Source organism: Equus caballus, chromosome 27 (assembly GCF_041296265.1).
Source record: "Equus caballus isolate H_3958 breed thoroughbred chromosome 27, TB-T2T, whole genome shotgun sequence".
Taxonomy (NCBI): Eukaryota; Metazoa; Chordata; class Mammalia; order Perissodactyla; family Equidae; genus Equus; species Equus caballus.
In genome coordinates this window covers 32,096,629-32,168,717 of record NC_091710.1, presented here as the reverse complement: position 1 = coordinate 32,168,717, position 72,089 = coordinate 32,096,629, and the positions used below count along the sequence as shown (strand labels likewise).

Sequence of the window (72,089 nt, the reverse complement as noted above, 5' to 3'; positions counted from 1 at the left end):
AGACATGGCCTGAGTATAACCAACCTATTTTATCACAGGTGATCCATATATATAAACTGAGGACACACATGTATAGATTACCAAGTACATGTCTCTAGAGAGGAAGACAGGATCCCATTTTATCCAAGGTTGGGAGAAAAGCCAATCGGGATTACACAGTTTGGATACTTCCATCCTGGGCAAAAAGTCCAACCAGTGCCCAGTCCAAGACTTCCTTGACTAACTGATTCAAAAATTCTTTCTTCCCCAGCTAGCTGAGACCCTTGTGTTCTTCAGGACACCCTCTCCCAGCCCCCCACACCCTCCACCTCTTTCTCACCAGCTTCAATCCCTAGTCCAGCATGAGTGGCTTCCTGAGATATCAGAGAACTTCAACCCTTCTGGTCCCCAGGTTTATAAGACTAAAATCCTTTTTATTACTAGGACTCAGCCTCTGGTACAGACATTTACCTTTCTTTTAAACTGCTATGCTCTCATTTCTAAAGCCATTTGCCTAGACATAGAGGGATCTCCGTAGTTTGCTAATGAACCATTTGTGTGTGCGTGTGTGTGCATGTGTGTGTCCTCACCTCAGCCCACACAACTCATCATTCTAATTAAAGCAAAGCTATTATCCTTCAAGATATACTCAAAAGGGTCCATTCACTACCTCCCACTGTTCAGGACTTTGACCCAGTACAACTTGGCTTCAACTCTGTCGAGTTGACATACAGTCAGTCAGTGTGTGAAATCATAACCCTTTAAGGGGTATATTCCCCAGGTGGGTAAGTGAATGCTACCCTTTTGTTTCAATTTCAATACAGATTACCACATATATCTGCACCTTTTAAGGATAAATAAACCCTAAACTGTGTTCTAGATGATTATGAAGGTCACGCCCAAGTCCTTGTTTGCATTTAGGACAGTGTGAAAACTACCATGGGAATCAGGGGGCTTTGGCTTTCTTGACTTTCTGGCAATCTACTCTGTTAAGTTGAAAATGTTACTTCTCTAAGCCTGAGTTTTTTCATGTTAAAAACTGAGAGGAGAATTTGAATTGGTGACTTATTAGGTTCTTTCCACTTCTAAGAGCTTTTTATTTGGTCAAAGCAAATCCTGGATTGCCCCTGTTGTGTAAGCCCCTCTGTTTCAGTTGCCCCACAGGCTCAAGACACATTCTTAAGGCAACAGCCACAGAGAATGCCCACCATGGAGACCCCATGAATGGGAATCCCAGGCACAGAGCAGTCAGATGACCTCACCTGAGTCCCTAAGTTGAGGCTCAGGATGCCACAGCTCCTCCCATAGGCCACACTGCCTTTTTGTCTGTCCAGCTGGTTGGCCCACCTCAAATATTTTTAGTTTTAAAAGCACGTAGCCTGCTATCGTTACATAATTTTGTGATGGGATATCTCTCTATTTTGTATACAGAATTCGTGATTTACAAAAGAGCCTAATTACAGGATCCTCCACAGACACATACGCTGGTGAAAACACCGCCTCGTGGCATAATTGCATAACAAGTAGATACCCAACAAGCTGGAGAAGAGTCCTTGTTGCTCAGACCTCAGCATGAGCAGATTCCCTCTTCTCTCATCCTCCCTCTAATAGCAAGAACTCTGGCCCAGGCAGCCTTTCTGCTCAGTTATCTTCCAAACTTCAATGTTGTTCAAATTCCTATTTTTCTCCTAAAAGAAGATGTATGATCTGCTTTTGCTTCTCTCTAAGGCCCATCTCTGGCCTGTATATATAGGTTAAGTCAACCCCATTCCCGCACTCCCAGATGCCTGGCTCCTAATCCTAAAATGCCTAAAATATATGGCATTTGGGGATGAGCTGTCTATGGCTGTGCTAGGTCCTGGATTTCCACCCACTCTGCCCACCCCAGCCTGTTTACACGCTGCAAGAGAAAGAGGATATTATGTAATGAATTTGTTCCACTTACACGTCTGCGGGATTGTAAAGTAATTTGCAAGACCTTTCCTCCCCACCTTCACTGGAGGAACAGTCACAAGGTTCACACTTAAGCACCGTTGTTCAGTCAGGATTGGACCCTGGCCTGGACATTTAGGTTCAGGGGCCCCACAATCACACTGTGGAAACTTAGACTGACCACTCTGGATGTCAGTGTCATCATCTACAAGAGAAAAGATAAGACTGAACTGTCTCCATGGCTCCTACATTAGGTAATAATAAGTCTGGCTGCTGAAACAGAGAGTAAGACAAGACAACATTGCTTAAACATTGTCTCCCACACAAAAGCTGAAGTTGGATGGCTTTGCTTCATGATGACTCAAGGGTTCAGGTACCTGGTATCTGTTTTATTACTCTGCCATCCCTAGAGATTTGCTCTCGTCCACTGGAATGGGGAAAAGGGAAGTGAAGGCCACATTCTTTCTCTTTAAGGAAATTACACTTGTGACTCAGAACTTGGACACATGGCCACCGCTGCCTGCCAGAGTGGCTGGAAGAATATGTGATCAGCTAAAAATTCTATTACACAGGAAGAAAGGGAGAATGAATATTGGGGCCACCTAGGAGTGTTGGCCACAAATCCTCCCAGTTGTACCCGTCTGAGTTTAAGAGATCATATGTGAGAGTCGGGCAGGGGATATCAGAATGCCAGCAGAGGCAGACACTGTAGGGGTCTCCAGGAACAGTGACTCCAACAGCCACATTTGTGTATGTAAAATAATTAGAAGTTCAGGGGCTGGCCCCGTGGCTGAGTGGTTAAGTTCGCGCGCTCTGCTGCAGGCAGCCCAGTGTTTCGTTGGTTCGAATCCTGGGCACGGACATGGCACTGCTCATCAAACCACGCTGAGGCAGTGTCCCACATACCACAACTAGAGGGACACACAACAAAGAATATACAACTATGTACTGGGGAGCTTTGGGGAGAAAAAAGGAAAAAAATAAAAATCTTTAAAAATAATTTTAAAAAAAAGAAGTTCAAAAGACAATGTGTATAATTGTATTTAATGCAGCATACACATATATAGCTTCTGCTACCTACCACGCATTGTGTTATAAAATCACAATTAAGTTCACTAATTCATTTCAACAAATATTTATTGGCATCTACTAGGTACTCGGTATTAGAGAGACAAAGATGGATATGAGCCATCCATCCCTGCCCTCAAGCACTTACAGGCTGTTGGGGAAATAGAACCCAAATAGAAAAGTTCCCTATAATGGGATGCTTCATGGAGGTGAGACCTGGAGCTGCACTCTCTAACTGAGGAGAGAAAACTAAAAATCTAAGACAACTCTTGAATAACACAGGCGGGAAATAAGCAGGTGCTAAAATATGTGTTCAGTTCAACCAAGTTCTGTGAGTGGGGAGCAGGAAGGAGGAAGATTACTGTAGACTGAACATGAAAGTAAGACTTTATTTGAGGAGGTGGACCTGAAAAGGTAAGTAGGAATGGAGTGGGAGAAGGTGAAGGTGGGGAATCATCATAAAGATTTGGTCTCAAATTTTTAAGTGGAAGCTCGAAAGAGATTCTTGTGTCAAATAGACTCGAAGAAAAGAGAGACCTTCTCGAGTTTTAAATCTTAGTGTAGAAGGACAAGCAAAGCTCTCTAAGTGTCTTTCATGGCCCATTTATAAAAGTTCTCAGCGTTTCTCATAACATGGTTTTTATAGCATCATAATAACTCTGTAAGGAAGGAAGAGAGAGAGAAGCTGATGCTCAGACATGTTGGGTGTTAGGTAAGGAGGCCCAGAACACACATTCCATGAGAGGCAGAGGCAGAGCCCCAACTCAGGCTTTCTGGTCCCGACCTGGTGCTTCTTACCATGGGCCAGATTAGTCTCGAAAAGGGAAAATTCAAGACTCAAATGATCTGAGCAGAAGAAAGAGGGTTCAAACTGACCCACAGGAGACTGGAAGCGGACAGAAGCCAAGGGGAATTTAGGAGCAGGGTCACCCACCATGGCGACCTGCCTCAAATAGCTCATCCAGCTAAAGCTAGATCCCAGGGCACCAAGTTATATACACCTCTTAGAGCCATCTTCAAGACTGGGAATAACCAAAGGAAACATACAAAGAAATTCTAAACTTGGAGAGTATGTGGTCCCTGGAAAGGATTTCTCTGGGAAGTTGCTCAGTTCCAATGGAAACTTGACAACCTCCAAGATTTGGAGGACATGGAGTCTGCTGGGCAGGAGAAGGAACAGGATACCCTCTTAAAGTCTCTTCCATCCTATGATAATACGAGCATACAGCCACACTGTTGCTAGGAAGAGTGACTCGACCCACTTCTCCAAGGCCAGAGGGTAGCCCTTTCTGCCCACAAAGAGAAGTAGTTCACAGGTCACTTTCTCTTTAATCCATGAGAAAAAGTAGGATGATGGGTCTGTGGGCAGAAGTCCAATTTTATAAAGATTTCAACGGATGTAAATTGTTTCCTGGATGAGGGCTAATGACAGCTAATAGGCCAGTGGTGGGTACCAGGCAGATGACCCAGCAGCACTTTCCTATTTCTGTTGGCTGTAATCACAACTTCCATCTGCTATTTTCATCCTCTCCCCATATTATTGGCAGCGCGGCCACATTTTCACACTCCTACTTCTCCCAAAGGACGTCAGCATGCCTATTTTACATAGGTACACAAAAGCATACGCATTCCCTCACTGGGCTAATGGGAAACAAACCTGCTCAAGGATAAGCTTAATATCCCACTCGATGGTTCTAATATATATGCACCATCCAGTTGTGTTTGTTCAAAAGCAAAGGAAATGGAGTTGCTTTAAATTTATGAACTGACAAGTTTCTGAGTAATGGTGAATCACCGCTCGATATTTCACGTAAAGCTCAGAGGGTGAGCTGGCTCCTGCTGCAGCTTTTTGGGTCAGAAGAATTCATCAGAGGATCACTCACGGCCTGAGCCCAGAGCAAAAGATGGAAAGCTGAACAAGGCCAAGGTCAGCGTGCCCACAGAGAGAGGCTGTCACACATCAGACAGACACTTCAGAGAGCAAAGATATCAACTCAAGTGTTGGTAAAATAAGGAAACGGAGGGGACTGGGGGCTGAGAACATGAAAAAGAGAACAATGCTCGCCTAACCAGGCAGGTCTTGGATGCTAGAAGAGTCCCACAGCACAGCCTCAGGGCAGAAATTGTCCTGGGATTAGCCTAGGAGTCCTATTTCTTCCCTTCATGTTGTCCCCTCTCCCTAATGTACTGTCCCCACCTCCTGCCCTGTGTGAGCCTAGAAAACTCCAACTCATCTTTCAAGAGTCTGCAGAACATAAACTTCCTAGAAATTCCTGCCTCAATTTCTCCAGAATTGGTCAGTGCAAGTCACAGTTTTATGAAGGTTTGTTTTATTTCTGTCTCCTCCACTAGGCAGTGATCATTCCAAAAGCAAGGACTGGTTCTCATTCATCTTTATACCCCCATGACTGGCACAATGCTTAATACATACCTTTTAGATATGGAGATGTGAGTAAATAAATAGAGGAGGGAAGGACAAAAAGAAGGAAGGAGGAGGGAGAAAGAAGCAGGGTTTAGCTTTCAACTCAACAAGATACTTCCTCAAATCAGATGAGATGATACAGACTGGATTGTACCAGGAGAGAGCAAAGAGCAATTACATTTTACATCTGCTCTGAATACTATTGTAAGACTCTACATTTTACATCCTTGTCTGACAGGGAAAATAAAAAGAACTGGTAAAAGACTTAAAAGGACGATTTTTAAATGAGGTGATCTTATCTTAGATAATATGCTACTCTGCACGCACAGCCTGCTTTGAGATGGACGCTCAGTCTCTGCCCTGCCAGGTCGAGTGAATCAGAGTAGAAAGGAACTGTGCCATTTGGCTCCCCACTTTGATCCCCCAGGGGCACAGGGAGCCTGCCCCAGTCAAAGGCTTCTGAGGGATCCTTTCGCATTTCCAAACTGCCTCCCTGGCTACTGTCACGATCAACTCCGGCCTTCCTAGAGAGAAGAAACGAGGCCATAGGACAGGTTGGCTCAAAGGCAAGTAAATGTGAGAAGAGTGTGTGTAATATCACCGACCCTTCAATTTGGAAGCTTTATTCTGTCCCATGCCTGAATGAATTTGCCTCTTCTCCTCACATCCAGTTGGAATGAAAGGTCTATGGAGGGCATTTCCACTCACAAATCCTGCCACAAACATGCGGCGGCTCTGTATGAGCTTCTAGAGAAGCGCCAAAGAGAGTCTCGAGACTTTGGATCACTTTGTGGGGTAGACAGGAAGCAAGGGTGCAGCTCGAGAGAAAGCAGGGCCACTGGCCCACCTTGGAACGCACACATTTCTAGGAGCCTTGGTGGGGGAGTAGTGATGGTTAATTTGTGTCAACTTAGCTGGGCCACAAGGTGCCCAGATATTTGGTAAAACATCTTCCTGGATGTTTCTGTGAGGGTGTTTTAGATGAGATTAACATTCAAACCATGGACTTTGAGTAAAGCCAATTGCTCTCTATGATGTGGGTGGGGCTCATCCAATCAGTTGAAGGCCTGAACAGAACAAAAAGACAGGCCTCCCCAAAGCAAGAGAGAATTCTCCAACAGACTACCTTCGGACTTCATCTGCAACACAGGCTCTTCCTGGTTCTACAGCAGACAGCCTCCAGACTGGAACTGGAACATCGTCTCCCTGGGTCTCCAGCCTGCCAGCCTCCGTAATCAGTGCGAGGCAAGCCCTTATAATAAATCTCTTTCTAAATGTATACACATCCTTTTGCTTTTGTTTCTCTAGAGAGTGCTAATACAGACGGGGAGTGAGGAGTAGACTCATTAGGTGTCAATCTACTGAGAGACTCAATATAGAAATGAACTGGACAATGGCCAAACAATATATAAAAATAGAACTCTGACCTAATATCACAGCAACCAGCCCAGGAAACCAATCCGTTTTATACATTAACCAATCCAGGAAGCCAGCCTGCTATCTATAAATCAGACTTGCCCGAGTGGGATGAAGAATTGGCATTGACCTGGTACAGGTTATCTGAGTCCAAGTGAGGCAGAGGGGCAGCCCAGAGCAGAGAGTCAGAGCCTGGGCAGAGAGGACACCCACATGGGAAGGTGGTACATCAAGGCTTGTTGGAGCCCAATCAAAAGGAAGAAGCATCCTAATGGGAGAGGACCCAACCCAAGGTACTAGAGCCCAGTGTGGATGAAGAGGTCAGCCCCACAGGGGCAGGTGGCAATAGCAGCATAGAAGATTGGTTACAATGGGGGCTTAAAAAAATAAGAAAACGGGGGCTGGCCCCGTGGCCAAGTGGTTAAGTTCGCGTGCTCCACTGCAGGCGGCCCAGTGTTTCGTTCATTTGAATCCTGGGCGCGGACATGGCACTGCTCATCAAACCACACTGAGGCAGCGTCCCACATACCACAACTAGAAGGACCCACAACGAAGAATATACAACTATGTACCGGGGGGCATTGGGGAGAAAAAGGAAAAAAATAAAATCTTTAAAAAAAAAATAAGAAAACGTATTAAAGAAAATGAGAGCCAGGGTTCTTATGGTCAGAAGATGGAGTTACAAATATGGAAAGGGAGAAAACAAGAATGAATCCTGTGGTGTTGGGTTGAATTAAAGATAACAGTAGGAATTCATGGTTTTTTTTAATATGAATTTAGACACATGTAGATAGAGAAATAAATATAATGTAAATATATATATTCATACGTATTGTATATGCATATTTTTATTCCCTAGCTCTGTCCACTGAGAGGGCCTGGAAGCACTCACTCACCAAGAACATTTACCACATGTGCTACCCAGATTGTGATGTCTTAATTCCACTCTTCACTAAAAAGAAGCAAGGGATCTTTGGGAAAATGGCTGATTCCAAGGCTGGGGCAGGTAAAGTGACACAGGAGCATCTTGCTCTGCAAGAAGGAAAGGAAGGGCTCAAAGAATGATGCAGATTCATCAAAAAGGGTCCAGAAACTAGCTTGAAGGAGCTCCTGTTGGTCGAATATTGGGCAATTCGAGCATCAATAAGTAATGAATTATATGTCCTTGAATAGAACAAAAATCCATGAGTCCAGACCGATATAAACAAATAAATAGAAATGAAAGATATAAACAAATAAATAGAATGAAGAAAGAGAGAAAGAAATAAAGAGATTGAAAGTTTGATGAAGACTAGGATATTTAAATAGCCTCAAAGTATCTCCAGAATAATTAAAAAGCATATTGATTACAAAGTGGAAAGGAGGACATCTAAATTTGAGAAGCCTAGAAAACACCAACCTAACCAAATCTTCAAAGTGAAAGTTGTCAGCAGGGGGACAAATTGAAATGATGCCCCACCCGACAGCATGCGACGAGAAGAGTCCTGCATCACTTCTGAGATATTTCTGCCAAAGACATGTACCCCGCATCTCCTCAGGAGGGAACATCAGACAATCCCATTGAGGGACATCCCACATAATAACCTGCCTGTAAACATCACAAGTGTCGGTCATGAAAGTCAAGAAAAGAGTGAAGAACTGTTACAAATCGAAGGAATTCAAGAGACACGACAACTAAATGTAACAACAATTTTGGACTAGATCCTTTTCTTATAAAGCATATAATTGGGACAACTAGAGAAATTTTGAATGGGATCTGGGTACTAGATGGGAGTAATATATTGCTGTTAGTTTCCTGATGTTGATGATTGTATTGTGGTTCTGTAGAGAATATCCATGTTTGTCAGAAATGAACACTAAAACATTCAGGGGTGATGGGACATCATGTTGACAGCTCATCCTCAAATGGCTCAAAGAAAAATCTTTATACTGTAGACACACACATACACGTTCATACCTACATACATAGTATTGTGATTATGTAGGAGAATATGACCCTGTTCTTAGGAGATAACATGCTGAAGTATTTAGGGGTGTGAAATGTCATATGTCCAAAACTTACTTTCATTCAAATGATTTGGCAGAGAGATGAAATGTAGCCAAATGTTATCATTTGGGGAAGAGCACTCTGGTTCACTCCTTCACTATTCTGAAGGCCTAAAAAGTTTCAAATAAAAAGTGAAGAAGGAGCTAAAAAGGGGTGTAAACAATAAAGTTTCAAGGAATTCTACATGGGAAAAAAAAAAGAACGAAAACCCAGAACCAAGGATCATGCTTCCATCGATGTGACTTGCTTTATGACATGGAGAAACGTGTTGGACTTTGCTCTCTTTCGAAACAAAAGACAATAACCCAGAAAAGTTTGTCCTGGTGTTTATAAAGAGCTGAGCTGTCCTAGCTTCCACTGAACTGCCTTCTACTCCCAGGGATGTACCAGGCCACAGCCAGGGCTGCGCTGCTCGCCAGCATTCAGAAAACCAGCTTTTATTCTTCCCACCTGCCTCTGGTGGGTGCACAGCAGGGTATCCCTGGGCCTCCCACCTGCTCTCCCCAAAGGGCTCCAAGGCCTCCTGACTCATGGAAAGCGTCACAGGAGGTCTGCATAAAGGAAGCCCATACAAGAAGGGCTTTATGAGAGAATGCGATGGAGACAAAGCCATGTTATCCCATAGTTACCACCGTATGGTACCGACAGCATACAGCCTAGAAGTTTTTCAGGGGCCCATAAAAAAGTTTGAGATCTGAAAAAATGTTGAGCTTGCAAAAAAAGAAAAGCAGCCTCTGACATCCAGGAGCTGGCCTGGTGCCATCAGCGAGGCCTTGGTGTTCTCCCGTTGAGCATAAACAATTTCACAGAACAAGAGAATCAGACAGGGCCATTGTGTAAGCAGGATGGATCAAGACGAAACAAGACCACTCCAGAATCATGTCAAAACACAGGCAAAACATGAACAATGTCTGAGTTAAAACGTACCGAACGTCCCCTATCCCAGCTAGAATGAATGACCTTGGCTGCTCTATCGATTACAACTTTAGCCTCCATTAGAATGCCTTCCTTCTAGATAAGGTTTAGGAAGATGCCCAATCAGAATTACCCCACTTCCTGCAACGTCCAATCCAGAGCAAAGCCCCACTTCCCTGAACTCTCTCCTAAATCACCTAACACAAACCCAAATCCTGTAAGAGGTCTTTCCTAATGCCCTCTATTGAGATGCCCATGGTTCCCCATGGAGTGTGTTCTTCTTCACTGCAACGAGTAATACCTGACTTGCTCAAAGGCAGGTGTGTTCCTGGTGAGCTTTGACTGAAGGGCATTGACAAGCTCCATGTGGTAAAGAAAATTTGGTCCCAGAACATTCTTAAAATACAAATTGGTAAATACTCAGTGAAACCACGCTATGTCAACTTCCTTCATTGTTAAATTTATAATCCGTAAAATTTTATGACCTCTGAAAGCAATTTGCACATTACATTAGCTTTTCTCACTGCATAAGAATTCCCAAGTCTTCCAGCTGATTACTGAGAAATCATGGCCAAATGTAAATTAAAAGAGTAGCCAATTTTATAAGCAAATTACGAATTATTATAATTCGTCTGAAAGAACCCAAAAGTTTGAGTGCCCGGGCCCTAAAAAGATTTTAAACACCCTGGATAGAGAAGGCAACGTGCAAGGTTGGTTTGGAAACCGAGGGGCCTGAGGGACAGAGAGTGGCAAATACCACCAGCTCAAGGATCAGTAAAGTGGTCCTGAGATATCAAAAAGACTGTTCTTTCCTTGGGAGGAAATCAGGTAGGCCAGGAGGATGGATCCACTCCCCCAGCTACTCCACAGTCGGCTGTTTTTAGTAATAATCTCCTGCCAACCCACAGGGTGGACGTCCTGCTGACTGGCTGTTGGTTGGGTCATATAGAAATGGGGCAGCCAAGGAAGACCAGTGCACTGCCTCCCTTATCAACGCCATTCCCAGGCTGTTGCCACCTTGGCCTTGTTCATGGGACCTCCCATTCCTGTCACTACCTGTCTTCTTTTGGGGTGCTTTCCCATTGTTTGATCCCAATTGGTGCCTGTGCCCTGGCCTGTCCTCAGTCCACGTAAACATGTGGGCTCTTCCCTGACTTTTTACCTTCTTGCCTCCCACCTGCTGTCAGGGGATCCTCCCCTTCCCAACCTCTCCTTCAATGACTCTCTTCCTTCCCATCTTCATCTCCGTCTCTCCTGCCAGAACACACAGAGGAAGTAGGTCAGCCAGGACCCAATGGAAGCCATCTGCAGCAGAGGAATTCTCATCTAAAGAAAAGCACCCCGAAAAGAAAGAAACTCTCTTTTTTCATTCAGCAGTCACATTTCTGGGGAAAAAAAATAAAGCTTAGAACCAGAGATGGAGACTTTTGGAGGTGGAAATGGAACTTGGAAATGATTGAGCTCCATCTTGTCATTTTTCATATGGAAAACTATGGTCTGCGTAGTCCAAGTTTTTTCTGTAAGACGAGGAAGACGGATTTTGCCTTTTCCCCTTAAGTCTATTGGTTTTATAATTTAGTGGGAAGGAAAAATGTATTTTTCCCTTCCTTGGTCAAACTGAAAAAAAAATAACTGTGAAATGGTACACGGTTTGTTTTTTTAAAGCCCCCACAAAAGGCAGCCCGGTATGAATTATATCTTCGTCGGTGCAGGTTATGAAATTACCCTAGAGAGTCATTTCTATAGAGACTGGCAGTGCAAAGGCTGTAACTCAATGGAACACAATTCCACTCAGAGCTCACAGAATGTAATTGATGGAAGGAAGCAACATAAATTACCTTCGCATCCTTCATGGATAATGTCTCTGTTTCCCACACAATCTCATTTTGCACACAAAACAAACAAAACCAAATTCAATCTCCCAAATTGTGTGTCTGCGCTTGTTTGCTTTCTTTTAAAAATCATTCTGCCCACGTCACCCTTAGTCGTGGCTCTCCTGCCAGGCAAATTAAGTCCAATATTGGCAGCGTGTTTAACCTCTGCCCTCCACTTCCCTCCCTCCTCCGGAACTTCCAGCCCTTCTTTGTTTCAGATGCGTCGTTCATTCAGAGCCATGACAAAAGCATAAGAATTAAATTTTACTAAGAAAAGACCAGCTAACTCGGCTTCGATTTCATTTTGCAGTCAATCTGAGAGCTGAAAGGCAGATTCCTTTGTCCCTCTTTGCAACAACTAGCAAAATGGTGAACCAAAAACAATTTTAAGTTCTCTATGGTGACAAGAAAGATGATGGGGGCAGGGTATAGATCACTGAAATAGGTGCTTAATTAAAATATCTCACTGAATCACTGGTGACTCCCAGCTCGTACAGAGAGCTATCATCACGATGTGCACAGACATGATTGCGGGGCCTAGTAGGATGGCAGATTGCAGAGACAGGATCGCATGGGTTTGCATAAGAGCCTGATCCAACTTTGTGGCTGACCCCTGAGAAGGGTGATTCCCAAGCCAATCACAAAATTCAAAGCAATGTGACAATGTGGCAATCGTGCAGGCAAGTATCAATTCTCCCTGTGGTTGGAGACTCTGAGCAGTGCCACTACTAACAACGAAGTGGGCAGCAAGCTCTTGGAACCAAGAGAGTCCATCTTCTTTGAAGCCAGGACTCCAGGCAGTGAAGAGAAGGACAGGATTAGGTTTAGACATCCCCAACAAGAGGAATGGCAAGGTCTTGGAGAGTGCATTAAGATTGAGCTGCCAATGCATTACGGTTGGCCCCACAATAAAGGCAAGACTGAGACAGATGAATGGATAAAGAAGGTGTTCTATCTATCTATCTATCTATCTATCTATCTATCTATCTATCTACAATGAAATATTATTCAGCCACAAAAAAGAAGGAAATCCTGCTATTTGTGACAATATGCATGGACTTTGAGGGCGTTATGTTAAGTGAGACAGCCAGACAGAGAAAGAAAAATACTGCATGATATCACCCATATGTGGAATCTAAAAAAGCCAAACTCATAGAAACAGAGAATAGAATAGTGATCACCAGGGTCTGGGGGTAGGGGTGGAGAATTGGGGAGATGTTGTTTAAGAGTACTAACTTGCACCCCAGAAGATGAATAAGCCCTGGAGATCTAACGCACAGCATCGAGATTACAGTCAACAATACCGTATTATAAACTTCAGAGTTGCTAAGAGACTAAATCCTATATGTTCTCACCACAAAAAAGAAACGATAATTATGTGATGTGATAGAGGTGTCAGCTAACATGACAGTGGTAATCATACTGCAATATATAAATGTGAAATCAACATGCTGTACACCTTAAACTTACACAATGTTATGTGTCAATTATATCTCAATAGAAAAAGAAAAAGACTGAGATACCAAGAAGCAGGGCAGAAATCCAGTAGGAGGTTAAGGGCGGGTCCCCAGAGCTGACCCCAGACATCGAGCTTGGAGGTTGCACACTTCTTCTAGCTCTGTCCACCTGAGGAGACGTGATCTGCAGATACATCACTCAGGACCTGAACATGCGATTTCAGGTCTCCGTGACTTCTCACGCAAGCTTTGGACAGTCAGGGCCCAACAACAGCCAATGTAAACTGTATAGGTGCACTGGCGTCTCCTGCCCTTCCCCTGTGAACCTGAAAAAGTAAAGCACGAGGCAGGGATTATTTCTGAACTCTTTAGATGGGCCCTGACAGCTTCAGTCTGGAAGATGAGATTTGGGTATTTGTAATTTCCGCCAATTGTAAATTCCCTCTCACTGAAAATTACCAAGTATTAAGATTTGCCTGTCTTGGGTTTTGTCTTCCACCAAGTACAGTTTAAGGGGCCCAAAGATTTGATCTTTAGAAGTGATACAGACCAATTTCAGGTGGCTTATTAAGCTGAAGTCTATGGAATGGATCTGTAATCAAAGTTATTCCAGTGGAGGCTGACAAAGGATAAAGTGACAACTCAAGCTTGGGGAGGTTGAATCAAGCGTCTTTTAAGATAATACAAAAAGCAATTTGAATCTCAGTGAAATTTTCTTCTAAAAGACCCTAAGGGTGGGTGTAAATCCATCTTCTATTTTAATTAGTTGGCTTACACGGCATGGATTTATTCTCCTCTTCCTACCCCCAATCTGGTGGAAATAAATTCAGTTGTTTCTGCCTCATGAGAAGGTTACATCTACTTCAAGTGGACAGAGCCTAAGGCTAATTCTAGAAACAACCCTCTAAGAGAACATATCTGTGAAATGATCTCAGTGTCTAGAGTACAGCAGGTAGAGGGTAAAAGAAACATATCGCTTTAAAAAGCCGATTAGGGTTGCATAATTTTGGCAGAGACAGAGGTAGAAAGTTCATTATCCATTATTTGTTCAACAAATGTTTATTGAAGGGCTCATGTTCCAGATAAAGTGCTAGGTGCTGGAGATACAAAGGGAAAATTCAGTCTAGGAGGGCTGGGGGAATGGAGGGCCCACAGCTAAACAATTAGCACACCCTACAAGGACAAGCTCAGTGGCCGCACTGGGAGGGTGTGAATTGCCTGGAGGGCCAGGATGACTTCACATTGAAAGCAGGGCTGAAGCTAACTGTGGAAAGAATTTTTTTTTTTTTTTCTGAATTAAGAGTAGATGTGTTAAGAAAGAAAAAATGGCTGTCAGCCAGTGAGGTCCAGCACAAGCTGACAGCAATATACAGCTGGTCAGGGCTGAGGACAAACTGATGGAGCCAATAAGCAAACAAGAGTTCACCCTCTGATCCATTTATTCAATCAGGCCACTCTTTGATGTATGGGTGTCCTGTTAATTTGAATTTTCTAACTGAAAGATTGTCTTCTACTAATATAGTAGCTCTTGGTTGGTTTTTGGTCTTTGTGTGATTTTCTTTTTATTAACAACCTCGGGTAGATTTCTCTCTAGATCTGGGCAGACTCAGTCCTCATACAGCAGGTGCCGCTACTGCCCTGTGAGGTAAAAATGAGCCAAACTAGACATCCCTGAAACCACAGAATTTTTTAAATGACCTGTAGGAGCCTGGCATCTGAAGATACCAAATTTTCAGCCCTCCAGTCACTGTGGCTCTTGAGAGACCACCTAGTCACTGAAGCATAGAATCACTCAGCAGGATGCACGACGGCAGGTGAAATTTAATCAGCGTGTGAGTACCGAGCGCTGCAGTTACAATTACAGATATCATTCATTACCAATATGCTTTCCAAGAATTAAATTGAGATGTGTTTGTGTGTGTGTGTGTGTGTATGTAATCAATATGAGTAATTTCCATTCGAGGCTGTTTCTTTCATACTTCATTTTTCCAGTCCCTGAGAAGCCTAGAAAGTCTCGCGTTACATAAACCAACAGGATGCCAAGATGCTAATGTAGTCATTGCTTAAACTCATGTAACACTTCTCTCTGAGTGTCTTCCCCGGGGCTCCTGCAGTGAGTTTTCAGGTGCTAAACATTAATATTTTTTAACAAACAACGTGTTCTCAAGTCATTTTTATCTTCCCCTGTGGTCAATATATAGTATTCATCTTCCACTCCCTTCTGGGAAAATGAAAAAATAATGACGTGAGATGATTTCAGCCTCAGGTCCGTAACTTGCCAGTACAAGAGAGGGCCTTGGCGTTTTGGTGGAGATGACATGGTTAGCCTGGAATGTTCCTCACTCCTCCTTACTCTAAGGAACTGGATGATGGTCTTGAACTTCTGAATTCCTCTTGCTCACCAACTCCCTTGAGGGTGCACCTTGTTTTTGAGGTGAGCTTCAAGTAGGTAACTTTTCCTGGGGAATGAGGCAGAGGTCAGGGTAGAATGGAAAAGGAGCTACTAGAATCCAAGATGAGGAGGCGGGAGCCCTGCTCTGTTGGGTTAGAAGAAGGTGAGGGGCTAATTTATAGGAAGAAACCAACCCAAAATAGTGAATCTTGTAAATTTGTGTCATGCTTCCGACTTTGTCACATCCTGTGCCTCCAAGGTATGGATCAGACTATAATTTTACCTTAATGTGACATGAATACAGTGGCTGACTCAGTCCTATATCTCAGCAAGTTCTGTTTCTCTTCTTTCGAGGTCTTTCTAACAGCACCATTAGAAGCCATCGCCTGACTCTGCAGCTTCTAAGGCTGATGTCAGATTTCTCACACCCTCTACTTACTCTCCAGATGCAGAGCCAATGCATGTCCTCTCCTCACATAACTCAGCAGTGGTGAGACACACGCCCTCCAGTTATTCTCCAGTTCAACACTCAGCAGCCCCAGGCCCGAGTCCCAGCTCTGCCAGTTATCACCTGTGTGATCTTAGGCAAAGTACCCAAATCTCCTTCCCTTTGCTTTGTTTCTTTTCAGTGACAACATAGCCTCAACAAACGGGTTTGGTAGGGACTAAGTGAGATGGTGCTTTTTAAATCACTTAGCACAATGTCCAGCATAAAGCAGGAGATCAATATATATGAGCTATTTTCAGCATTATTATTTTGCATTAGGTGTTTATGCAGCATCTGTAACCATTATCCTTTCCTGCTCCGAGGTGGTGATTCTGGCAGAGACAGTGGCTAGAAATAAGTGTCCATGGTTAGGAACTTTGCTCTCCAAGAGGACTCAGGGATCAAATTACCCTGACTGGATAAGTCTTTACAAAATAGAAAAAGTGAGAATTCGAAATTTAAGGGGAAAAAAAGAAGCTAAGGTATATTCTATAGAGAATTAATAACAATATAATAAGAGTTGTGGTGTGTAATGGACAAGCCCAGAGCAAGCAGTCAACAGTCACATCACTATGCTAGGCCTGTGTGGAGATTCTCAGGGATAGGAAGCATAGAAGACACCGTTTATCACCAAGTGAATTAATCGCCATGCTGTGCAGTGGTCAGATTCTATTCCAACAGTCACCTATTTAAATAGTATCTGGGAGAGATGCTTCAACACACCAAAATAGACCAGACCAAATCCTGAGGCAAAGGCCATGGCTATCAAACTCAGAGCAAGTTCAAAAACTGGAAACAGAATAAAGTTGCCTTGATAGTCTTAGATAACCAAAGCTGGCCATCAGAAACCTTGGGACAGTCATGGTCAGTTGAGAAGTCCCAGACTCCCTCAGCCTGTGAAGTCACGTAGATGTGAATACCACCAACTTCACTGGCTCCGAACGTCCACCCAATCTTGCCGCATGAAATCTAGTGTTTTGCTCAGTTTTCCTTCCCAAAGATTTCTGAGACATCCTCCCTTACCACCAAGAATTTTCATACATTCCGCACATCAGCCTCAGTTTGGTTCAGCCCCAAAACTGGCTACCCAGCCCCACACAGTGACCTCCTCTCTGACCCTGGGATACCAGCCTTCAGCTGTGAGTTACCTCAGCCGCTCTCTCCTTAACTCATTGTCCCGCAAATAGAGACACTTCCCTTGACTCCCACAGTGATCGCTGACCCCAGATTGAAATTTTAGACAAGACTTGGCTGCAGGTTTTCAGGCTAACTGAAGAAGAATATAATGTAGATAGCTGGAATACAACAGCCTTATTTGGGCTCCCTTCCTACTGAGTTTCCAGTCTACTATGGCCCCTCAAAGGGAAAAGTGAGCCCATCCTTCCACTCCCTTTCTCTCCTACCAAAAAGCCACACACTCACAGCGGCCTCTCTCTACCTCAACCATACTCCAAGGTTATTGCCAGCAGATTATTGTGCCTCAGTGTAAGACACTGGGAGGCATTTAGATTGCCTCCCAGGGCTCCCTTCAGACAACCGCCACCTGCCTTGACGTAGGTTGAACACAAAGGCCCATCCCCAGCCTTTCAGAAAACAACCACGTCTCTGTCCAAAGTAATTTGATGCTTTCACAAAAATGGCTAACAGCTTTTAAACCATTTTCTTAGTTTCTACTCATCATGATTTGAAAATCTTAAAGCCTGGTTTCACCCAGGACACTGTTAAAATAGGACCTGCTCTATAATTGAAATCATTTTTTAGAAAGAAACTTCAAAGGACCCAGGTCTCCACCGGCCGAGCCTTCGTGATGACCATCCTACACAGGGCCGTTTAGCCACGTAGACAAACCCAGTGCACTGAAGCGCCCTGTTCTTTGTTTCCATCCTTTCACTCCCTCCACAGCAGAGCTGTTCTCGCAGACTCTTTGTGCCCTGCATAATTGCCGCTGCTGAGAGCTGATGACTCACCCGTCACCACTTCTTTTTTTCTTTCTTTCCTTGCGTCAGCTGAAGTTAGTCAATATAATGTGCCACTATAATGTTCAGGATATTGTAAAGAAAAGCTTTTATCTTTTTTGTAAAACTTAGGCTTAGCTAGGCTTTAAAGCAAAAATAATCGGAATTATCAGTATTTTCCACAAGGTCAGGTACTCTCTGGGTGTTTCCATTTATGTTCCAATTCTTTGGCAATCAGCACCGTTTCTCATAGGATATATGAAAAACGTGCATGTTTAGATGCCCAGCCCATAACCTGATCATGCAACATGCCAGGCACCGTCCACAGGTAGCTCTACAGGAGAATTCATTCTGAGTTTCCCTTCCAGATACTTCCCAGGCCCTCCCTCCCACCAGGGTCCCGATGCCCCCTGTTGATGGAAGCTGGACCCTCCTAGGAGAACTCAGAGCCCTGGAAACTACAGTGGGCTTTGGGGTCCCAGGGCTCCCAGGGTTCTGGGTCCAGAGGAGGATAAGAGAGTCTTCAAAGCTGTGAAGAAAGAACTAGGATCTATATGGGAGAGAGAAATATCAGAAAGTACGTACACATTTGAATGAATTTGTCAAAATCGCTTGGAGAATTCGTGTTGACGTCTTAAGTCAACAAATTGAATATCCTAATTGCCCCTCTTCACCAAACATCCAGTAAAGCTTGAGTTATTGCTTCCTATGTGCCAGGGGATATGGAGAGGATGAGACCCAGCCTCTGCTCCTGACAGTGCCCCCAGCCCAATGGAGGGGGGATGGGAATGCTGTGATCTAGGTGGGCAGAGCTTGCTAAGAGAACAGGCAGGACAGGCTGGAGCTGCCTAGAGTGGGGAGATCAGGAAGCTTTCCTCAATGCCTGAGCATTAAGGACCAGGCAGTGTCTACCACCAAAAACAAAAAAGGTGTATTTCCACCCACACACCAGCTCCCCTAAGCCCAGATTCCATATAACAAGCTCTTTCAGCAACAACAGAATTTTGTGAATTAGTTTTGTAACAAAACCAAGCCCACTCTGATCCCCAGGGCCACACCAGCTGACAATAGCCCTACGTGTGGAATCCAGCATTGCTAGGAGCGGCAAGGCAGGAACAACCCACAGAGAGCCTGCAGGAGAGCAGCGCTGGCACCCTGCGTTAGCTGATCCCGGAGGGCTCTGCAACCCACCTCCCCAGGGCTGAGCTGCCCGTCCACACTGGGAATGCCACACACACACACACACTCACACACGCTAGATCTGGAGAGACCAGCACTTAATGCATTTTGTTTCACAGCAGGTGAGCAGCCCAATCCAATTCTTGACTCATACATGAGAGTGGGAAGCAGGCTTCCGGGGAAAGCACGCCCTCCTCCCTGCACAGATACCTGCCTTCAGCTGGGGCCCTGGGTTGAGAGCGAGACTAACAAAAGTCTGATTAGCTGGCTCATGGGCAGGGGGAGCTTAGCCCGTAATTGGAAAAACCGAGCAGTAGATCTGTGTTTGCCAAAGAGAAGAAGTCTCCTTTGTTCTAAAATAGCACCTGAGAGTTTAGTTAAAAGACAGGCCTGCTGACCCCTAATGACTCTTAGCAGGGTCGCTTTATCCTTCTAATAGGAGCTGCACGTCTTTGGCTCCTTAAATTACTACCAAGTGTTGTGTAGGTGGGGGCTTCTTCAAGGGAAAAAAAATCAATCCGAGAGGAAAAGCTACTCCTTAGCAACAAAGGAAAAAGAAAGAAGGCAGTTCGTTTAATGTAATCTGAGGTGGGATCTAGCTTAGCGGAGCCAGAGCAAAAACAGCTTTGATCTGATCAGGGCGCTCAAGTTAAAGTTAAGGAGGGCCAGCCTCAGGATGCTTGAGGCCACAGACAGCATCACCAGTGAAGAACGCCCTCCCAGGAGAGGGACGCAAACCGGGGCCGCGAGCAGTCAGGACACCATGAGGCAGCAGTTGTCACAGTCACTTAGTCAATGTGTGTTTTTAATCACACTCTTTTTCTGATTACAATAAAGCTGAAAAGAGAGTGATTTCAGCAGTCTGGGCAACAATGCGGACAGGGTAATTGCCTGTCCACTGGGACGGTGGTTATTGCACCTGTAGAATATGGTTGAAACTGGATGGTGTGCACTTGGTTCCATGAGCTCCATGCAAAAAGAGTAGGAATGGTTATAAAATGCATAGTGAATGTCCAAATAAAGTAAATAAGTGAGGAAATGGGGGGGGGGGGGAAACTATGAAACAAACCCAGAGAGTAAAGTGAGTACACCCAACACACGGCTGTAGGGGCCTATGCAGTTGTGTGGGTGCATTAAGTGGATAAGGTTAGTGCACCAAACACACACCCCCCAACACACGCTGTGGGGATCTACACAGCTCTCTGTGTGAGTGCGTGTGCATTAAACAAAATCCCCTGGCTTGAGTAGCAATTGCGATCCACAGTAACCCACCTGTAATCCCCATGTTGGCGTTTTCCAGTTGCCTTAAAGAAGGGCTCAGCCAAACCTTCCTCTCTCAGGAAAGAATCCACTACATCTCCACACCAGTGTGGTTTAGAGTTTACTGAAGACTTGGTGGGGAAGTTAGAGGAGGGCTTTGCCTCACATATACCACACCGAACTCCTTGAATCTTCATTTAATATTCAGTTTCTCCCCAGCCTTCGGTTAATGGGTCTCTTCTTCTTCCTTTGTAGCTTTCGTCTCCAGGATTCCAGTCTCTCAGCTCCGAACTCTTCCTGTGGGTCTCCCTAGCCCCCCTCTTTCTTTCAGCTGCTGCCTACAGACTCGCATGACTCATTGCCCAGAGATCAGCAAACCAGAGCTTCCAGCTCCAGGATGTTCTAATTTTAGAAAGAAAGGCTATACATAACCAACGACAACAAATTTTGTCCAATCAAAACTATCAAGAACAATTTTGGCATAGAGTTTGGAAGTAGCATCCAGCAAAGCCACAGGCCCATAGTCGACTCTATATATTGATGCTTATGCATTTCAAGGGGGCAGGGCAAGATCTGGATGATATTTCTTCTAGAGTCTTCCTTCACGACATTACGTGGACTCCATGAGCACATCCATATCTGCCTCTGGGTTACTGTCACTGCCCCATAAACATTCAGACTATTTCATCTGTTCTAGTCCTTTGCACAAAATAAGTCCAAAATCCTGGGATTCTTCAATAAGGCCACGCTCATTTTTAGTATATTTGAGTTCACAGCCAGCTGTAAAATGCTATGTGCTTTTTGCCCCCAAAATTCTCAGTAACGGTCACAAGTGTAACTCGTGCTTCAACTGTGAGATGGCCTGACTGCCCACCACTCCCCAAACTGTTCAGGAGTCAGTTGGACTGGGTTATTTCTAAACTATCCACACACTCTCCCTGTTCTGTTGGTAACAGTTTCTCTGCACTTTTGAAAGTGAAGGCTGGGGGCCGGCCCTGTGCCTGAATGGTTAAGTGTGCGTACTCCACTTCCACGGCCCAGGATTCACTGGTTTGGATCCTGGGCACAGACCTACACACTGCTCATTAAGCCATGCTGTGGTGGCATCTCACATAGAAGAACTAGAATGACTTACAACTAGGATATACAACTATGTACTGGGGCTTTGGAGAGAAAAACAAATAGGAGGAAGATGGGCAATAGATGTTAGCTCAGGGCCAATCTTCCTCACCAAAAAAAAAAAGGCATAATTTCACAAAGAAAGTGACAGCTGCAGTTAGCCAGTGGCTGTTAACAGCATCCACTCAAGACAGAACCCTCCACTCTGGACTCTTCAGACCTGAGCTTCCCCCAGACATTCCACCAGCCCCAGGACTTACCTATGTTCAACCAGTAAGGCCGGAACCTCAGATAAGTTCCTCACTCAGCTTGGCAGTGTCCCAGCAGAAAGCAAAATGCTGGTGATTGATATGAGGTCCCAAAGTTAATTCAAATATTAATTGGTCTTAGAATTATGGCAATTTAGAGCTACCAGGGAGCTAACCGATGATCTAGTTTGACACCATAATGTTACTGAAGAGACTCAGGGAGAAACAGTGAAGTAGTCAAGAGCGTGTGAGTTCTATGAGCCAGAGCAAGGATCTGGGCAGTTCAACTTCTGCTGGACAATCGCTGGGGTTGGGAAGACCAGGTAAGCCTGAAGAGGAACTGGGAGAGACCAGCTCAGAACTGGGTCATATCTAGTAACCAAAAGAAATGTCCTTCTCCTCCAAGACCACTCAATAACAAACCAAATGACTTTCCCAGAACCTTTCTTCTCTGGTCAGATCCACAAAACTAAGAATTGCCTCTGCAGGCAAAACCCACACAGCTGTGGGTAAAGAGACAAAGCTTTGTGGGATAGTCCCTGCCTGCACTCATCCTGGGGAATTAACTAAAGCTCCACCAGTCTTGGGAATTGGAAGTTCAGCTGTGCGGTGCTGATTCTGCTGGGTGTGGTGCTTCCCATTACACACCCTGTTCTAGAGACCTGGACCCAGTAGAGAAGGAGAGGTGTCCGGTGCAAAGAGAAAAGGACTTGTAGATGGGCCTGGGTTACATGATTTGGTTATCCTGACATGGACCCTCTTAATCTCAGGTCCACGTGCCGGATGCACAGTATAAGCCAATCACTGAGACACCAGTGCTTGGAGGTAAAGAAAGGTTTATTCAAATTAGCCAAAACAAGAAGGTGAGAACAAGTAGGTTCTCTCAGGTCCACTTTAACAAAGGAAGGGAGCAAGGGGCCTTTATAGGGCTAAGGGGCTTGAGAGGAGAAGTTTCAGGGAAACAAAGGGTAAGTCCGTGTTTCTTTCACTTTAGATAAGACCCTGAGCAACTAGGCTTCTTGGCACCTTTGGCAGCTGGGGTCGGATCATCTGGTGGTCATAATTTCCTTAAAGGCATTTTTTTTCTTCTGCAAAACAAGCTCATAAATCCTTGTGACCACTGAGTCACCCCTCTGGTTAAACAAGAAAATAGCAAGTTAGCAAGCGATAATGATGCATGGGCTGTGAAGGAAGCATTTGGGCTCAACAAATACATCTAATGGGGATTGAGGTTGTTTATCTAGGATTTTCGCGGGTACTGACTTCTTTGCCTCTGTGGCTGTGTTGGGAACAAAGTCAAAGGATAACCATGTTCTTATGGGATATTTACAGCAACCCTCAGGTGCCCAGACTTATAACCCCTCCGACCCTTAACATCTTCGTTCATGCAGATGAGAATAATAAACATCAACACTGGCATAAGGCTTAAAATGTGCCAGAAACTGTAAGTGCATCACATGTATCAACTCATTTAATCCTTAGAACCCTAACTACTACTATTATCTCCCTTCTTCCAAGCTTGAGTTTGAGCCCAGCAGTCTGTCTCCAGTTTCCACTCTTAGTCCCTACGTTGCCTGGATGTTGTGCTGGAAGAAACCACCAAAGTGATTCAGATAGAGGCACCACTCCACAGCCTGGCACATAAACAAACAGGGAATATAGTTGCCACTGCTGCCATTGTTATTATCATCACTTTTTTTGTCCAGTCCAGTACATGTTGATGGCGGGTCCCGAATGATCCCAGGGGACTCTATCCACACAAGCTTATTTTGTTCTCATTTCAGATCTTTTGGATGCTGGAATTGCGACCATGTCTACATAGCCAGGCCCCTCAATTCAAATTTCAGATCCATTACTTCCCCCTAAGAACCGGACCCCTCTCTTTTGTCTGATACAAGCTTAGAGAGTAACAGGGCCGCAAGTGGGGCCTGACCACGCTGAGGATCTGAAAGGAATGGAAACATTTCCTCCTAAACCTTTGAAATTCTAATGAGAAGATTAAAATGTGGCACCACTTAAGGACCAGCATGTTGACAGACTGTCTGTGTGACTCAGCCAACTGATCTTCCCCGGCCTGAAGGAAGAATACTTGTTTTGTCCTCCACTCAGGTAGATAATTCACTTCCTTGAAACACGTCATCAGCGTGGAAAAGTTGTTTTTGAATGGAATCATTCTTGACATCTCTATTTGGCAACAGTGTTTCTACAGTGCTACTGTTCATCCTTAACGCAGAATTATAAGGCCGTGATCTTGGCCCTGCTCTCAATGACAAGATTTTGAAGAGACAGACGACTCGGTCAGAGTTACCCTAGCTATGACATTTGCAAGTACTTAATGGGATTGAATCTGCAAGATGCACTCTTCCGTCAAGCTGGGAAGCCCCAAAGGCATTATGTCTGGGGGGCCACCCAGGCTTATCTTACACACTTGGAATGATTTGAATATGACCATACTTGGTTCACCAACTGTCCTTTGCCATAAAATCAAGGATTGTAGTTAAATAACAGAATTTTACTAAACACTGATGACTGAAATTTACATTCTAAATATGATAAAATACAAAAGCTGAGACAAGAGATAAAGAAATGCCATGTATAAGCACCACCTGGTGCCTACATCCTCTAATCCTCCAGGGCAGCCAGTGGGAGTAGATAGAACATAAACTTCAATGCCAGACAGACTAGAGTTTGAACTCTGGCAGAGATGGATTTTGCCACAAAACCTCAGGCAAGTCTCTGAATTTCTCTGGGCCTGAGTTTCCTCATCTATTTGAAAAACTTCTTTTCTGAGTTGTCATGAGATTGACATGTGTAAAAGCCCTCCCACGTAGTAAACAATCAACAAACATTACTTTCCCTTCTTTCTTGGTATTCAGATGGACTCTGCTTTGTTCCTTAGAATCAAGGCTCCTCCTGGGCTTTGGTACTGATGAAATCCTCTGCACACACTTTTAACTTGGGAGAGCAGGATCTGAGGCAACATCACTTTTGCCTGTTTCTTGTTCCCAGGACATCCCAGGGTCCCAGGACACTTTCCTCTCAGAGACATCACCACAGCCCTCGAACTGCTGGCTCTCCTTTCTCCTTTTGTGATTTAAAAAAACAAAGATTCTGAAGAAGAATAGAGGTTTCCCACTCTATCCTTACAGCTAACCAGAGAAAGAACAGTTCTTTCCTTTTTCCCCCTTTTCATCCTCCTTCTTGCCATCCTCCCTCAACTCACCAGTTTTTCTTGATTGTCCTCCACAAAGTGGACAGTGATGGTGCTCCTAGCCAACAAGTCAGGAGAGAACAGATACGTTATCTTTCCATTCCCTCCTCATTCACTTAGGTGAACGTGTGGATCTCAACAAACCTGTGAAATAAGAAAGTCAGTAACTGTACACCCATTTCATAGGTGAGAGTGTTGAGACTCAAAGAGTTTAAATGGCATAAGTTGATAGTAGCAAAAGAGGCCTGTAGGGAGTTGAAAGGTCGCCGCCAAAAAGATTTGTCCATATCCTGGGACCTGTGAATGTGAATTTTTTGGGGAAAAAGGTCTTTGCAGATATAATTATGTTAACGATCTCAAGGTGAGATTATCTGGGTGGGCCCTAAATCCAATAACAATGTCCTTATGAGAGTGAGGCAGAGGGAGATTACACAGAAGAGAAAAGCATGTGAAAAAGGAGGCAGAGACTGGAGTGATATGGCCACAAGTCAAGGAACGTTCACCGGAAGATGGAGAAGGCAAGGAGAAGAACCCCCCCGCCCCCCCAGAGCCTCCAGAGGAAGCATGGCCCTGCCCACACCTTGATTTCAGAATTCCGGCATCCAGACCTGTGAGAAAATACATTCCTGTTGTTTTAAGCCACTAAATTTGGGGTACTTTGTTCAGCAGCCCTAGAAAACCAATACAAGTCCTTGAAACGCAACTCTGGTAGTTTAATGATAAACTCTGCCATCCCATACCATGACATAGGACCATGGAAGCTGCAGACAGGAGACCTAGAGGATCAAAGGCCTTAGGCTTCAGTCCCATCTGCCCTGCCTTCTCCCCAACCAAACCAAACCAAGCAAACAAAAAAAAGCCCTTGGCCTTTCCGAGAGAGATCCTTTCAAAGTGTAGCCTGAACAACAGTTCAAAGGCACCTGAATGAAACGAGAGATCTGTGTGGATATTCAACATGATCAAATCATTCCTCTATGCGAACACTGAGAGAGCTGGAGAGCTATGTCAATCCAACCAGGAAGACGGCTCATTCCTTCCAGGAAATTATTTGTCTGAATACCAACCAATGGGCAACGATCTCAAGAGTACTCATTCTCTATTGGCTTTTCAAAACATCCATACACATCTAAAAAGATAAAGCCTGCTTGCTCTTCCCAAAACACATGAACCAGGAGCATTTTCAGAGCCTTCATTTCCATCATATGACTTCTTTTCTCAGTGTCTCCAGATGGCCCTCAGATCAACTGCCACTCCTAAAGAATCATCCTGAATGTCACCTCCTCTTGCCTCTCCTGGCTCTTACCTGTGACAATGCTCTTGCCCCTGAGCAATCACAAGTGCCAGTCAATTCCCAGATTGCCCCCTGAAGTTAATCCTGAATAATTCTGTGCAAAACCATCAACGTTGGCTCTCTTTGTGTATAGCAGCCACGTGGTAGAGTAGGCAAAACACTGGAGGAGGGAGAGTGGATTTTCATCTGAGCAGTCAGGATGATTTGGGTGGCAAGCAACAGAAAATCCTGGGTCAAAGTGGCTTAACTACCAGAGAAATTTATTATCTCCCATAACTGGGAACCTAGAGGTGCATGGCTCCAGGCCAGACAAAGACCAGCAACTCAAGCTGTCAGCGTGGATCCAGGTTCTTTCCGTCTCTCTGCTCTGGTCTACTCAGTGTCAGCTTCACCCCAGGATGGTTTCCTGAATGATTCCAAGATGGCTGCCAGAGAGCATCAGCTCTATATATGGCCTCATTTATGTCTGGATGGAAGGCAAAAGAGGCAATTGTCTCTACTAACCATGAGAATAGAAGTCTTTCCTTTCAGTCTGATTGAGCCAATTTAGGTCATGAGTCTCCCCTGACCAAAATAGCCACCAGCACAACGCCCTGTAGGTCTGGCTTAGAGTTATTATCTCTCTCCTTTTCAGCTGGCATGAGTAGAACTTGAAGCACACCAGGGTTCTGAGAGGAAAGAAATGTGCACTGTGAGACTGGTAGGCACACAACAGTCTCCTGCATACTAGTCCTGGCTCGGCTCCTTACCAAGTTGTGTGATCTTGAGCAAGTCATTTGATCCCTCTGAGCCTCACCTGTATTTAGGAAAGGGGGGTAAGTCAGCCCACAGAAGGACCAAAAGAGATCATGGAAATATAAGCACTTTAAAACTATAAGTTCTATACAAAAGAGAAGTATGGGGTTGGCCTCTCCCACTACTCTCGGCTCATGGCGCACTAATGGGTCACAGTACAAAGGGTGCTTGCCCTCACCCCATACCAGTCCCCAAAACACTTAGCAAAACCATGCCCTCTGTACTTTATCTGGGGACCCTACCTGGGAACAAGGGGCTAGGCCTGGACTTCTACTCTGTTTTCCTTTGAACCCTAGTTAGAGCCCTTCGCAACAATGTTCTCCCTGGTCACTCACACTTCTCATGTCCTCCTAAACCCAGTCTCTACCTTCGTGCCCATCCCGGTTGATGGCTTCATTCCCCAGCTGCTCAGTTCCCAGTCATCCTCAGCTCCCGCCTTTCCCTCACAGCCCACTTACAGTCCTGTCGGCTCTATGGTCACAGCACAACCTGGACGCTCTCACCCCCTGCACCTCTACCACCTTCTCCCAGCCACCGAGCCTCCCTCTTGCTCTACAGCATGAGCCAGCCTCCTGATTATTCTCCCCGTTTCAGCTCATGCTCCCCTGTAGACGATTCTCTACACAGCATCAGAGTGACCTTTTAAAAGCGTCCATCAAATCATGTGTGTCTGCTTAAAATCCTCTCTTGGCTGCCATGGCTCTTAGAATAAAACCTAAGCTATGGCCCATCAGACCTTACCCAGATCAGCCCTACCTTCCTCTCCCACCTCACTGGTCTTTTATCTCATCCTCAAAATGCTGAGCTTCTCCCCACCCTATGCCCTATATACACTGTCCCTTCAGCCCAGAGTGTGTTTCCCTCCATTGCCACATGACACGCTTCTTCATAATATTCAGATCTCATCCCAATTGTACTGTCTCCAGAGAGGCTTGACTGTGACCACTCTATCCAGATTAGCAGCACTCCCACCCCATACCCTGCTTTATCAATATCATTCTTTGACATCTGATTTTGTTGCTTATTTATTTAGGATTTTTGTCTCCCTCTCCCCCTAGTAAAATATAAGTTCTGGACTTAACCAGTGTACCCAAACACCTAAAACAGTGGTTGGCAGAGTAGTCACTTAAGAAACATTTGTTGAATGAGTGTCAAATGAATATGCATAGATACACAAGCGAATGTGCCAGATACCTTCTAGATCTGCACTGTCCAATCCGGTGGCCACTGGCCACATGTGGTTATTGAGCACTTAAAATGGCACAGGTCCAAAGTGAACTGTGCCATAAATGTAAAATACACACCAGATTTAGAAGACTTAGCCAAAAGAAAGGAATGTAAAAATATCTCATAAATAATTTTTGTATTGATTACAAGTTCAAATGATATTTTAGACATATTGATTAAATAAAATATATTATTAAAATTAATTGTTCTTCTTGAAATCACCAATTCACAGAGACTTGTGCATCCTTCTGTTCATTGCAGTGTTATTCACTATAGCTAAGTAGTGGAAGCAACCCAAGTGCCCATCAACTGATGAATGGATAAAGAAGGTGTGAGATTATATATATATATATATATATATATATATATATATATATATATATACAACGGAATACTACTCAGCCATAAAAAAGACAAAATCATGCCATTTGCAACAACATGGATGGACCTTGAGGGTATTATGTTAAGTGAAATAAGCCAGACAGAGAAAGACAAACACCACGTGATTTCACTCATATGTGGAAGATAAACTAACACACAGACAAAGAGAACAGTTTAGTGTTACCAGAGGGGAAAGGGATTGGGGGGTGGGCATAAGGGGTAAGGGGTACATTTATATGGTGACTGACAAATCATAATGTACAACTGAAACTTCACAATTACAACTGCAATAAAATTTAAAAAATTAATTGTTCTTGTTTCTTTTTCCTTTACTTAATGTGGCTACTAGAAATTTTTTTAAAGTATGTTTTTTGGTGAGGAAGATTAGCCCTGAGCTAAGATCTGTTGCCAATCTTCTTCTTTTTTTTTTTTCCTCCCCAAAGCCCGAGTGCATAGTTATACATCCTAGTTGTAGGTCATTCTAGTTCTTCTATGTGGGATGCTGCCACAGCATGGCTTGATGAGTGGTGTGTGGGTGCACAACCAGGATCCAAACCGGCAAACCCTTGGCTGCAGAAGCAGAGCGCACTAACTTAACCACTCAGCCACGGGGCCAGCCCCACTAGAAAATTTTAAAATGTGTACTTGCCTTGCATTGGTGGTTCACATAATATTTCTACTGGACAGTGCTGCTCCAGACTTCAGGTTGCTGGGCCCACAGGGTGAGGATGTTCTGAACACTGGCCACTTACAGACCTAGACCCTTAACATTCCTTTCTCTGCCTTCCCTCGTAGGAATGACTCTTTGGCATCTCTTTCACTAGATAAATAAAACCTACAGTTTAATCTATGGCAAGCCATTGGTAATGGTCAGGGTTCTCCAAAGAAACAGAACCAATAGGCTATATAGAGATATATATAAGAAGATATGTAGATAAGTTTCTGCACAGCAAAGGAAACCCTCAGCAGCCTATGAAATGAAAAGGCAGCCAACTGACTGGCAGGAAATATTTGCAATCATATATCTGATAGATGGTTAATGTCCAAAATATATAAAGAACTCATACAACTTAATAGCAAAAAACAAACAATCCAATTAAAAACTGGGTAGAGGATCTGAATAAATATTTCTCCAAAGAAGATACACGTATATACCAACAGGTACATGAAAAGATGCTCAACATCATAATCCTCAGGGAAATGCAAATCAAAACCACAATGAAATATCACCTCACACCTGTTAGAATGGCTATTATCAAAAACACAAGAAGTGGCAAAATAACAAAAGTGGAGAAAAGGGAACCCTTGTGCACTGTTGGTGCGAGTGTAAGCTGGTGCAGTCACTATAGAAAACACTATGGAGGCTTCGCAAAAAATTAAAAATGGAAGTACCATATGATCCAGCAATCCCACTCTGTTTTTTTTTTTTTTTAAAGATTTTATTTTTTTTCCTTTTTCTCCCCAAAGCCCCCGGTACATAGTTGTGTATTCTTCGTTGTGGGTTCTTCTAGTTGTGGCATGTGGGACGCTGCCTCAGCGTGGTCTGACGAGCAGTGCCATGTCCGCGCCCAGGATTCGAACTAACGAAACACTAGGCCACCTGCAGCAGAGCGCGCGAACTTAACCACTCGGCCACGGGGCCAGCCCCCCACTCTAAGTATTTATCCAAAGAAAATGAAAACACTAATTCAAAAAGATATATGCATCTCCATGTTAATTGCAGTATTATTCACAGTAGCCAAGATATGGAAACAACCGAAGTGTTCACCAATGAATGAATGGATAGAGAAAATGTGACATATTGATATATATGTGTGTATGTGTGTACATATATATGTATGAACTTAGAGAGACCAGAGTGACTCTTTGGCATCTCTTTCATTAGAAAAATAAAACCTACAGTTTAATCTATGGCAATACATTTACATAATGGAATACTACTCAGCCATAAAAAAGAATGAAATCTTGCCATTTGTGACAATATAGATGGACTTTGAGGGCATTATGCTAAGTGAATAAGTCAGACAGAGAAAGACAAAAACTGTATGATCTCACTTATATGTGGAATCTACAAAACAAAAAAAAAGCAAGCTCATAGACACAGAGAACAGATTGGTGGTTGCCAGAGACGGGGAGTGGGGTGGGCAAAATGGGTGAAGGGGGTCAAAAGGTACAAACTTCCAGTTATACAATAAATAACTCATGCGGATGTAATGTACAACGTGGTGGCTACAGTTAATAATGCTATATTGCATATTTGGAACTTGCTTAAGAGAATAGATCTTAAAAGTTTTCATCACAAGAAAAAAAAATTTTGTAAGTGTGTATGGTGACTAAAGTTAACTAGACTTACTGTGGTGACCATTTTGTAACATATACAGATACTGAATCATTAATGTGAATACCTGAAACTAATATAATGTTATACGTCAAATATACCTCAATAAAAAGAAGAGTTTTATTTATGGGAATTGACTCACATGGTTATGGAGGCTGCGAAGTCCTGCCATCTGCTGTCTGCAAGCTGGAGACCCTGGAAAGCCGATGGGGTATCAGTCGGGATCCAAAGGCCAGAGAACAGGGGAGCCACATAGCCAAGACTCTCACAGATACACCCAGAAATAATGTTTACCAGCTTTCTGGGCATCCCTAGCCCAGTTAAGTTGACATATAAAATCAACCATCACGGCATCCTTCATAACAATGAAACAACATGTAAATATAGTGACCACTTCAGAGTAAGTATGCAACAAGTGTTAGCAAGCACTGCTGTTGTTTTGTTTTTTGCTACTGTTGTTTACCTTTGACCTAATCATCCAGTATATTCTTAACTACTCAAGGAAGGGGATCACGTCTTCATCTTCACTTAACTTGCCAAGTGTAGAGGCACATCCTTTACCACCTTTAAAGGTAAATGACTAATCAACCAGCCGCCTCACTTTCCATCATAGTAGCTTCAAGGAAAAGCCAGAGAGAATTGACTCAGCCTGAAAAATGTCAGATGAATCATGATGCCAGGATGATTTATATCCACCTTAGAATGCAGTTAATTCCATCCACCTCAACTGGGTTGCCTTTGCCCTCCTCAGAAGATGAGATTACATTTGTTAACCTGAGAAGGAAACGGGGTCTCCAGAGTGCTCAGCAACCTATTGGGGTAGGAGGGACTTCGAGACTTTGAAGGAGTCTCCAGCTTGTCCGTGACACTGAAGCCTGGCCAAGAAACTTCCACAGAAAGGTTTTTGCAGAACCACAGCATGATTTGGGAATGGGGACAGGGTTGGGGGAGACTGACCCAAACAGCAGACGAATATACAAAACTCCTTAGGTAGAGATTCGCATCCAGAAGGGAAGTTCAGTTAACAGGAGAATTGGCCCCTGGAGACCCGCATCCATATGCCAGAGTCACTCATGTATTTTGCTCTTTAGTTTTCCCTGCCTATGAAACCTTTAATTCCTGACTTCTTCCTGCTTACTCACTTCCCAGAACTATCCATCCTTCTGCCCTCTAGGGAGCAATGAGCCCTTCCTAGTTCACAGTCATTCAGACAAGGCCCACATTCCGTGCATTTTCCAGAAGATGCATGATTTAAATTCATCTTAGAGGATGACACATTTCTCACTGTCATTTATCAATGTTGACATCTAAGACTGACTGAGCCAGATGAACTGGTTCCCTGTAGAAAACAGGAAATAAATCTGAGGACTGACAGTCTTTAAACTGCCAGGTCTCTCTCCAAAACTATGCTCACCTCACAGGTGGGTTTCTCGCACAGTTTCCAAAGCTAATTGCCCCAGATCTCAAAAGTCCCTGAATTCTTTTGAAGATTTCAAGGCTTTCTCTCTTGACAAATGGAAATGGCAAGCAATAGGATATATTGGAGTATATGAGGAAGCCATTTGGTGTAAACTTAATTCAGCCTGACTTTGTTTTTCCAAAAGGGCCTGACGTAGCCATTGAGCATGCATTGTATATCTGCTTTAAACATTTCCTATGGCAAGAACAAATGGCCTTAAGATAAATGTGCAACTTCCCCCAATGTTGGCATTTCCTTAAGGATAAGCATCTTTCCTTAGGCTAGGAACTGATTGCTGAGCTCACCTGTGACCACCCAGCTCAAGACAACAGACCTGCCACCCTGCTGTGTTCACCAAGACAGCAGACCTACCTGCTGTTTCCATCAATCGCTGTGCCGACAGAGCAGTCTCACGACTATTGTCAAAGGGACATTTCAATCATATGTGAAACATCCTGTTTGGGGGTATATAACCACTCTGTACACCTCACTTCCTTAAGGAAGAAAGGCCCTGGGCCATGGTCCTCACATTTTAGCTCAGAATAAACTCTCCCAAATTTTCATTTATAGATTGGTTATGGATTATTTTCGTCAACACTCTCAATTTTAAAAGGGCAAGGAATGGGCCTGAGGCACCATAATAAAAATGGCTGTTTGGAACAGAATATTCCAGATTCTTCCTTAGAAGTTCTGAAGTGTTAATCTTATTCCAGAAGGATGTGGGAATTTCCTAGGCTGATCATTTGGCTCAGAAGAATCATGACTTCAGCCAACATTTTGTATTTCATCTCTCAACTCTTCACAAGGCATGAGTTTCAAAAGGCAAACTGCATGAGGTCCAGCAGAGATTAATTTGTTGTCAATCAGGCTAGGCTGTCCTGGGAAGGCTTACATCAGGATTGAGTTTTTAATGAATCTTTCTTCCCTAGCCTAAGTGAAAAGTCTTCAGATAAAACCCAACTAATTGGACTTAATTGGTCTGAACCTCTCATTAAAACAATAATCCCAATGGAACAACTTGTTGTGAAGAAACAACAAAAAGCTGCATTTCAACAAATGACCTAAAAAAAGAAAAAAAGGAACCACAAGTAAAAAAATGTTTATCCTCAATAGTAATCAAAGAATGCATATACGATATCATGTTTTTTTCAAATTAGCAAATGTAAAAATAATAATAATATCCACTCTTACCAAAGTATGGGAAAGTAGGCATTTTCATATACTGCTTTTGGGAACATAAGTTGGTACAAGTTTTTGTAGGGCATTTGCAATAAAGCAGAAGTCTTTAAACATGTCTACTTTTTGGCCCAGCAATTCTACTTCAAGAAATTTATTCTAGGACGTGATTTTTAAAAAGGTAAACATTGTATATAAAGAGACTAAGCTGTATTTGTGATAGTAAAAAATGGAGCCAACTAGAATGCCCAATAATAGAACACTGGTTAAAATAACTAATGTAAAAATAATATGATAAAATTATATCATTAAATATAACACCTGAGGCTACAATTCCAGTAATCATATAGTAGCTTGTATCAATTAGCAATTCTACTGAAAATAATCAGAAACTTTGCACAAAATTTTTTTTTAAAAAAACAATTTGGAACTTCTGGTTTTTGGTCCAGCATGTAAGGAGCTTGGAAGTTGTCACTATCATCCTCAAAACAAGAAAAAAGCTGAACAAACTAAACATCAACAAATCTTCCTCCATGCATGAGAGAATTAAGATCACAGAGAAGACAGAGCACCTCAAAATTGGAGAAACAGATGGGTGGATACAGAGAATCAGAACATACTGGAGCAGAAGCCTCTATGGGAACCAGTTCTGAGGCAGGAAATCGGAAAACGTAATTGACAAATTGCTGGAGGCTCAGTGTGGGCAAGTCTGAGAGAGAAAAACTCCAGGCAAAGGAGAGCAGTCTTGAGGGATCACCACACTTTTACAAGTTTTACCTTCTGGAGACCTACCAGGTCCTCACAAAGATCAGAGAAAAATCTTTTTATGCCTCTGGCATGGAGAGAGGAAAAAGTAACCTTTTTGAAACATACCCAGAGCATTCTGTCCTTCTTAATTAGGCCTGTTCCCAGCAGAAACTCTTACCAGAGCCTAACCAATTGATATTCTCCCAGAGCCTAACCCATCGGAAAGGGAAATAACCAACTCCAGCCAGCTCTAGCTGCTAGCCTTTCACATGGGAGAAGTGAAATACCCAACTCCAGCCCCCACTGGCCTTCCTGCCTCACCTAAGTGTGTGTGTTGGGGGGAAGGGAGAACAAAACTAAAAAGCACCTGTGAAGGTGACAGCACATGTTCATTAAAAGTCTGAGACCTCATCATAGGATTACAGAATGCTTCCACTCCCCCCACAACTTATACCACATCAAGGGGACTCTCACATAGCAACAGAAAAATACAACTGAAAGAACTGCACATCTCAGACCTCATTTAAGAAGACATCTCTAGCAAAAGACAACAGGGGAGGTAAAAACAAGGACACTAGAGGAAATTTTAACCTCTGACACCTGCAGCTACAGAAAATAGTAAACACAGCCTAACACCTAGCTAAAAAATCATAAAACCTCATTTATAGTTCCTTTAACCCAATATATCATGTCTGGCTATCAAGGGAAAATTAAAAGACACACTAAAAGGCAAAAACACACTTTGAAGAGACAGAGCAAGCATCAGAACCAGACTCAGGCACGGCAAGGATGTTGGAATTATCAGACTGTGTATTTAAAACAACTATGAATGATATGCTAAGGGCTCTAATGGGAAAAGTGGACAACATGCAAGAATGGATGAGTAATGTAAGCACAGAAATGTAAAATCTGAGAAAGAATCAAAATGAAATGCTATAAATCAAAAACACTGTAACAGAAATGAAGAATGCCTTTGATGGGCTCATTAATATACTGGATATAGCTGAGGAAAGATACCAAACCACACATTCAAGAAGCTCAGAGAACACAAAGCAGCATAAATGCTAAAAAATCTACACCCAGGTATATCATATTCAAACTGCAGAAAATCAAACACAAAGAGAAAATCTTGAAAGAAGCCAGAGCAGGGAAAAAAACACCTAGAGAAAACAAAGGAGAGGAATAACACAGGACTTCTCTTCAGAAGCCATGCAAGCAAAAAAGAGTGGAATGAAATATTTAAAGTATTGTTTAAAAAAAAATCACCACCCTAGACTTCTGTATGCAGAGAAATTATCAAAAGTGAAGAGAAATAAAGACTTTCTCAGACAAACAAAAATTGAGGGAATTTGTTGCCATTAAACCTGCTTTGAAAGAAATGTTTAAAAAAGTTCTTTAGAAAGAAAGAAAATAATATAGATCAGAAACTTGGATCTACAAAAATAAAGGAAGAACACTAGAGAAGTAATAAATAAAGGTAAAATAAAATGTTTTATTTTCTTATTCTTAATTGATCTAACAGATAACATTTTGTTGAAAATATTAGCAACAACATATTCAGTGATAAGTGAAATTAATGAAAGCAATGTTATATGGGATGGGAAGGAGAATTTGAGAATACTCTGTTATAAGATATTTGCACTATCCTTGAAATGATAGTGTTATTTGGAAGAGGATTTGAATAAGTTGTAAGTGAATATTGGGAACTCAGAGGCAACCTCTAAAAGAAGTATAATTGATATGCAGAGAGGAGAAAAATCATACGAATGCTCACTAAAAATGAGAGAAAGCAGAAAAGGAGTGGAAGATTAAAAAAGAAAGAAAGAACAAGGGTAACAAGTAGAAAACAGTAACAAATATGGTAGACATTAATCTAACTATATCAATAATACTTTAAATGTCAATGGTCTAATACACCAATTGAAAGACAGAGACTGTCAGAGTGAAACAACAAACAAGACCCAAATATATGTTGTCTACAAGAAACCCTCTTTAAATATAAAGACACAAATAGATTAAAAGTAAAGGAATGGAGAAAATGACACCATGCTAACACTATTTTTTTAAAAAAAAGCTGGAGTAGCTATATTAATTTCAAGCAAAGCAGATTTCAGGGCTTATCACAAATAAAGAGGGGCATTACATCATGATAAAGGGGTCAATTCTCCAAGAAAACATAACAATCCTTAATTTATGCACCTCACAACAGAGCATCAAAATATCTGAGGCAAAACTGATAGAATTGCAAGGAGAAACAGATGAATCCCCTATTACAGTTGGAGATTTCAACACCCCACTATCAGTAATTGACAGACAGCAGGCAGAAAATCAGTAAAGACATCATTGAACTGAGTAGCACCACGAGTCAACTGGTGACATCTACCATTGATATCTGTAAAATACTTTACCCAACAACAGCAGAATACACATTCTCAAATTTGCACAGAACATTCAAAAAGACCATAAAACATGTTAAAAAATCTAAAAGAATAGAAATCATACAAAATATGCTGAGACCACAATAGAATAACGCTAGAAATAAATAAGAGAAAGATAACTTTAAAACCCCAAAATAGGGGCTGGCTCCGTGGCCAAGTGGTTAAGTTTGCATGCTCTGCTGCAGCGGCCCAGGGTTCAGATCCTGGGCTTGGACATGGCACTGCTTGTCAGGCCACATTGAGGCAGCATCCCACACCCCACAACTAGAAGGACCTGCAACTAAGATATACAACTATGTATGGGGGGTTTGGGAAGATAAAGCAGAAAAGAAAAAAAAAAAAGATTGGCAACAGTTGTTAGCTCAGGTTCCAATCTTTAAAAAAAAAAAACCAAAATACTTAGCAATTAAACAACACACCTCTAAATAGCACATGGACCAAAGAAGAGTCTCATGAGAAATTTAACATATTTGAACTAAATAAAACTGAAAATACAACTTATCAAAGTTAGGGAGGATGCAGCCAAAGTAGAACTGAGAGGGAAAAGTATAGCACCAAATGCATATACTTAAAAAGAAGAAACATCTAAAAGCAATAATCTAAGCTTTTACCTTAAAAAAACTAGAAAAAGAAGGGAAAATTATCCAAAGTAAATAGAAGAAAAGAAATAATAAAAATTAGAGTAGAAATCAAAGAAATTGAAAAAAAGCAATAGAGAAAATCAATGAAAGCAAAAGACGGTTCTTTGAAAAGATCAAAAGAATTAAGTTCTAGCCAGGTTAACTAAGAAAAAAAGAAAGAAAGAAGACACAAGTAACTAATATCAAAATTGAAAGAGGAGCCATCACTACTGATCTCTATTAAAAAGATAATAGAGGAATATTTTTAACAACTCTGTGCCGACATACTTGATAACCTAGATGAAATGAACCAATTCCTTAAAAGATATAATCTATCAAAACTCAGTCAAGAATAAATAGATAATCTGAATAGGCCTATATGTATTAAAAGTTGAATCAATAACTAATAACCTTCCAAACAGAAAGGACCAGAACTAGATGAATTCACTGATGAATTCTACCGAATATTTAAAGAAGAAGTTATACCAATTCTCTGAAATCACTTCCACAACTTAGAAGCAGAAGAAATTCTTTCTAACTCAACCTATGAGGCCAGCATTACCCTAATATCAAAACCAAAGACGTTATAAGAAGGGAAATCTACAGACCAATATCTCTCATGAACATAGATGCAAAAATCCTCAACAAAATATTAGCAAACCAAATCCAACAATGTGTAAAAGTAATTATACACCATGACCAAGTGGGATTTACCCCAGGTATTCAAGGCTGTTTCATCATTCAAAAACCAATTAATTTGCAATGGAATATTACTCATTTATAAAGAAGAAGGAAATCTTGCCATTTGTAGCCCACGTGGATGAACACTAAGGTCATTATGCTAAGTGAAATAAGTCAGACAGAGAAAAACGAATACTGTATGATCTCACATACCTACTAGACACATACCTGTTAGAATGACTAAAATTGAAAATACCGACAGCACCAAATGCTCGCAAGGATGTGGAGCAACAGGAACTCTCATTCATTGTTGGTGGGAATGCAAAATGGTACAGCCACTCTGAAAAACAGTTGGGCAGTTTCTTACCAAACTAAACATATTCTTACCATCTGATCCAGCTACTGTGCTCCTTGGTATTTACCCAAAGGAGCTGAAAACTCACCTCCACGCAAAAAACCTACACAAGGGGCCAGCCCCGTGGCCGAGTGGTTAAGTTCACACACTCCACTTTGGCAGCCCAGGGTTTCACCGGTTCGGATCCTGGGCACGGACATGGCACCGCTCATCAGGCCCCGTTGAGGCAGCGTCCCACATGCCACAATTAGAAGGACCCACAACTAAAATATACAACTATATACTGGGGGGATTCAGGGAGAAAAAAAGGAGGAAAAAATTGGCAATGGTTGTTAGCTCAGCTGCCAAGCTTAAAAAAAAAAACCTACGTAAATATTTATAGTAGCTTCATTCATAATTGTCACATCTTGGGAGCAACCAAGATGTCCTTCAATAGGTGAATGGATAAACACACTGTGAAACATCCATACAATAATGATATAATATTATTTTCAGTGATAAAAAGAAATGAGCTGTCAAGCCGCAAAAGGACATGGAAAAACTTAAACCTATATTGCTAAGTGAGATAAGCCAATATGAAAAGGCTATGTACTGAATGATTCCAACTCTATGGCATTCTAGAAAGGCAAAGCCAAGGAGACAGTAAAAAGATCAATGATTGTGAAGAATTTGGAGGAGACAGAGTGGGATGAGTAGGTGGAGCACAGGGAATTTTTAGGGGAATGGAACTATTGAAACCATTCTGTATGATACTTATGACGGTGACTGCGTGTCACTATATGTTTGTCAAAACTCACAGAAGGTACAACACCAAGAGTGAGTCCTAATGTAAACTATGGACTTTAGTTAATAATATCAATATTGCTCATTAATTGTAACAAATGCACCACACTAGTGCAAGATGTTAAAAATAGGGAAACTAGGGGTGGAAATGGGGAGTATAAGGGACCTCTCAGAATGGATTAAAAAAGAAAAAGAAAACAAGACCTAACTCTATACTGTTTACAAGAGACACATGTTAAATGTAAAAATCTAGAGAAGAACAAAATAAAAGGTTGAAAGGGTGGAAAACATATGCAAACAGATGTGGCTATATTAATATCAGATGAAGTAGACTTCAAGACAAGGAATATTATCACAGATAAAGATGGTTATTTCTGAATGATAGTCATTTCATCAAGAAGACATAACAACTCTAAATTATATGCCCCTGATGACAGAGCTTCAAAATACATGAAGTAAAATTGGCAGAACTAAAGGAAGAATTAACAAATCCAGAATCATGGTGGGAGATTTTAACATCCCTGTGTCAGCAAATTGGTAGAACTGGATAAAACTCAACAAGAATTTAGAAGATCGGAACAACTGTATCAAGCCAACTTAGTCTTCCTGACATTTATAGAACACTGTACCCAACAACTGCAGAATTCACATTCTTTTTAGGCGCATACAGAACATTTACCAAGCTAGACCATATTCTTCACCATAAAACAGATTTTTTAAAATATTTAAAATCTACAGAAAATATGCTTTAATCACACACTGATCACTTTAAATTGGAAAATAAACTTAATTTGTAGATTTAGCAGCACCCTCCTAAATAATCTACAGGTCAAAGAAGAAATCAAAAATGATATTAGAAAATATTTCTAACTGAATGATAAAAAAAAATCAGAACTTGTGAGATCGAGCTGAGGCAAAGCTTAGAGGAAAATTGTAGTTTAAAATGTTTATATTAAAAGATAAAAAGTTTAAAAATCAATTATCTAAGTTTCCAATTTAAGAAGCTAAAAAAATAAAAATTAATTAAACTCAAAAAGGTAGAACAAGAAGGAGCCAGCCCCGTGGCCGAGTGGTTAAGTTCGCGCGCTCCACTGCAGGCAGCCCAGTGTTTCATCGGTTCGAATCCTGGGTGTGGACATGGCACCGCTCATTGAGCCACACTGAGGTGGCGTCCCACATGCCACAACTGGAAGGACCCACAACTAAGAATGTACAACTATGTACCGGGGGGCTTTGCGGATAAAAAGGAAAAAAATAAAAATCTTAAAAAAAAAAAAAAAGGTAGAACAAGAGAAGTAACAAATTAAGAGTAGAAATCAACAAAGTAAAAAACAAACAATAGAAAAAGGAACTTCTAAGATACTGTCACAGTCTAGAACAGCCTAAGAAGACTCTTAATTAAATATCACGTAATTAAATGTTATGTGGTATTCTGGATAGGATCCTGAAACAGAAGACAGATATTAGGTAAAAACTAAGGAAATCTGAATAAAGAGTAGACATTAGCAATAATAATAAAGTACATATATTTGCTCATTACTTATGACAAATGCACCACAGGATTGTAAATTAACAATAGGGGAAACTTGGTGCAGTGTATATGGATATTCTCTGTTATATCCTTGCAACTTTTCTATAAATCTAAAACTGTTCTTCTCAATTCATTTTATGAAGCCAGTAGAAGGCTGATTCTAAAACCTGAAAAAGACATTACAAGAAAAGAAGATTACAGACCAATACCATTCATGACATATATAAGGATAATAGAAATTGACAAAGCAAGCTTTATCCCAGAAATGCAAGACTGGTTTAACAAACGAAAATCAGTCTATTTCATTCACCACATTAACAGAATAAAGGAGAATATCCTATGATCATCTCAGTTGGTCCAGAAAATGCATTTGACAAAATCCAACATTCATTCCTCATAAAAACTCTCAGCAAACTAGGAATAGAAAGAATTTTTTCATTCTGATCAAAGGCATCTAAGAAAAATCCATAGCTAACATCAGACTCACTGATGAAATACTCAATGTTCTTCCTAAGATTGGGAATAAATTCAGGATAAATAAAAAACCCATAAGATATTTGTATTTTTGGAAAGTATTTGTAGATCCCCCAAAGAGTTTCAATTTAACTTAGCATTTATTGAGTACTAAGTGCAAAACAGCTGTCAGGTGTTGGGGATTTTTTTAAAACATGGTAAAAAGCAGTCCATCTGTCAGGACCTTTTAAATAAATTTAGAAGTAAGACACTCACTAAGAGTAACTAAAGTTAATTTAATACATGGTAGAGGGCCAAATGAGGGAATACATGATAAATAGCTCAGGCTTTCAGAATCCAGATTTCGTAGGGCATGGACCGACATATTAAGAAGTTTAAATTTTATTCTATAGGCTATGGGGCTTTCTTAGCTCCTGTTTGAGCCCAGGAATGATATAATAAAAAGATTCTACAATCAGCGTCATGAAAATCACATTTTGAAAACATGTCAATCTGTCTAGGGGTCTGTGTCTTTACTACCATTTTATTACAAAGCAACTAATTATCAGAGAGGTTAACTGATTTTCTCAAAGCCGTAAAGCAAATAAACAGGCACTGAGCATGGGAAGTTAGACTGAAGATGTAACAGGATCCAGATTTCCTTCCACTGCAGGATTTCTATTGTCCCAACTATTGCCTAAAGAGTAGAAAAAATGGGACAGGAGTCATTGTTTGTTTTTGACAGCTCAGTAAATCAGAAATATCTAACACTGATAGTCTGTCTTCAGACAGTGGTAACCAGGAAAGTATGTAAAGACTGGAGGAAGGGAGGAAAGAATTAAAATTGGCTACAAGGAACAGATGGTCTTCTCTACTGCATTCCCACCTTCCTTTCTCTCTTTCCTACACCCACTCACTCGCCCATCCAAGTGCATGCACACACCTACACACACACACACATTTCATGAGCTCCCTGCTGCTTGTCAGTACTGACAACTAATCCACTGATAGAAAAATCTGTCTCTTCCCCCATTTTCAGTGGTTAATTGGAAGCCCATCCCCTGGCATGAGTATAAGCAAATGCAAAAATAGTAATTAATAATAATTATCAGATGAAGTGCTGATAGCAAGTTGGTGATAATGAGGGGTGATAAAGGGAGAGCCTTCAAGGCTCTCAGTAGACAGGCTCCAGAACCAAGAAATTCATCCAAAAAGTGAATCCAGTGGCCATCAGGAGAATAAGGTCAAACCAATCTGCGAAACAGAGTGGCTGATTCTTAATAAGTACTCAAGGCATGAATAATTGTCCCTACTGCATTGAATGCAGCAGAGAGAAGACATGACAGACTGGAGAAGTTTTGGGGTGAGTCTACACAGAGGGCAGAATCCTAATCCCAGAGAAAAAAAATCAAAGGTTCATGTAGGGTGACCCATTGACCCAGTTTGCCTCAGCCTGTTAGCAATGAAAGTCCCACATCTTTGGAAACCACTCAGTCTCAGACAAACAAGAACAGCTGGTCCTCTGAGCTTGGGAAAGCCCATTAACACTAAGAACTGGAGGTCAAGATATTAGGAGATAGGCCCCTCTCTAATGCTTATACACTGTAGAGCCCCAGAGCCCCAGAAATGGTCCATCTACACGAGGAGGGAAAGAGGAGGACCCACGTCCTTCCTCTGCAACCCAGTGCAATGGGAGCAAGCTCTGGAAGAATACTGTTACTGAAGTATCCGGTGGTGGGTGCTTTCCTTCCAGTAGTCCAGTAGTTCCCAGAGACTTGTGGGGTTTTTCTCCCTCACCCTCCTCCTCTGGCTCTTCTGTTTCATTTCCTCGGGGAGAGAATATGACAGAGTGGAAAGCAAGAAAGTAAAGCAGCCTTCCTGGTTTGGGTTTGCAAAAGGTGATGTCGATGCCCTGGAGGGAAAGGAGAGCAAGGCCGTGTCCCTTGCCTCTGGGTGAGCCTCAGGGAGGCTGCAAGATACCAGAGAGAAAGTGACTATGTTGGTTATCTAGCAAACCAGAGCAGAGTCAGCCTGCCAGAGATTCCCACGCCCTCACCCGGTACATGAGTGGAGCCACCAAAGTGAAAGTGGCCGTGGTGACAGGGACAATCTTCATGAACAGATGACCAAGAACCAGACAGGAGATGGATACCTCCCTGGGACACCTACACAGACAAATGACAGCAAGCACCACAGCCCTGCTCTGCCAATTTATATGGCGCCCTAGCTCCATATAAGCTCCTGGAACTGGGTACAACCCCAAGGGTAAGAACCACTCTCAAATGAACTAAAACTAAGTTTCTGCCACTCTGTCACAATGGGGATCAGAAATAACTGAGTTACAGAAAAAGATGGTAGCGTTCCTTACGCATCTGAGTCTAAACACACATTTACCTTCAAGAGCATCCCTCGGTGGAAAGAACGCAGGGTTTAGAGTCTGAGACCTGGCTCTGAGTCCTGACTCTACCGCTGCAAGGTCGTGTTACTTATTGGGAAATCCTTCCTCACATCTCACAGGACTTCTCCGCTTGATGTTCTCTCATTCTGCCCTCCAGGAAGAGGAAGGACAGCTGATATCACCTCCTACCCTCCAACAGCTGTTAGGTCCTCCCTCAACCTCCCGAAGAGCAAACAATGCTGCTCTTTAAAAACCATCCTTCACCATCCCAGCTTCCTTTGTCCACTGCATTCGACGATGGCAGGTTGAATGGATGTCCTGATCTAAAACTTGACCAAGAGCCCCTTTCACAGCAGGGAAAGCGATTCTGTTTCCAGAGAACATCCACAGTGAGCATAGCCCACCTCTGTGTGTGACCGGCCCCTCATGCCCCTGAACCATAAACATCTGTGAGCCCCACCCCTCGTGCTGTCCCACTGCTGAGCTCTGCCTAGTGACAAAATGGAGGGATTGCTTTCCTCTAGGTTTTCCGTCTATGCGAGGGTGTACCCACCTGTGATGAGAAGCCTCAGTCAGGATTTCCTAAGTGAGGTTCCAGAGCACAATTCTACAGGGATAACACAGGTTATGTAAGAATTAGCTAGGGCCTTATATGGTCAAATAGGTTTGGGCAATGCCAGGATAATGTTAAAAGGATTTCTTTACCACAGGACTTCCCAGAGCCTGGAAAACACTGTGTGCTCTATGACTCTTCAAAGAGGAGAATATGGAACACAAAGTTTCCCAAGCTTATATGACCCAAACTGACATGGAGCCCATGCTTTCCCAGACTGTCGCGAATGTGCTGTGCAGGACAGACAGAATGCGTTGTGTTCCCCCCACAGTGGTCACATCTACTGCTTCCCCTTCATTTACTAGCAAAGCCCATCCTCAAAAGTTCCATAGGACTCTTTCCTCTCAGTCAGCACCAACTACTACCCAAGATGCTTTGCTGGGGGTCAGCAGACTCCTGAATACAATAACTAAGGCAATGTGCTTTGGGGTGATGACAACAGCTGACACTAATTGAGCACTGACTATGGTCTACGATCTACAGCTGTGATTGACAACAGTGGCTGCACATTATAATAAATCGTATTCGTTTTCTAGGGCTGCTGTAACAAAGTACCACAGCCTGCAAGGCTAAAAGCAGAAATTTATTCTTTCACAGTTCTGGAGGCCCTAAGTCCAAAGTCACAGCACCCCGGAGGGCTCTGAGTGAGAGTCTGTTCCACGCCTTTCTCCTGGCTTCTGGGGGTTATTGGTAATCCTTGGCATTCCTTGACTTGTAGATGCATCACTCCAATCGATCTCTGCCTTCTTTGGCATATGGTGTTCCCCCTGTGTCTCTTCACGTTGTTTTGTCTCTGTGCATGTATTTCTCTGTGTCTCTTCTCCTTTTCCTAGCAGGACACGAGTCACATTGGATTAGGTGCTCACCCCATGCCAGTGTGACCTTATCTTAACTAATTACATCTGCGATGACCCAATTTACAAACAAGGTCACATTCTAAGGTTCCAAGAAGGGCATGAATTTGGGAAGGGACACAATTCAACCCAGTATATCACCCCAGGACTTTTTTATAATCCACACTCCAGACCGACTGCAGTGATTCCAATCTCTGGGAACGGGACCCAGGCGTCAATATTCTTTAAAGGTCTCCAGGTCATTCCAATGTGCGGCCAAGTTTGAGAACCACTGTTCTAAGAACTTTGCATATATTGTCTTCCTTCGTGCTCATAATAAACCTGTGAGGTACTATTAGTATTCTCATTTTATAGGTGAGCTTTCCGAGACTTCGAGGGGTTGAAAGAAACTCAGCCGAGGTTACACAGCTAGTAAGTGATGGAGCTAGGATTTGGACCAAGGCATTAAGCTCCAGGCCTCAGAGTGTAAGCCTTGCAGACTCAGAGCTGAGTTGTACAAGAGCAACTGAGCTCTGATAGAAGGCACCCCCAGCCGCCTCAGCAACTGAAGGGTTGAACTGGCCTGCATGGGGCTTTCTTTGGGAAGCATCCTCCTTTCTAGCTTTGATCCTAGCCCCACCCTTCCCTCTCCACTCCCAACTCCTCCATCTGGCCTCACTCAGAGAGTGGGAAAACAAAGGTTTCTTGGAAGCACCACTTCCAGCCTGCTTTTAATAGTAACTACTATGCTCAAATAAGAAAAGAGAGTCTCTTGTTTCCATAATGGAAGAAAGTAGCCCAAATCCCAAATACTGCCATAGCCCTGACGAATGGATGTGGAAGCCCCCCGGGAGGGCTGTATCAAAGACATCCCCACAACCAGGCTGGCTGTCAGGCTCTGGGCTGCTTCTCGGCCAGTTTCCAGTACCACAGCACCAGAGCCCCGGGACCTGCCCACGAGCCAGGCCAAGCCTGCTCCCAGCCTGGCAGACCCTGCTGCCTGTGAATTAGTCAGGCATCAAACTTGCCATTGACCAAGCTGAGAGCCGCACCACCAAGAGGGTGTCATCAAAATGCAACTATTTTATCTCCTACTGTCCCTTTAAAATATATTCACGGAGAAACCAGATCATTCATCCGTTGCTGGTGGAAACGCAAAATGCTCAGCCAGTCTAGGAAAAGCTTGGCAGTTTCTTAAAATCTAAACATGCAACTTCCATATGACCCAGCAATTAAACTCCTGGGCATTTATCCCAGAGAGATGTAGACAGGCTCACAGGAAAATGTGGACACAAATGTTTATAGCTGCTTTATTCATAATAGCCAAAAACTGAAAACAGCCCAGACATCCTTCAATGGGTCGATGGTTGAACAAACTGTGGTCCATCCATACCATGGAATACTGACTCAGCCATAAAAATGAAAGCCCTGCTGGGGCTGGCCCCATGGCATAGCGGTTAAGTTCTGTGTGCTGTGCTTCTGTGGCTGGCGTTCACTGGTTCAGATCCCAGTCGCAGACCTACCCCACTCATCAACCATGCTGTGGTGGTGACCCACATGCAAAATAGAGGAAGACTGGCACAGATGTTAGCTCAGGGCAAATCTTCCTCAGCAAAACAAAGAAGAAGAAGAGGAAGAAAAGGAAAGAACTACTGATACGTGCAACAAGCTGAATGAATCTCCAGAGAATCAGGCTGAGTGAAAAATCAAGTCAATCCAAAAAGGTTACATACTATATAATTCCATTTATGTAACATTCTTGAAATGACAAAATTATAGAAATGGAGAACAGATTAGTGGTTGCTGAGGGTTAAGGATGGGGTGGCAGCAGGAGGTGGTGGCAGCTGTGGTTAAAAAGGGGAACCAGGAGGGATCTGTTGGTCCAGAACACTTCAATATCCTGCTGGGAGACCGTACTACAGTTTTGCAAAATGTTACCTTTGGGGGGCACCGCATAAAAGTTACAAAGGGTCTCTCTGTGTAATTTCTGACAACTACACGTGAATCTACAAGTACTTCAAAATAAAAAGTTTAATTTTTTTAAAAAAAGGTTTAAAAATGTATTCAGTGAGGAAATTTTCCCCTTATTCCTGGATGAAAACCTGGCCAGCCCCAAGATTTTCTGGCTTTAGTCCTAGAGTCATTATGTCAAGAAACGTAGCCTCCATTTCATAATTAGAATGCCCATCCTCATGTAATAATCAGACCTCCCAAACTAATTTAGAGGTGAATAGTCTCTCTTCCCTCGGGGACGTGCTCCTGGGGGAGTGTGGCCAGCTTCCCTGCTGTCACTCATCTCCTCCTTGCAATCTGGAGGGAGAAAGGGCGAAGGTGATACCAGGAAGTTCACACCTGCAGGAATGGTTTCAAGATGGTTCCTCTTCTCCCTCAAGGGTGCTTTCCTTGGTTCTTTGAGACTTCCCTGCTGGCCACACAGGGACTCCCAAGACATGGGTGATGCGTTAATTCCTCTGGCTGACCCCCTTTGTCAGGCCCTGGTTTGCCATGGTGCCCTCCACAGACTCTTGTCTTCCGTCCTGTCAGACTCTGAGAGCGTAGGCCTGTCTCAACCAGAACCAAGTCTGCAGGCTCTCCCACCAGAGCAGAGAGCCCAGTTCTCAGCCTCTGGATGTCGAGGGGAGTCACACACAGGTCCACACAGCCCGCATTGCAGGCATCCACGGTCAGCCCTCCTTGTAATCCTGAGGGATGTCCAACACAGGCCTGAGGTGAGGGGTGGACACCGGGCATTCAGGGCAGCTTCCCTGAAGAAGGTCCCTTCGGGAAATGCTCACACCATTGCCACTCTCAAGTTTCTGTCTTCCTTTGAGAGACTAATACATTCTGGTGACTTAATCCAAACTTCCAAGATGACATCCTATCACCTAAACTAGACTGGAAAGCTGGAGAGAGGGGACACAGACAGAGGACAGATTAGAAGAGAAGGAAACCCTTAAGAGTCAGAGAAGAAAATTAGTACTAATTATTACTAGATAATGGCCTAAAACTGATAAGTCAAGAAATAGTAATAGGGGCCAGCCCAGTGGCGTAGGAGTTAAGTTCGCGTGCTCCACTTCAGAAGCTTGGGGTTCACAGGTTCAGACTCCGAGTGCAGACCTAGCACTGCTCATCAAGCCATGCTGTGGTGACATCCCACATAAAATGGAGGAAGACTGGCAACAGATGTTAGCTCAGGGCCAATCTTCCTCACCAAAAAAAAAAAAAAAAAAAGTAATAGATGAAGGTAAATGACAAAAATAAGAACAAAAACAACAACAAAACCTGACTGTGGAACTGAAAGTGACTGTGAAGTGGAGCTGGAGGTTGGAAAGGAGGAGTCGGGACTAAGGTTCTTCATCGTAAGCCTTTTAGCTCTATGACTGTTTTCCTCTGTGTCACATGTGTGACTTTGAGGTAAATAAAAATTTGTTTACTTTTAAAATTAAGGACAAAAATAAGTAAGACACAGGGTGATGAAATGAGATAATATGTGTAAGAAGCATAGTATAAACCTGGTCAAAAATAAGCACTCTTACAAACACGTCAGTCTCTTAGCTCACAACTTTAGAGCCATTTTTCATTTCTCTCCTTCCTTCTCATAGTCCCTCCATAAGAAGCTGCCTGAGAAAAGAGCCAATATCTCATAAACCTTCAGTGTCTTTCCCTGTTTAGTCCACATGTATTCACTTCTTGTAGCTGCTGTAACAAATTACCACAAAGTACGTGGCTTAAATCAACAGAAATTTATTCTCGCAGTTCTAGAAGCCAGAAGTACAAAGTCAAAACGTCAGCAGGGCCACACGCCCCCTAGAATCTCCTTCAGAGAATCCTTCCTTGCCCCTTCCCCCTTCTGGTGGCTTCCCATGCGCCTTAGCTTGTGGTCACATCACTCCAATCTCTCTGTGGTCACACTGTCCCCTCTTCTGTCTGAAGACTTCCTCTGCCTCCCTCTTACAGGGATATATGTGATGGCATTTAGGGTCCACCCAGGTCATCTAGGATAAGATCCCCATCTCCACATCCTTAACTTAATCACATCTGTAGAGACCTTTTTTGCCAGAGATTAGGACCCAGACATATCTTTGAGGGGGCCACCATCCAGCCCACTGCACACTATCTATGTCATTTCATGCCTGGCTCACTGCTCTCCTGGCTCCAATTTACGCTACCTACAGCGGCTGGAAGAATCTCACGTCAACATCATTTTCATCACATCCCACCACTCAAAACCTAGATCAAGTTCCCTGTTGCTGCTGAAGCAGAACCGCCTATACCCGGAAGGGGCCTGAGAAACTCTCTGATCCCTTTTTCAACTGATGAGGAACTTGAGGCTTCCGGGCCAGGGAGCTTACCCAAGGTCACACTCACCCAAGGTCACACTGCTGATCAGTTATGATTTGAGGGGATCTCCTCACTTCGCAGCCGAAGCTGTTCTCAATACCATCCCACTGCTCAAATTGGCTCCCCTCTATCTCACCAACCTTATTTCCCTCTGCAAACCTCAGCTCCCATCTCCTAATCCGTCTGCTTCCATCTCTTTTTATCTGTATGAGTATAAACAACCTTGCTTTCAAGTCTGATCCCCCGTCACCTCTTTAAGGAAGTCTTTTCTGGTTAAATATGTCTACAGCTCTAACGGCTTCTTTGTTCTGCGTTCTCTCAGAACTCCTCTGTCAAGTTCGGGCTGCATTAACCTACCTCACCTCTTTGTGGCCTTTTAAATATTTTCATTTTTGTGCTCTGTCTACAAGTTTAATCTCAGATTTTTTATATCTTTGGTATCTTTTCTGATATCATTCAGTCCGTAACTGACTGCCCATCCTCTCTCTCTCCCTTTCTCTCTCTCTCTCTCTCTCACACACACACACACACACACACTCATCCATATGCTGACACCTGCAAGTTGCTGTTGACGCTTCTTAAATGCTGTTGACTGAGGGCCCGCAATCTATGAACCGCAGTCAGATGACAACATGTGACAAAATCCCACATATTGCCACTGCCATGAAGGGAAAATTTTATTGAAAAGCATTCGTGTGCTATTTCTTCTGGATTTCTGAATATGTGACCAGCACCCTCAAATTGCCTCAAAAGGCACCCACCAACTCCCATCTGCCTGAAAAGGCTGAATTTCTACAGAAAGGATACAAAAAGAACGGCAAGGGTAATCTCCAGTTTATGGCATTCAGACACCAGGTTAAACAGCAAAACGTTATTCGCCTTGAAGCCAGGCTGTGGTCTTAAAAGCAGCTTTTCCCAACTCTGCCCCACCCCCTGAACCCCTTCACACCCCTCCCCCGACTTTAATTATCTAGGACGAAGCCCGGATGACACTAATGCATAAAAGTCCTACTGTCACTTAGATTCTGTGTCCCCTCCACCGGGGCAAAAAGTCCAGAATGCTTGCTACTCCGTGAAAGAAGGAGACCGTCACACAGAAGAAAGGAGAGACCCATCCCTTTTCCAGCCTTGAGGGTGGGAGAAGAGGGGGGCAGAGCAAGGCTGTTAGCCCCACGTCCCCATATCCCCTCTCTGAGCTTTGGCATTGAATAAGTGAAACTTAGAGTAGGAGGTGCACCCCCTGCTCCCACACAGATTCCTGGAAAAAGAAGAACCCTCAGGCCACCTAGGCCACCCTAGGCCACATGCACAACCTCGTGGCCATGCAACAAGGAGAAATCACAAAGGGCTCTCAGGTTCCACTTTTCCGAGCAACCTTCACTTCCAGCCTGGCACTGATGATGAGTTGAGAGCCAGGGGCCTTTCAGGGGCCTATGTCCGACACCACAACCACCGGGGGTCAGAGGTTGGCCAAGGGACAATCCCTCAACCAGGCCAGGTTACACCAACCACACTCAGGCATGATGCCTGAAGCAGGCAGGAACCGGTACAAACGGCAGCCACCTGAGACGACAACCCCGTAACAGAGGCCCCGCTCCTGTCTTCCCCAGTGAGGTGGTGACGTCGTAAGAGCCACAGCCCCTCCCCCACATGCAGGATGCCTGCGAACACCAGCTGCCATTTTAGGAAGAGAAGCAGTAGGAGGATGGAGGCAGTCTGAGATTTAAAGCATTTTTTCCTGGAAAGACTGAGCATTCTTTGAAGACTCTGTTTAAATGCTCAAATCAGACTTTCGCTCAAACCAAATTAGACATTTAGTTATTTTTTTCCACTGTGGGGTGGGAAGGGGGGAATCATGAATTAAACTAAAACGGCTACAAACAAAATATAGAAATTACATTTCCGTTTCACATCCGAGCTGCAGTGAGAGTTAAATTTTTCAAAGCCATTACACCACATTCCCTTTCTTGGGAGGCTAACAGCTCTGGAATAATTTCTGAATCTCCAAACTACCCAGATAATAATGAGGACAGAAGTTCTCCCCCTAACTACAGAAAAGTGAGTTACCTAGCAATGGGTCACTGATTTATCATCCCAGCTGTATGTAAATTAGATTTTAAAACCCAAATTGATTTCATTTCCAGTGACTAAATATCCAGGTGGCTTGCTGCCTTCGTTAGAATTGACGCGGAGGTTAATAATTTCGCCCTCTGACCTCCAACTCTTCAAAATCTGACACCCTGCTAGTCCTGCTGATAACGTTGGGGGACGAGGGGCGGGGGCAGTGCAGGAGTAGGTTAGGAAACAGGGACCTGATGAATCATGCCGGAGATGAATTGTTCCCGACATCTTCCCCTCCCTCCGGTCTGAACAGCGTGCGTTATCAGTGTTGGCGGCCAGCAGCAGGTGCACTGGGGTGATACAGCAGGACAAGGCGGAAATCGATAAAGGTCCATTACCTGCACAGGGGCCCTTTCTCTCGTCAGCAACCAGTGACCTCCCAACACAGGCTTTACCTTGGGAAAGAGCCGACGGCTCCCCATCCCCCAGAAACCCAGGCAGAACAAAGCTCCAGACGCAGGCTAATAGCTCTGGCTGGATGCAGTTAGTAGCATTGCCATGGGGCCGGAGACAAAAGCCAGCTTGGGCACCAATGATCTGAGGCCTTGCTGACTTCAGATGCTTGGTAGACAGATGGAGCCTTGGCTTATTAAATTTAAAAAAATCATCAGAGCCTTCATCAGGAAGTGCCTGGTGTATCAGACGCTGGCTCTAAGCTGTCACTCAGCTGCTTTCCTAAGCAGAACATATGGGGTTAATTTTTTTTTTAATTCCTCTGCAGGCAGAGCTGTGTTTGGCAAGGGGTTTGAAGGTGAGGTTGCAGAACTGTTTTGTGAAAATTAGGTGAGAAAACATCTCCTTTCCTCATCAGCTGCTGGGTGCTGTTGAATCCTCTCCCAAATATCCTTTTTTGGACGCAGTCAAAGGTTTGACTGAAATCTCCTGATGCCAAAGACCATAACTACTTTGCAGAGACCTGCTTGCATCCGGAGTCCAGTGCTGCTGGTGATGGGCACAGCAACAGAGCAGCTCCGTGAGGCGCGTGCCTGTTCACAGGCCCCCATAGCCCAGGCTCTACAGGTTCACTATAACGGTCCAGAAAACAACCCCAGGATGTGTTTTTCCCTTGCAACTATGTGACAGACGGTGATCAGAATCCAAGTTCATCCAAGTGCCCACAGTATTGAGAAGGTTTCTGTGACTTGGTGGAAACTTCACTTTAGTGTGTGAGCATCTGTTAGAGTTTCTGCTCAGCCTCTTTCTAACTGTGCTACCCTGGATAAATTGCTTCTCTGAGTCTCAAAATAAGAATCATGTTAATACCTGACAGGCTTACTTCAATTGAATGAACCACTTGAGGAGCTGAAGGTTCAAAGGGTGAAAGGTAGCTGTCACCAAGCTTTGGAACCCCACTGGCCTGGCTTTCCTGCCGTCTAGCTGGGTACCCTCCTTCAAGTTTCCCCACCTTAAAATTCAATGACCCAGATGGGGCCGGCCCAGTGGCACAGCAGTAAAGTTTGCACATTCCACTTCGGCGGCCCGGGGTTTGCCCGTTCGGATCCCCAGTGCAGACGTATGCAGCACTTGGCAAGCCATGCTGTGGCAGGCGTCCCACATACAAAGTAGAGGAAGATAGGCACGGAGGTTCGCTCAGGGCCAGTCTTCCTCAGCAAAAGAGAGGAGGATTGGCTGTGGATGTTAGCTCAGGGCCGATCTTCCTCAAAAAAAAACAATTCAATAACCCAGACGCAGGCTCTGGAGTCAGGTTAATCTGGATAAATCCTAACGGTGCTGTTAACTAGCTATCAACTTTGAGTAAGCTATTGTTCTTTACTTACTGGTAAAAGAGAATCGTAATAGCAGTTGCATAAGGTTGCTGTGAATATTAAATGATAACGTATTTATATTCCTTGGCACACTGCCTGGAATGAAGGACTCAACTCAGGTAGTCATATTATTATTTGTTTTTGTTGTTGATTAAAAAGCAGTTTATGGTGAGAATAGTTAACTGGCACCATGCACAGTACTTAGTAGATGCTAAGTAATTATTTTCTTTCATCAGCAGGAAACTTCAAGGAGCAAGGAATACAACCCTTAGAGACAGAATGAAAATAAAATGTGGTAAGTACAAGCATAAGCCTCATAAAGTGCTATGGGACATGAAGAAAGAGTGATTCTCTCTGGAAGAGACTAAGAGGCTTCAAGAAGGAGGTGACATTGGACTGAGGAGTCTGACCAGGATCACAGACAGTGTAGGGGAGGAGAAACTTTTCCTCTACCCTCTTCTGTTCCGTGGCTTGGGCCTGTGAATTAAACTAACAAAAGACAAAGTAACAAGACAAAAAGTTTCCTATGCACATGGAGGGGCCTCTCAGAAAAGAAGTGAAACCCCAAGAAGCAGTTTGGCCTGTGAGCTTATATACCATTTTAACAAAGGGCAATAAATTTTGGAGAAATAACAAGACCAAAAAAAGGGGGTTTGAGCTTCTAGGGGCAGTAAATTGTGGGAAGGTAAATATATGAGGAAACTAATGGAATAAGATTTGTAAGTAAGACTCAAGTCTGAATAACAAACCTTACTAAATCGTACTAAAATTTTAAATTCAACCTTAAAAATTAAATTTAAATAAAATATTACCAAATCCTACTTGTCTTCAGTGTAAGAGTCCAGGCATCTCTGGTGATTAAGAGTCATACTCTTCTTCCTCAGATGGAAGAGGGGAGGGGGCCACCTTCACAAGGGGAAATTTATGCCCTGCTTTTAGGCAGCAAGGGAGAAGGCAGACAGTTCCTTCTGTATCTGCTGTTTCTTCATTGCCTTCAGCTCAAAATAATCTTATGCCACAGTGGTATATTTTGGGGCAGCATATTCTGATCCCCTTCAAGAACAAGGTCATTGCAGACAAAGGAAGAGTTTGAGCAAAGGCTTGGAGCTTGAGTTGTGTGTAGCATGCATGGAGAAGAATGAAAAATCTGATATGGTTAGAGCCCCTGGCACAGGGGTGGAAGATCTAAGAAAGAACCGTAACTAGAAGAGAAGTTACAAAGGCAGAAATAGATTGGCATCAAATTGTTGTGGGCTTTGTATGCCAGGCTAAGAATTCGGGCTTCCCCTTTGGGCTAGTGTTTCTCTAGATGGGCCCATGGATCGTCTACGTTAAATAAGCTAGCGTATTAGAGAAACGGATCCCTGAGCTCTGCAGGGACTTACTGAATCATAATCTTAGGAGGGATGCCCAGGGATCTGCGTGTGTCACAAGGGATTCTGATGCACACTAAAGTTTGAAGACCATTGCTAAAGACAATGGGACCTTTTGAAGAGCTGAGAACGGTTGAAGGTTACAGTAAAAACTGTGCTTTAGAAATAGACAGCTGTGTCAAGAAGGTCTTTGAGGAGGTAGGGCCTGGAGGCAGGAAAGCAAGCAAGGTGGTGGGACCTGAGCTGAACTACAGCAGAGGTGCTGAGGGCCTCTGCCCAGAATATGAGGCACTCCTATTAGAGGTAAGTAGTGGGCGAAGGTCATGGAGTTTTGGAGATTTTTAGACCTTTCTGAAGGAGTGAATGAGTATAGCTAGACATCAGGCAGAGATGCATAATCAGTGGTCAGATTTGCAAGGGCAGTTAAGAAATCTCGTTGGAACTGTTGCTTTCTGGGAAATCATATGTGGGCAGGTGGGAGATGCTGTCTTCTTTTGAGAGGTGGAAGCTGCCAATGGCTGTAACTGGCAAAGCTCCACTTTCTTTATTTGACCTGCGATGAATCCGTTAGAAACTTCCCCGGCAGGCCTGTCAGACTAAACAACAGAAGAAAGTCAATGTGCCCCTCACCTTGTGAACTAAAAAAGGGAGGAGAGAAGAACGTGGCCCCAAGGCAGGTAAAGCCCATTTTACCCAATAATACATATATTTTTCCTGATCTCAGGAAAAACCAGGCATTAGAAATGGGAAAAAAATAGGAAAAACTTAGAAATTAGGAAAAATAATAAAGAAAAATAAACATACTCTTCCTAAGGTAAGGCAGGCTGAGGCAGAAGCTACAGAGGGCAGGACTTTGAGACAAAGCATCCCTTACCTTTTTCATCCTCCATTCTTCTTGAATTCTCCTTACCATTTTTTCCATCCACCCAGTGAAGTGCAAGTATTTCATTAGAATATGAATGAGAAGCCCTTAGGGAGAATGCTGTCATGGCAACAGTCGCCATGGCAACTGTTAATTAATTGGATGCTGATGAAGTGGAGGAAGAAAAAAAGCCACCCAGAACGGATACAACTCTAGAGGAAGTCATGGTGTGTAGTAATTATATGAATTTCATTCAGCAAAGGCATGCAGCAGGTCAGAAATGCAAATATGTCCCCCGCAGCCACCACCTACTCCTCAGAGAGGCCTGCTTTCAGATCAGACAAATGTGAATGAGTGGCTTGGAGCCTTGACGATTTGAAACAACACATATGGCTGCCCCGGTATAGGCAGATTCTCCAGGGAGATAAACTCATTCTAATGTGGGGAGTTGGTTGATTCTATCGAGAGTGGCCACAATCAGCAGCCGTGACCCATAATAATTGCTGCCTTCATGGCCTCTTTATAGCAAATGGTACCAACCAGGGAAGAAAATAACATGTAACCTCGCAGAGCTATTCAGCTATGAAGTGTTCTCAGATTGAGGGGAGAGGAAGTTTGGTTTGTCACCACCATCTCGAGATGGCACGATGACTCCTACACGCACAGATGGCTCACAGTTCAAAAAGAACCCCAGTCTGGGGGTGAGAGAGGAGGCTCAAAGTAGGGGAGGTCTTGAAAGAACCCTCGCAAGTCAGCTTTCTATTAAGAAAGCAAAGTGGAGAAGGGAGGGGAGGCAATTGCTTGGGTATTTTCTACAGTATTGTCCTCCCACCTTAAGTCCTTTTTCTTAATTATTCAAATTAAATTCAGACCCCAGAGAGTTGGGGATTTGCTTTCATGTATGTTTTCTTGAAATTTCCATTTCACTTGGCTGGTGAGGTTAAACCAGTGGAGCATAGTTAAGAAGGAACCCCACCCCGCCCCCCGCCCCAACACTGCATCCCTCCTTCCTCACTCTAGCAGAGAAACCTTAGCAAACAGTGTCCTAAGACAGTGACCTTCCACCTGTGGCAAGCTCAGAATCCCACCTCTGACTCTGATAGGCTTTCGACAACCCTTCCCTTATAAGCAGTATTTACAAGTTTTGTAAGTAAAAGCATTTGCAGTGTTTGGAAATGGGGTTCTGAAAGCAACTCCTGAAGCTGCACATTCAGCCCCAAATTGGTGTGTGGACATGGATGCTCACCTCACGGAGCAAAGTCCTTTCCTTGTAGTGACAATAGTCTGAAAAACCCAGGCCCTCTCACAATCACCGGGTGCCCCCGAGATGTGCAGGCATCTTACTTTTGCCTTCAAACATTTTACAAAAACCAAAATGACCTAATTAACACTTTCTAGTCATAAAGATGTTGTCAGGAAAAAAGAAAAAACACCTAACCAATCCAAGCGTCTGTCTTGGAGAGGCTTACACCGAAATTCTAAGCCACAAAAGTACATTCATATCCCCTTCTCGTTATCAGCACCTCCATCACACTATGGACAAAAGTAACATTTTCAATCTGAGCCTGGAACAAAACACACATATGGTCGGTGAAAGCACAAGGAGCACCTTTTCCTTTACTCAGGCAGCCATTCCCAGAGAGCCAATTTCCCTTTTTTTCCAGAGAGCCAATTACTGGTTTTGCTGATAGAACTGAAGACAGAGTGGAGGAAGGGTAAAAGAAGAAAGGCACGCATGAATCACTGATCTGCTTCCAATAATAATCCAGGCCATCTGGTCTGACTTTCCTGCCTCACCCAGAAATACCCAAAGCACCTAGGAGAAGGCGCACAGAAACCAGAGCCCTATGTGATAATGTACGTAATATACGTAATTTGTTGCTTAAATGATTAACTGAAAAAGTCAATTCAGTCTGTGATAAAGGAAACCATAAATGCCCCCTTGACCTCTGGAATATTTAAAATTGCTGTGAAGATTACCTCATTCTTGTTTCAGAAATCATTAAGGGTTCGCTGTACAATTTGCAGAATGTCAGGGTTTCTAAGTGGCAATAAAGTCTGCAGTAGATTCAGGAAAGAGATTGAACTGGAATGTCAGTGAACGGGCTTGCAGGCTTCGCTGCTCCAGCAGCTTGTGAACCAGTTCACAGAATATTCAGAACTGAACACCATGCACTCCGGGTTCTCTGAGTCACGCATTTCATTTCCTTTAAAAGTGAAGCCATTTGTATAGGACGTGCGCAAAAGAGGGCACCTTTCCTTTTATTAATATCACTGTGATTAATACAGATCCATTTCTGCATGTCGGAAAGAGGCAAAGTGGTCCTATTAATTTCTAATGATCTTAGTATGGTTTAAGTGTTCATACCAATTTATAGCATCCTCAGGTCAGTAAATTTATGGTAGGTCAAGGGGAAACTGATTTCTTTCACTTCCTCCCAGTCAAGTGCAAATATCCACAGAGACACCTAGAAGAGAAAAAAAAGTGGGCTGATGGGTTTTGTTTTTTTGTTGTGGTTCTTTTTTTTTCTTTTCATTTTAAGGCTATTTTAAACTATATTGCAATGCATGCTATCAAAAAAATCAAGGTCCTATTCCACATAAAATATAACCCACTAAAGCGATATATTTCTTCTGAATTTATGCATTTGACATTTTTCAGTGCTTTTACCCTGGAAGAGTCAGAAGACCCACGTTCAAATCCTGGCCCTACCCCTCCCTCCAAACTCAGACAAGACACTTAACCTAGTTAAGCCTCAGTTTCCATACCTCTAAAGGGGGTACACAATACTTAGGCAATTTGTCTGCTGTTTAGAAATTCCAATGAGATCATATATATATTTGAGACCATATATACATACATATTTACACCCACTCACATGTGTGTATACACACACACACACACCTGCAGGTGCACCATGAAACTGTTGGTGCTAAGCGCCACAGGAGGGCAGAGGTCCCTGTCTTCAAGGAGCTTACAGTCTGGGGTGATCCTTCCTTCGTTACTGTTTTTCTTGCCCGCTGCTCTGTGAACTGCACCCTAGTAACCTATTCTTAGAAATGAATTGCCTCCCTTTTGTGATGAATGCTGCCATGATTATGGAGTCCCTGCGGAGAATTCTTGGGGACAAGGACCCTCTCAAGTTCAGCTTCTTCTCTTTCCTGCAAGTCTTCCTTCCACATGATCGGCGTTAGGTTCTGCATTATTCCTTTTCCCTACACCTCTTCAAGACTTCCCTCCTTTACTCATATGTAAAAATACTCCCTCCTCTGAAACTCATGCTTCCTACTTCTGTCACCTTTGACCCTTTCTTGCACCCTCTTTACAGATCACTTGGTCACCACCCCTAATTCAACCGAGAACTTTTATATCTTTCTCCTGATCTTTTTCTCCTGTCCTCTCCCTGTCATCATCCTGCAGGTCTCAGTGTCCAAGAGAATGACCTTAGCTAACAGTCTGGCTGCAAAGTCCCTCCATCTCTTGAACTTACGGAGATACCCCCACTTCACCTGTTGTCACAGCCATACCCTGGACCTTATCATCCTGGGAAAACAAAGGCCAAAATGCCTATTTCTGACCCAAACTACCATCCCTACTAGCCAGCTCATTCCTCAGGTCCAGTCTTCTTTCTTGTTATTACATGCCATCAAGACCTTGAGTTCTCAGCTGTTCTCTTTTCCACCAGTCTGTCATCTCTCTCATTACTTCTCATCTTTTCTTATCCAACCTGGTTTCCATAAAGCATCGCTTCAACTCCTTTTGCCAAAATATCTCACCTCACTTTAACTCCTCCCTGTCATACGCTTGGCTGCTGAGTAGGCATGTAAGTTGATGACACTGCAAGCGTATGTTCTCCCACAGCAACTGCGTCCTGAATGACTCTTACCAAATGACCTTCTTTGATCACCTCTCTCACCCATTCCCCCACAGTAGCTATTACAAAACTTTGCCACTTTTTACAGCCCCCCAACTTAACCCTTGTCCATCTTGCTTATCAAATTAACTAGCATCTTACTTCACCAAGAAAATAGAATTTATCCATAGAAAACTCCCTCAGCACACACTTACCCACATATAGCTTACCTGCGTCTACATTCATTCTCATATTTCTTCCTAAATCTAGGAGGGAAAATGTGTTTTTTTTAACTTAAAATCTTTTCTAATGTGTGAATTTATCCCTTAAACTAATTCAAATCTCTCTTATATTTTTAACCTCTATCTCTCGAGCATTTCTCTCTTACAAAAACCTACCTCAGCCTAGAATTCCTCTCTTGCTAGCCCATGTCTCCCACCTGAATACCCAAACTCTTCGAAAGAGGAGTCTACACTTTCTGTCTGTGTTTCTTTTCTCCCTACTTACTCTTCATTTAACTATTACAGTGGATCATCTGTTGGGTGTGTATACCTACCTAGGGTTGAAATTTCTAGGTCGGTGCAGCATTTCAGTTGATAGCACTAAACAGTTTTCTAAGTGGTTTCCAAATTACCAATCTGTGCTCGCATGAACAGTGTGTGAGCGTAACTAGTTATTCTATATCCTCACCCATTTTGATTTTTTTTGTGTTTCATTTAGTCATTTTGGTGTATAGGTACTAACATTTCATTGTGGTTTTCATTGGCATTTTCCTATGACTAATCATGTTGAGCAAACTTTCACACATTTGTTGTTTTTTTAGATATCCTCTTTCAGAAGTTCCTATTCAAGTATTTTGCCTATTTTTTTATTATGTTTCTTCTTCCTTATTGGTTTATAAGAGTTCTTTATATATTCTGAATATGAGTCCTTAGTGGAATATATCTATGGTAAATATCTTTTCACTTACTTTTTCATTCTCTTCATGGTGTCTTTTGGTGAATAAAAATTCTTGATCTTAATATAGTCCTTTCTTTTTCCTTCATTCTTTTTCCTTTTTGTGTCCTGTTTTAAAAAAATCTTGGCCTGCTCTAAAGTTATGAAATAGTTACCTATATTCTGAAAGCTCTGTTCTCTTTCGCAGTTCAATCTGCAGTCCGTCTGGAATTGATTCGTGTTCCTCTCCAGTGACTGCCTGCCTGCTCCATGGCCAGCGTCTACCGGTTCTTCATCCAACCCTTAATCTTCAACCAGAAGCCAAAAGCTCAGAATTTTTGTTTTGACTATTATGATTAAAGAAATGTCATCTTGGGAAAAGTATAACCACTTTACATTCCAATATGTATGTCTGGAGACTAAAAAGCTTCCAGAAATCTAAAAGCATCTTCATCCACAAAAAAACAGACGGCATAGATTGTAAAGTGTTACTTCAAATCTTTTTAAAATAAGACATTTTTTATCAAAACAAAGATGATTATGTGCCATAAATAGAAAGCTAATGCTTTTTACTTTCTAGAGGTCCCTTTTAAGAAACGTTTAAAAAAAAAAGTGATTATATTTCATGCTCTGGACTAGAAAAGAAATTCACCAGCCGCTGTGGGTTGGGCCTACATTTCACTCCCTGTATGTCCCAAGTGTTTCCATAGATTCATGTTTCTCTCTTAGACTGAAAGATATTGAAATTCAATACAAAAGGTGACAAGATAAGAAAAGGGGTGGATAAAACCCTAGTCTTGATCCAGAGGGAGTGGAAAACCACATTCAGGCCTAATGAAAAAAGATGCCATGGCCACGTCAATGGCAGAGAGAATTACATGTCAGTGGCAATAGAGGTTGCTTAGAAAACAATTAGTTCCTGATTTAAGGCAGCAGCCTAAGAAATAGAAGATAGGGTGATGGAATGCGTAGTTTAAGAAGAATCTGAATTTAGCACTGATTCCATGTGCAAAATAAAGGACACAGAAAGACAAGCGTTACTGACGCCTCCCTGGCCGCAGGCTGTGGGGAAGTGATAGCTCTGACCTCGGCAGAAGCCACGTGGGCCCAGGTGAGGGTGAGGCGGAGAGGAGCTGCTGGTTTCCACATTTCCTCTCTGAGCTGATGGCAGTTCAGGCGCGCTTAGTCCTCTGCGAGGCAGATACCCATGGAACCAAGCCAGAAAAGTCCACTTGGAGATTGAGAGATTTATTTGAAAACCAAGGGAACCAAAACCCAGCTCGGGGTCCTGCCACAGCCGAGAAGAATAAAGGGCGCAGGATGGTACATCAGCATTGGGTGGTGTTAGCTGCTCTCCTACTGGTAACCCAAGCGTCTGACAGAGTAGCAAAGGGACTTAGAAGGCAAGGAAAACTGGTTCCTTTAGCCTGATAGATATATATTGAGGACTTCCTGTAGGCAGGGCTGTCAACTGGCTGAGCACTGCGATGAATCAAATTGCCTCAAATTTCTCAACAGCCAGAAGATGTGGATTCAAGTTCAAACTCTGTCCTTTCCTAGCTGGTAGGACCTTCGTCAGGTTGTCTGTTCTTTTAAGCCTCAGTTTTCTCATCTGTGAAAATGAGCATAACTGGACTAAATATCCAAACCCTCTCCAGCTTTGAAAGTCTGTGGTGCATTCTCTCCCATTTTCCTCCCAATGGGGCTCAAGTTAATCAGCTCACCATCATCCATCATTTCTCTGTCTGAGGATTTATTTCCCTAATCAGATTTGGGTAAATTTTCAGCCTGTCTCTGTCTCTTACTTCCTATCCAATAAAACTGGTATGGATTTGTTTTGCGTTTCATTTAATGTCATTATTCATCCTAACAGTCACTGCCTAACTATTTCCTTGCCTATAGCATAATTAGCAATTAAGGAGCTACAATGGCATGATTTTCAAATTTGCATCCTCTTTTTCTGAGGTAGATTGATTCTAAACTGATTAAAATATCTCAGAATTTCAAATACAATTTTTAAAATGCAACAGATTTTCAGGACTCCCTCATTACTATGCCGTGCCAGGGGGATTGTCAACTTTTGCTGACCGCCAAGGAAGACAAATAAATAATCCCGACAGTGGTTTGGAAATGAGAAGTGAATGCCCAGTTATTAGTATGACAGGGCCACCCTCACCCATTGACTTCTGGGTAGTCTCGTAGCACCAGGGCTAATGCCTCAGATTTCCCCAGAAGGACAGAGCAGCATCCTGAACCAGTCTTTTACTCAGCAGATAGGAATCACTCACCATTTTCCTTTGCTTCACATGTGTTCATCCTCTTGATAAAGATGTATTCCTTCTTTCTTCCAAAACCCTGTTAAAAGTTTACCACCTCAGTGAAATCTTTGAAGGATCTCTCCAGCTGTCAACCCAGATTTCACCTCTTAACCTCCTTGCCTGGAATCCTGGCCCTTATGCTTTGACCCTTTAAATCAGTGGATTTTTGTTCTAATGTTGCTGATGTTTTCCGCTTAGACCAGGACCGTCATCCTAACATCTAGTTATGAGATAATCTAAACCCAACCTGATCAGCATCACCACCCATCGTGGCTGCTGACACCCGGATATCTGTCTCACCTACATCTACTCCCAACTCTTGGGTATGTCCTATAAATGCCAATAAAATCAACCAAGAGATTTCTGCAACACAATACCAGCTGGAACCCATTACTGTGCCGTGATCCCTTTGGTTTCCTCAGAACTGGGACTATCTGTGGAGTCGAACATCATCATAGTACCAGATGAAGATGGTCCCTGGCTAAAGTCCCAGGCATCCAGACCACACTGACTTGAGTGACCACCAGGCTCAGCCAGGAGCAAAGAGCAGAGCATCAAAGCTGTATGGGATTATGGGTGTCTGTTCTTTGTTTTCACGTCTTCGGAACGTGTGTTTTTCTTGTCTTCTGTTAAATTGTAAGACTCAGAAGCTAAAAATGATATGTATTCTCTTTCAATTCCACAATGAAATTGATTCCTCATTGTGATTTATTAGACATTGTTACTATGCTAACTATGAAAACGCCAACTCAAAGGAAAGTTACCAAGTCCCTGTGAGGTTAATAGGTATTAGGGACCTGGATCTCTTGATCCCAACAAGATCACAACCAAGATGACATCCAGGATCTACAGGATGAAAGATCCTGCTTCTGTTGACCAGCCTCTCCCACCAAGCCACAGGAATAAAGGTCCCCATGGCTGATAGAATGATCCTGCCACAGCTGCATAAGTCACACTAGTGACAAGTGAATTCCAAGGCAATGCATGTGACTTTACTTCTTTGAGTCGACACCTATGTTTGGAGGCTTTTCAAAATCTAATTAGAAACTTTTTTCCCCTAGCCTGGCATAAAATTAATTGGAATATTTATTTCCTAAAGAAATAGAACACAGAATGAAAGCTTTTTGATCTCCCTCCAGGTCATATCTCCAGACAATGAGATTTTGTCATTAGGCTTGTAAATATCCTTCACGTTAAGGGTGATGAGATTCAAAGTATGAGTCTCGGGGATTTCCTGATAACAGCTCAGCCAGGAAATATGAACTGAATGTTCTCTCCTGGGTATCAAAATGTTCTTATTCTGTAAACAGGTTGTTATCAAAAGTTGCATATGGCACTTTATGCTCTCCAAAGGACTATGAGCTCCTGCGAAGCTTACAGTCCACTGTGGAGACTCAAGTGGACCTAAAACACTCAAGCAAGGCTGCTTGCTCCATGCTTATGCCCTGTGAATAGCACCAAGTGCTCCAGGAGTTTGGAGTAAAGGGGGCCTGGCCTTGAAGTACTGGTAAGATTTGAAAACAAAGCCATAGGGACGAGGCATTCCCAGAAGACAAAAGAACGTGAGCAGAAAGGAGACAGGGCAATGTGTATTTGGGGATAATGAGTCAATCCAATTCATTTGGAGTCTACTATGTCAGGGGAGCATGAAGGGAATATTGGGAAGTTGGAATTCCTGGAAACCCTTTCCATAGTGAATGGGCATTCATTTAACCTTTGTAGACAAACATTACACACCCGTGGACTATAAGGATGGAGGAAACATGTTTGTTGGAAGGGCTCCTTATGTTTTTCAGAAGCTACCTGACCAGTTCAGACCTACTGGTGGCATCTTGTCCCTGTTTCTATTACAGGCCATTGGACTGCCTTCTTTTTTTTAATATATCTGTCTTTCCTGCTAGACTGTGAGCTCCGTGAGGGCAGTGACTGTTTCTTATTCATCTTTTAATCCTTAGTACTTGGCATAGTGCCTAGAACATAGTGGGTGCTGGGTAAATGTTGAATTAATTAATAAATGAGTTAATGAGTATGACCATGGATCCCTCTTCCTCATGGTCACTTGTATTGTGCAAAACGTACTGGGCAATAATTGCATTTCATATGGAGAAACATTGTACTAATGGTAAATGTGGTGGCAGTGGAAGCAGTGATGGTGATGGAACCAACAGAGGAGGGCTCCTTTCTAATACCAAGAACTGCTGGAGCTGGACACCAAAACCATGAAAAATGAAAGACCCCAAGGAGAAGGCTTCTTGCCAAAGAACGCTTGAAGCATAGCCTATCATTCAAGACTGCCTCTCAGTGGCTTTGAAGCAAAACACTGGGTTTTGTAAATTACCATCACAGCTAAGTAAATTGATCATCTGGAATTTGTAGCTGGCTCGTTAGACTGTATCCAGGGAAAGGGGTGGGTAGAAGGTTTGGCTCAGCCATCTAGAATTTAAGCACTTAATGGGAGGATAATTTACTGTTCAGTATGTTCATTTTGAAAAGCATCACTCATTCAGAGGGAAAAATGAGTAAAACGAAGACTTTTTGCTCCATAACTGTATGGAAACATCGATATTCTTCAACCAAGAAAACAGGTGGTTACGAAGACGAGGAAGCATGGAAGAGACTGTCAGTGTCCCACAGAAAAATGTGCATGTTGTGTCGTTGGTTGTATTAATTTATCGTGAGAAGCTTCCTATAATAAAAGCTAAAATTCTAGTTCTTCTACACTACACATCCCAGTCCTTACAAGTTCCCTGTGAGATTCACAGAGCCGCACACCAAAGAAGAGACAAAGTAAATGAAGGCTGTGGGTGTGAGTGTGCGTGTGTGTGTGTGTATTTCCACATCTCTGTGTATCAAGTTCTCCAGGCTGGCATTTCTTGACAAGAGGTCATGTGAAATAGTAGTCTAGAATATTTTCCACTCAAAATAAATGCAAATAGTTTCTAATGACATTAATTTGGTTGATTTCTTCCTTGATACATCATATGCCTTCACACATATTCTTCCCTTCCCTCTTCCTCCTGTGCATCTGGAATTAATTCTGAGGAAATCAGGTCGGTCTTGGTATACATTGTAAGTTCCTCAAGGTGGATCATGTTTCTATGTCACATATTTACAAAGCCTAAAGATGCCTAAATATTACCTTTTCATAAGAGCTAGCAGCAAACGCATGCTATGCGTCAACATGAGGGAGAAAAGAACATGACAAAACTAAGAAAATTATTCCTAGTAAGAGACTAAGATTTTTTTTTAATTCTCCAACTCATCAAACATTTATAGAGCCCCGATCAGGTACAGTGAAGAATTAATAGCAATAATAGTAATAAACAATCTTTGCCATTCATTCATTCTTTCATTGTTTGAATATTTATTTATCTCTAGCTTGCATCAGGCACTGCTATTAGCTAAAAATTCAAGATGAATTAGATATGGTGCTACTCTCCAAAAACACACACTCCAGAGACTCACATCCTGAAAATGGTGAGTCATTATGTGCTTACCTCCGTCCAGAGAAAGAGGGAAGGGAGTGTGATGGAGAGGTGGGACTTTAGCTGTATCTGTAGCGTTTTATTTCTTTATAAAACCTAACAAAAAGGATATTAACATTTACTAAATCTGGATGTTATATACATGGGTAATTGGTATATATATATATATATTTTCTTTTTGCTTTTTCTCTGTATGTTAGAGACACTACATAGATAAACATTGTTTTGAAAACCAGGTCATGATGATGATGATGATGATAAAAAATGTTATAGATCTGCACAGAGTATCGTGGGCATACCTAGGCAGGCCATATCACCCAGTCTGGGAAGAAGGGCATGTCTTGAAGCTTCATCTAAGAAGCTCGGAGCTGAAATGCTCCCCAGGAGCCTGAGTCTGAGTCTTTGCCAAAAAATCTAGTGGACAGATCAGCAAGACAGACAGCCTGGCAGAGAAGCAGGGCAAGACCCCATGCAGCAGCTTTTTAGCCTTGCTATCCAGAGTTCCTGGGTGAGCTGCTATGAGCACCAACTTGTCCTCCTACCTTTCCAGTGGGCTTCTAGATCAACCGGCTCTACTTCCATCGAGTTCCTGGGGTCCTACTGATCCCAGTTCCCTGCTGAAAGTCAGACTCTTTCTGAACCCAGACCATTTATCTGGGTCGCAATTGACAGCCTCACCCCTGGTTGTAGACTCCTGCTCCCTCCAGTGCCTTGAATCTTGCTTCATCTTGAAGTTCCTCTTCCCCACTTCCCACTCAGTCAACAACCATGACTCAGCAACCTGCCCATCAATGACTAATTTTACCCCAGAGAACCCAGAGTCTTTGTGTTCACCCACCAGACATTAGGTACTAATTCCAGCCTTCGCTGGGCCCTACTTACTACAGTGTCGGACTTTTTTTTTTTTTTTAAAGATTGGCACCTGAGCTACCATCTGTCTCCAATCTTTCTTTTTTCTTCTTCTTCTTCTTCTTCTTCTTCTTCCCAAAGCCCCCCAGTACATAGTTGTATATTCTAGTTGTAGGGCTTCTGGTTGTGCTGTGTGGGACGCCGCCTCAGCATGGCCTGATGAGCGGTGCCATGTCTGCACCCAGGATCCGAATCAGCGAAACCCTGGGCCACCGAAGCAGAGCCCATGAACTTAACCACTTGGCCACGGGGCCAGCCCCCGGACATTTTAACCTCAATTGTAGAACCCTTCTGGAGCCTGTTTTCAGTCTGGACCACAGCTCCTGCTGCCTTACTCAGTCCTTCTCCGATTAGATTCTGAGAAAGTCTGCAGGTTAAAACACAAAAGAATCCCCAGATTGTCAACAAATGAGTGACACCACTTACTAAAGAGTCGCTGTGAGCAGAACACGCTATAGGACAGTGTCTCCCAACCTTCCATCCTGGAGACCACTTGCAAATTAACCACAGCCTTTCCTGTGAAGAGCAGACACTTGGCCTCAACCCGGAAGAGAAGAGGAGGGCCAAACAGAAGCCCACCAAGTTGGGTCAGGGTTCCCGTCCAACTTCACAGCTGCCATGTGGGAGGGAGGCAAGCCACAAACCAACTGGTCAGAATGGAAGCCTAAACCAATAGTTGCTTCAGGGCTAGTGACAGGCCTTGACCCAGACGGGTGAGGGGCGTCCCCGGCAATACAGCTGGAAATTATTCAGGCTGGGGAGAGAATGCAACACCAAGTAAATGGAGCACATAAACCCTGCCTTCTAAGATATTTCCCCTCGGGGAGAATACATATGGAGCACATATGAAAGATTCTGAAGCCATTCAGACGAACAAAAAATGGAAAAGAACCATGTTTCACCAGTTCAGAAACTGACTTATTAATTGCATCTTCTGAATTACACAATGAGCCAATGCTTATTTTTCAATTTTTTGGTTTGTTGGTTGGCTGAGTTTGGGGGTAACCAGAACCACTTTGAACCAGAACTAAACTTGAATATCAAAACGTTCTCAGAAGTTAGGCAATATTCAAGTTCAAGTCCCAGATAAAAAGAAAAAACAAGTACACGACAACACAGGATTGATTAAAGGGTTTTTCTTAATAAGACAATAAAGAATTGGAAAGCCCATTAAGATTAAGAAAAATTCAACTGTTATAGAAAAAGAAATAATAAAGACAAAATTAAAAATAATACACTAGAGAATTATTTCTATCAATTATGACTAGTATATAAAGAGCTCAGTTACATTAATTTGTCAAAATCAGTACCCCAATAGACCCCAGCAGGCACAGGTAACACACACAAGAAGAAATGTAACTGGCAAGTAACATATAAAAAAGGTTACCTTTGTTAATAAAAAAAAAAGAAAACTACACTATAATATAAGTTTATATTCATTATAATTAATACCCACTCTGGCAACATTCTCACAGAACTGACACATTTGCACACTGTTTTTGTCATTTATCTCAATGCAAATCCTTTTAGGAGATGATATAACAATGTAAATCAAGACGTAAAAATACACGTTTTGACTCACTCTCTGGAAATGCTGAAGGAAATTGTTCAAAAGAAGAAAAAACGCTATGCACAAAAAGATATTCGTTGGAGGGTTTTTTTATAACAAGTATTGGAAATGTTTAACAATGAGCGATGGTTATCCTAACCGTGGTACAGCAGCACTGAAATACCATAATATTACAGCTATAAAATAATACTGATGAAGAGAAACAATACAAGAACATGTTTATCGTAGAGCGTTAAGTGAAACAAACACACAATACAAAATTCTATTCATACACTGATTATAATGACACTGAAGTATGTCTGCAGGTGGATAAAAACTAAAAAAAATTGAAAACAGTTGTGCTTGAGAGGTGGGCTTGTCAGATTTTGATTTCATTGTTTTTCTGTCATCTTCTCAGAGTATTCGTACCATGGACACAACTGGGGCAAGGAGAGCCCACCGGGGCAGCACGAGCAAGAACAGGCGCAGTTCCCATTCCTGGTACAAGCCTTCCACGGTACATGAGCTCCCACACAAAGAATCAGGCCGCGGGCAGATTTCCGTGCTGCCTCAGGGACGCTGGCCTTGGCTCTCACACTGCAAAGATTTTCCAGTTCCCCCTCAGTCACCTCATTCATGCTTAAGGAAGAAAGCGCAGCTACCAGACAGGGTGACAACAGATGTCCAGGCAGTGAGCCATCCCGTAGCTGTTAGTTTTCCTTCGCAAGGCGTGTGCCGGATCTAGCAGATGAGAACCAGACCTACCCTCTTCCTCGTGGCTTTTTTTTCCCTACTGCTGCTGTAACAGCTAAGTGCCAATTATCTCCCAAGCGTGAAAGCAAATATTGTGATAGCCCAGCCAGTTCCACAAATGTTAGAGGACGCTGGTGGGGAAGATTGCCTCTCCTGGCCTCGTCTTTCTTTATTAATCGTACCAGCTCTCGTGAAAGGAGGATCTAGTCGTTGCAAAGCTCTGTGCTAACACCTTCAGTATCTGGCATTCTTTATTTTCTCTTTAATCTCTCGGCATTTTGTCTTTGCTCCTCCTGAATCCAGAGGTAAATTTGCTCTTATTTGCTCAGAAACAGCTCCATCAAACCATCCACCCATTCTCAAGATTCAGTTTAATAGGGCGTGATATGAAGACCCCCTCCAAATATTTGAAGGCCTGACATATTGCCCGTGGGTGTATTAGACAGGGTTCCCTGGAGAAATAAACGAGAGAGAGAGAGAGAGAGAGAGAGAGAGATTGATTTTAAGGAATTGACTTATGTGATTGTGGAAGATGACAAGTCCAAACTCTGCAGGGTAGGGTCCAGGTTGGAGACTCAGGGAAGAATTGTTGTTGCAGCTCAAGTACAAAGACAGTCTGGAGGCAGAAGGGACCTTGGTTTGTATTTTCTTTCGGCCTTCAACTGATTGGATGAGGCCCACCCACATTATAGAGGTTAACCCCTGCTTTACTCAAAGTCTACTAATTTAAATGTTAATCTTATCTAAAATAGACTTTCATAGCAACATCTAGACTGGTGTATGACCAAATATCTGAGTACCATAGCCTAGCCAAATTGACACATAAAATTAACCATCACAATGGGACTCCCAGAACAGCAAGAATTAGGCCAATGAGTGAATATTACAGGGAAGCACATTTTTCCATGTGATGGAGTTGTTAAAAAAATTCAAATGGTTTGCTTGTGAGGCAATTTGCTCCTAGTCCTAGAATGTTCCAGTTGTTACTGGATGGTCACCTATTAGAGATGTTGCACAGAAGATAACTTTCTTCACAGGAATTTGGACCATGGAATCTCCAATAACCTCTAAATATTCTTCTTATTCTAATATCCCGTTATTGCATGACTAATGCAGCTAATTCATGCAATCTACTTTTAACTACAAGAAATTTTAAATACTAAATAGTTTACTCTTCCCCCAACCCATTTGACTGAGAAAGAAACTGAGATTTGAGGAGGTTAAATGGCTAGTCCTAGAATGAGAACCCAGGTCTTCCAGTCCAGGCTCTTTCCACTACAATGTGATCCGAGATGCTAAGGAGATGTTCCAAGACAATCATTGGCCCCACCCCACCACTTCTTGAGGTCATTCCAAGTTTGTCCCCATCCTACTTATCAATCTACCTTCAAGGAGAAGCAACTCCTACATGAGTAAAGCATAAAATGGACTCCAAGAACAAAGTGAGGCCACTGTAGAAGGGGGTGAACTCTCCTTTTCTTGGCACACAATCATGCCCACCCTGAAAGGACTATATTGGGGTCCAGGAGTAACGAGACCTGAAGAGGAGGAACCCAGATCACCAGGGAGGAAATTATAGAGGAATTTGGAAATGAATTCCCAGCCATTCATAGCATGTGGCCTTGGGTTACATAGGCATCTCTACCCCTCAGATTTTTCAGAATTGAAACATCTACAAGACAAACAAACCTTGCGCTTATTAATACTGGCCACCTTTCACTGAGTAACTTCAACAGCTAATTATACTAACAAAATCTCTCTTTATTCTGTCTGGGAGGAGGGAAGGAGAAAAGAAAAGAAGGCAGTGAAGGGGGAAGGAAACCCATCCCACCATGTATTTATCACAATCCCTCAGGCACCCATTAGAGTAATAAGCCGGTAGTTGAAAATTTGGGCATTTAGAACATGGACCTCACCCCTTCCCAATAAATATGACTAACAGCAGTGACATCACCAGGGATCCGAATCAAGTCTCAGCCTGTGAACGCCTTGGTCTCCTCCAGTAGAGAAAATATAAGTGAGGACTCTTTTTATAAGTGAGGATTTAATTAAAAGGCACAAATACCATTACACCGCCCACAGCCCCCTGCCCTTTTCCACCTTGCCTCCCTCCCAACCTCCTCTTCCTGCCACAATCACACCTCCAACAACCACACCACACATGATAGGCACTGGCACCTCAAGGTTGTCGGCAAAGACATTTCTTTAATAACTAATTTATTCCTTGCTTTTTTTGTTGGAAAGGAATTTTCTTCTTTGTGCTTCTTGGTGTCTTGAGCCCATTGAAAGCATTTCTCATACGTTTCTCTTTGTGGTCCTTAAAAAGAAGTAATTATATAATGGCTGACTTCTTTTGGTTACGTGGGAAATCAACATCTCAGTAGCTTTTTCAGACATACTTAATAGGAAAGCCATTAGAAAGGCAAAAGAGAACCCTGTTATTATTTTCTGGTTTCCTCCTTAATTATAGACAATCATTCTGAAGGAGGGGGGACAGCTTCTGTGACAAAAGTTGTCTAGCATTTAACAGAACAATTTAGAACCAGATTGAACGGATCAACGTTATGTCAACTTGCAGATGCTCGACAAAAACTGCTCAAAGAATGCTTAGATGGAAAGAGAGGCTAATTCAGCCTTTTCTCCTTTCCATTCACTCCGAAAATGAGGGGTTTTTTTCCCTCTGCTTAGGAAGATTCAGGCAGGTCTGTCTCAAAGACTCTTATTAAAGCATGATACATCCCC

At 42.9% G+C, this 72,089-nt stretch overlaps 1 long non-coding RNA gene across 2 annotated transcripts; it reads right to left on the bottom strand.

Annotated features, from left to right (window-relative positions):
- Positions 1-22,569: 22,569 nt before the first annotated feature.
- On the bottom strand, positions 22,570-57,719 carry LOC138920967 (uncharacterized). Of its 2 annotated transcripts, XR_011433093.1 has the most exons (3): positions 57,524-57,718; positions 24,974-25,105; positions 22,570-24,834 (listed from the first exon to the last, which is right to left on the bottom strand). It is a non-coding gene; the product is annotated as an uncharacterized lncRNA (long non-coding RNA). The 2 variants fall into 2 exon arrangements; XR_011433092.1 differs by having other exon boundaries at positions 22,570-25,105; positions 57,524-57,719.
- Between the last annotated feature and the right edge of the window lie 14,370 nt (positions 57,720-72,089).